This window comes from Pyrus communis, chromosome 15, assembly GCF_963583255.1.
Source record: "Pyrus communis chromosome 15, drPyrComm1.1, whole genome shotgun sequence".
NCBI lineage: Eukaryota > Viridiplantae > Streptophyta > Magnoliopsida > Rosales > Rosaceae > Pyrus > Pyrus communis.
This window is the reverse complement of record NC_084817.1, coordinates 5,986,702-6,058,790: the sequence shown is the minus strand read 5'-3', so window position 1 is coordinate 6,058,790 and position 72,089 is coordinate 5,986,702. Positions and strand designations below refer to the sequence as shown.

General features: G+C 38.7%; 1 protein-coding gene and 2 pseudogenes across 1 annotated transcript; all 3 read left to right on the top strand.

The window, feature by feature from the left end:
- The first annotated feature begins 7,013 nt into the window (after positions 1-7,013).
- LOC137716948 (uncharacterized) lies at positions 7,014-8,380 on the top strand. The gene is made up of 3 exons (XM_068456289.1): positions 7,014-7,700; positions 7,755-8,085; positions 8,343-8,380. Exons 1-3 carry the CDS (start codon positions 7,014-7,016, stop codon positions 8,378-8,380), a joined length of 1,056 nt encoding a protein of 351 aa, XP_068312390.1.
- A 35,722-nt stretch (positions 8,381-44,102) lies between these two features.
- Positions 44,103-48,322, top strand: LOC137716947 (condensin complex subunit 2-like; annotated as a pseudogene).
- An 8,891-nt stretch (positions 48,323-57,213) lies between these two features.
- Positions 57,214-61,096, top strand: LOC137716946 (calcium permeable stress-gated cation channel 1-like; annotated as a pseudogene).
- The last annotated feature ends 10,993 nt before the right edge of the window (positions 61,097-72,089 follow it).

The window sequence follows — 72,089 nt, the reverse complement described above, 5'->3', positions numbered from 1 at the left end:
AATTATGTATGATTTTATTTTATTTTTTTCTTTGCCCAAATGTATGATTCTATTAAAATCTATCGTTTTGATGGGATAAGCATTCATGAAAGTAATTTCAACAATCCAACAGTCAAAATTGTTTATATAAACTCCGATATCGCATACGTAAAAAATTGCAAAAAACAAACATTTGGAGATTATATAACAAGACAAAACTTTTCGAAAGTTATAAACGAAAAATCACAATTTAACGGTTATTTTAGCTCCGATTTTGATGATTTTTACAACTACACTCCTCGACCCTATATGAATACAATGAACAAATTCAATCCACTAGTGTAAAATAAACTCTTCGTGTTAGTGAATCTATCATTTTAACAGGAAGAAATTTTATGTTATACTTAATGGAAGTATAAAATAAATTCTAAGTTTTAGTGAATCTATCATTTTAACAACATACACATTCTACAAAACTAATTTCAATGATCCAACCGTCAAACTTGTTTTTATACACTCCAAGATTGCAAACGTTAAAAATCACAAAAGAAAAACATTCAGAGATTAGGTAACCGGATGAAATTATTCGACGATTACAAATGAAAAATCACAATTTAACGGTTATTTTAGCTCTGATTTTGATGTTTTTTTACAACTACACTCCTCGACCCTATAAGAATTCTATGAACTAATTCAACCTTCAATTTAAAATATTTACACTAGTGGACCACAAAATCTTATGTTATACTTAATAGAAGTATAAAATAGACCTTAAGTGCTTGTTGAATCTATCGTTTTGATACGCATTCTATGAAACTAGTTTCAATGATCCAACTGTCAAACTTGTTTGTGTATACTTCAAGATAGCATGCATCAAAAATTGCAAAAAACAAACATTCAGAGATTAGGTAACAGGAAGAAATTTTCCGACAATTATAAATGAAAAATCATGATTTAATGGCTATTTTAGCTCCGATTTTGATGTTTTTTACAACTACACTCCTCAACCCTATAAGAATACAATGAACTAATTCTATCTTCAATTTAAAATTTTACACTAGTGGTTTTCTTTTTAAGGTTTTCATTTAGTTTCACGAGTGCGCGAGAGAAACCAAATTATTGGGAATTCTAGATTTTAATATCCTCCAAAATAAAAAAGAATTAAATTAAATTAAATAAATAAAAATAAAAAAAATAAAAGCATCCACCACGGGCTAGAGGCGTGATGAATTTACGAAAGACAGAGGCGTGATGAATTTACGAAAGACAATGTGGTAGTTTGAAGTAACCACTACGAGCATATATCGTGGTGATTATGATATAACTTTTTGAATTTAAAAGCCGGTTGTAGATTATTCGTTTTTAACAATGGATCAAAATCTGACCATGGTGGATTAATGTTATCTACCACAAGTTAAACTTGGCCGTAGTAATTGAATAGTTTTTACCACGAGCTATATATGCCCCTAATAGAATTGATGTGGTAGATGAACTATTTTGTTCTAGTGTTCCAAAAAGGAAAAGCCACTAATATTTGACTTTTTTTTTTTTTTTTTTTTGGTTCATATTCATTAAAAAGAGAGACGTCTGTTTTTTTTTTGGTCAATAAAAAGATAGTCAATTGTGTGAGTATTGTCAATTGGTTTCGGCCTGACTCTTTTTAGTTGAATTAGATCTATCCTTAATAGAATAGTTCAATTTGAATTATAGCAAAAATAAGATAGAAAAAGGGAGAAATATATTTCCCAATAGAGAATGATAAGTTATAAACATAAATGATTCTATTTTTTGAGGGGAGATATTCGATGATCACACGAATAACAACTCAAACATTGTTGAGGCAGAGCCAAAGAATGATGCCATGGAAGAATCGCCCCATGAAGGTATTATGTCTTGATTCTCACAAAGATTTCCATTCAATATTTATTAATTAATTTCCTTTCAAATTATGCATCGTTATTTGCACTTTAAAATAGTCATTTATTTTTCTTTTTTCAAGGAGAAAACTAAAATGCATAATGCCATTGACCTTGAATTCCTATTAACAGTTGCAATTTACAAAGAAAAAGAGACGGTATTCAATGGTAAAACGAACAAAAGTAGTCTATATACACAATAAAATTAAGAAGAACAAGAAAAATGCGTAAGAAGTATATAGTCTATATGTTTTTGTTTGGTGATGAGCTGGGTAACAACCATATGTTGGGTACATTATGGGAATATATATGTAACGTTAGCTAGCTTGGCAAGAGACGAAGACAACCACGTTAATCAAACTATTATGGATTTCGTGATGATGGGTGGTTGGGATGCTGCAATGTCGCTTCTTAAGCGACATCCCAAGTGGTGAAGCTACGTGAGGGCGAGGAGTGGCAGCTGCCACTCCCTTCGCCAGAAAACATGCCTAGGAGCTCTAGTTCAGCCCCTCTGCTCTCGTCGAAAATGAGAATTCCTGCTCCTTTGATTTGGTTTCTGCTGCTGCACAGCAAAGATGGATTTGTTTTTTTCCTCTTTTTTATTAGATTTTGGAGAAGGAAATCTGAAAAAAGATGTAATTGCAGACTGACGGAACTTGCGAAGAAGATGAAGGTTTGTTTGATATTCCCTATACCAAACGATGTCGTTTGGCAATGCTGACCCTTTTTTTATATTTTTCTCTCTTACAAGTCAAAACTGATTGTACTGACACATTTGTTTACATATTTCTCTCTTAAAAGTAAAAACTGATTGTACTGACACACCCTTCTCCTTCGATCCCTTCTGCCCCACTTTGTTTACCATTTCCCCTCTCTTTTTTTCTATTTTGACCGCACCTTTTTTCGGTTTGTTAATCAATTTCTTCCCCCTTTTTTTTTTTTTTTAATTATTATTCTTGTATGTATTTTATCTCTTTTTAAGACCCCAGCGTACGTATTTTAAACTCTCACATTATCTATAAATATTATATTAATTTTTAAAAAATAATGTAAATATTGTTTAATGCTTATTTTACGATAAAAGAAATTCATTTAAATCCATTTAGGCTCCTGCCTAAATCTCACCTAAGTGCCTAGCTGCAGGCTCTAGTCCGCTGCTTGACTAGTGTTTAACGTTTTTTTAGAATCTAATCTTAACCAATTTAAGCTTCTTACATGGTTTTAATATTACCGCTTACAACCGCTTTGGTGAAGACATGGTTTTCTATTATGAATATTGATTCAAAATTTTGCACTCTCCAATGTGAAAGCAACCACTTCGATAGAACCTTGCACTCTTTTGAATTTCGCCCCGCCCCTCAGCAAATCTTGACTTCGCCACTTCCCAAGGCAGTAACTGGAAGAATTAGGGACGGTGAGACAATTCTTCACTCGGCAGTCGTTTATAAGAAGGTGGACATTGCAAAAGAATTGGTACACTTAATGAGACCAAAAGACATGGAAATACAAGACCGTGCGGGTCTTACCGCTCTTCATCGTGTTATAATCCATATTCCAGAAAGCGTCGAACTAGCAAAATGAATGGTTGAAAAGAACAAGAAGTTACTCAGTATTGTCCTTCCTCCCGTGAGAACCGTCCCACTTTCGGCCGGCAAAATTACCCCACTTATTCGGGCTCATGGTCATATTCATGAAGAAGGAGAAAAAATGGCTCAATACCTATATTCCGTCACTCCGCACGAAACTCTGAACGATTCCGAATGCGTTGTGCTTATTACCCAGGGTCTTAGGTTAAAAAGATTTGGTAGGATCAACGTTCAAATGATAATTATTATTAGTGGCGCCTTAATATTTTTTTTCTTGTGTAAATACTATAAAACCGGTGTATATTAATAATGTTGAGACTAAGCTAATTTTATAACTAGATCTATAGAGGTTATTTATAAACTCTCCACAATATGTAGATATTGTTTGTGATTTAATTTAGCACCGTCTGGAGTTAGCCATTGCTAAAGATTTTACGGGAGAACACCTTTAAATGAACTAGCTAGTATGCATTCTACATTTTTAAGTGAAAGCTCACTCAATTTCTAGGAACAATGAACTTATGACAGTTAGTAATGCTTTCTATTTTCTCTACATTTTAAGTTTTGTCCTAATTAAGCTTTCTATTTTCTTTTATTCTTATTAGACGCAGCAATAGAAAATTCTTGGTTCAAGGAGCTAGTTTATATCGCGTATCAATATATAAGTAGGCTTGTGTTCTTATCTTGATAGGCTTACAAATAAAACCAATGCCTACCATTTAGGAACCTATTCCTACCACTGATGATGTTTGTATGAACGTTCAAAAACCGGAAGATGGCGAGGAGAGTAATAAAAGGCAAAGGCATCTCATTTGCTCAGGTACGCATGACCATATTTTAGGAGAAGCCTTTATTCTTGAAGTGAAATTGGCAAGGTCAATCTCCCTATTGGTTCTGTATATATCATTTTTATTTTCCCTTTTTATTAACTTGATTTATAGATGCATTTGGATGCTTCCTCTTTTTTTTTCCTCTTCTGCAGTCCTACAACTATGGTATCTACCTCGACAATGGATATGTAGGAGGTCAGCTTCTTCATATTTACCTATTTTCTAACTTGGTTTCAAATGATGGTGGGGCTCATCTTCTATCAACATACATATCAAGTCTTCGTCTTATACTTTTATCCATTGCAACCTATTAATTAATATATCGTTCTATGTTGCAATTTTTGTTTTTCAAAACAACTATGTATGATAAGTAGACACTTATTTATAAGTCATATAATAATTTAATCAAATTTGAATAAAACCGCTTCGGCCCCACAGTCCGACTAGCGGCTCTTAGAACATTGGTCAAAGCTATCAAATTTAGTGGTACTGAAATTTGATTATTGTGTTTGTTTTGGAATTAATTGAAATATTTATGGAATTTGGAACCTTTTTGTCTTTTTATTAAAATCGATATTCTACACTCATCTAAATTAAGGAGAAAAAGAGAGTTTATACCTGGGACTAAGTGGATTGAAGGAAAAGGTCTAATCACCATGACAATCCACCACCTGCTAGGTCTTTTATATGTGGGTTAGAGTTGTTGATTTTGGTTTCAAAGAAACTCACCTCCAACAACTATAAAAATGTGCCGGCACAAGAAGGTTGTGTACGCATTATTGATTTTGTTTTTGAAAAACCCCACTGCATTTTTGTACCATATTAAGTAATGCTAAAGAGACTGCATTTTTATACCATATTATATGGTTTAAACGGGATATTATTTTTTTATTTTTATAAAAAGGGGATATAATTAAGGGAACTTTAACGAAAAACCACATTTTTACAATTAAAAAAAATCAATCCTAGTACTATTCATTTCATCTTTTATTTTGTCATTATCGTTAAAACTCAAAGTTTTCAAGTCATTTTCATTAGTTTTCCTTATAATTAATTGGTAATTGAAGACTTTACTGACAAGTTGGAATTTCAACGCAAGTACAAGTTTATTTCGTGGACTAGTTGTCAAGACCTTCGGTAAACTTTTGGGTACGCTACATTATGAATTGATTTCTATGGAAATTCATTTCACACATTCATTTTAATCTTTTATTATAGTCTCTTACACACTTTTGTTTAATTTTTATCGTTGATTCTGTTTGTTTTATTTAATTTAATGTCCATATATAAATAGGGGTGTGGAAAAACTTAGAAGGGTGTGTAAAAATCACTTTTATTTTCTTTTCCTATTTATTGTCTTAATAATTTCTAATTACTTTCTTTTTATTTTTTTACTTTCAATTATTTTCTAATTCTATCTACAGAATTAAGGGTATATTGTTTGATTTGTTTTGAATGTCAACATAGGATTCAATCCTATATATCAAATGAAATTGGCCCATGTTTGGATCCTTGAATTTCTACCTCGCTTGTGTGAAGTGACGAAAGATAAAGATGTCAAAGAATTGCAAGGCTTAGAAACAACAATGTTCCTAGCAATAAAAAAAAAAGGACATGTGGAGTATATTAGTCATTTATGCAGTGCAAATTATAAACTCTAAGGCATCCCCAATGAAAAACCAGGAACATCTTTCAATTTGCAGCTGAATGTCGTCAACATAAAGTTTTTAGTCTATTATATGGACTAGATGAACAACGCAACTGGGTAGGGTTCGTAAGTAGGAAAGATAAGTCGAGCGTTAACATGTTGCATGTGGTAGGAAATATTTCCACCACCACACAGATTAATCTTATTCGAGGTGCAGCTTTGCAAATGCAAAGAGAACTGCAATTGTTCAAGGTGACTACTTATCCATGGAATTAATTATATATTATACTTATAAAATCTATGTTATTATATAAGAGACTTAATCATATTTGTGAAAATTGATGATGGACCCCCCTCCTTTCTACTATTCACCATCTTCTCTCTTGTATGTAATTGAAATTTATAAGGAAATCAGAAGTTATTTTATATATTTGTGGTCCATTCCTTCATAACTTGAACTGAAAATACCTTGAGACTTAGCCATAAGGATTTGTACCAAGAGATCAGAATTACTCTTCGGATGTATATAGTCACATCTCTTCAAAGTTTTTGTTGAATGACATGCAGGAGGTGGAACGTTTTGCAGAGCCTGTAGATCATGAAGCAATAAATAAAACGGATGAGACGACACCACGTGAATTATTTACCAAGGGTCACAAGGACTTGGTGAAAGAGGGTGAAGGGGCGATGAAAGATACAGCAACATCTTGTACAGTTGTAGGGGCTCTCATCATTACTCTGATACCAAGTTGAATATCAGAGTACACAACGAATAAACAAACTAACTGAATATGAAAATTTAATAAACGTGTTGAAGAAGATCAAGCTTAGAATAGGAATGTTGACTTTGTTTATATTGTAAATAATTCCTTTCCTTATTTGTGAATGTTTATGGCTTGATTGTAGGAACCATATTAGGCATTATTGTAACTACAAATAGGCTGTTCTGCCTATTGAATCAATATCAAATCAATTATACATCATTATTTTTACATGGTACTAGAGCATTGATCTGGGCAATAAAACAAACACAACAAAACCCTAGCCGACCTCCATGGCAGACGACAAAGCATCAGGCACGGCTTCAGGAACCCAGTGGGATAATCCTACTCATCAACTATATCTTCATCATTTAGACCAACCCGGTGCTATTCTTGTGCCGCAGCCCTTGGTCGAAGACAATTACAGCACATGGAAACAATCCATGACTATGGCCTTAACGGTCAAGAACAAAATCGGACTCGTAGACGGTTCGATCGAAGAACCAAGTGGAAAGAATCTCCATGAATGGCAGCAGTGGAATCGCTGCAATAATCTGGTCCAGACTTGGCTGCTAGGGTCAATGTCGAAAGACATCGCTAGCAGCGTTATCAATTGCAAGAACGCTAGGCAGATATGGATGGAACTGCAGGAGCGATTCTCGCATGTGAACGTGGTTCAACTGTTCAATATCGAGAATGAGATTCATGATTGTGTGCAAAGAGGAATGTCTGTGGGATCTTACTTCACGAAGTTGAAGGGACTCTGGGATGCCCGTGACGCTCTCTGCACTTTTCCGATCTGCACCTGTGGCTCAGTCAAGGAATTGGCTGCATATTTGGACACACAGAAAACTATGAAGTTCCTCATGGGCCTCAATGACTCATATGCAAGTGTTCGCAGCAACACCTTGCTGCAAGATCCATTTCCCACAGTAAACAAGGCGTACTCCCTTGTTCTGAGGCATGAGAAGCAATCGGAAGTAACAGCAGGCAAAGCTTCGACATAACCGGATGCGGCTGTGTTTGTCGTGAAGAATGCCAACCGTGAATCTGAAGGAGAAAAAGATGAGCTGAAGTGCACCAAGTGCAACAAGACAAACCACACTGCCAAGACTTGTCAGGCACACCTCAAATGTGCATTTTGTGGCTGGAAAGGTTACACGGCAGAATACTGCAGCAAGAAGAAGGCAGCGGTTGAGGCAGTGCTTTCCAAAGGGAATCAAGCAGCAACGTGTTTGACAGACAGGAAGGAGATGAAGTTTCCGTTTACTGCTGAAGAGTGCAAACAAATCTTGAGTATGCTACACAATAAATCCTCATCTGCCAATCATGTTAGTAATCCTGCAACCCATGAAGAACTCTCAGGTAAAGCCTTTTCACTCAACTCTCATGGAAAACAAAGCACTTGGATTTTAGACAGTGGCTGCACAGATCATGTGATTTATGATCCCGACATGTTCTCCACCTCGAGGCCTCACATTGGCAAAATTGTCTTGTCCCCCAATTTGATCCTTGAGAACGTTTTATGTGTCCCGTACTTTAAGTTGAATTTGGTTTCAATTAGCAAGTTAGCCAATTCATCTTGTATTACAATTTTTCTGAAACAATTTTGTATCATACAGGACCTACGTTCGGGAACGATGATTGGGACGGGAATTGAACGGGAGGGCCTATACTATCTCGACCATACCAAGAAAGGAACATGCAATCAAGCACACAAGACCCACCCCATCCTTTGGCACCAACGCCTTGGCCACCCATCTACCAGAATTCTTCCATTATTTCCTATTACTACTTTTAAACATGCATCTTGTGATACCGACAAGTGCACAATTTGCCCCTTGGCTAAACAAACCAAGCTTCCCTTTTCTTCCAGTTTAATTACTACTCATTCTAGTTTTGATTTGATTCATATAGACATATGGGGTGGTTATAAAATTGCTTCCACTTCGGGTGCAAAGTATTTTCTTACTATTGTTGATGATTATACTAGATGCACATGGATTTACCTTATGAAACACAAGTCTGATGCTTGGCCTTTTCTAGTTAATTTTATCAATATGGTTGCCACTCAATTTGATTCCAAAATTAAAATCATTCGTAGTGATAATGGCCCTGAATTCAAAATTGACAGTTTCTATGCAGATAAAGGTATTATGCATCAAACTAGTTGTATCAACACACCACAGCAAAATAGGGTTGCTGAAAGAAAACATAGACACTTGTTAAATATGGCAAGTGCCTTGCTTATTCAGGCCGGGCTTCCAACTCATTTTTGGGGGGATGCCATTCTCACATCAGCTTATCTCATCAATCATACCCCTACTCCTCTTCTTGATGGCACAACCCCATATGAAAAATTGTTTCACAAAACTCCCAGTTATTCCCATTTTCGTGTTTTTGGTTGTTTATGCTTTACTTCTACCCATGCCCAAACTCGTTCCAAATTTGATCCACGAGCCTCTCGGTGTATTTTTTTGGGCTATCCTTATGGTAAAAAAAGGCTATCGGGTTTTTGATCTTAGTTAACAAAAGGTCGTTGTGTCTCGTGATGTGAGTTTTTTTGAGGATGTGTTTCCTTTTCTTCTTCCTCACCATTCCGCTGCGTCACCACATCCCCATCTTACCCACATTCCCAACATTTCCTCATCACACCCTGACCCATTTTTACCCTCTGATTTAGACTCCTTTTCCGCAGCCCACCTGCCTACACCTCCCATTGAGCCTCCACCCACACCCGGCCCACCTAACCCCACCTCTCTTAACCCACTTCCTGCAGCACCCACACCTGCCGAACTCACACCTCTGCTTTCTCCTTCTCCGTTCCCCACTCACTCTCCACCGACACCTCTCATTTCCCCACAACCGTCACACCCGTCCGCCCGCCTATTTGCAAGACTTTCATCTCGAGACTAGCCTCCCTTCCTGGACCGCCTCTTCATCGTCTTCGAACCTGGTCACCCATTCAGGTACGGCTCACCCGATCTCTCAGTTTTTGTCTTCTGCTCACCTTTCTCACCCTCACAAAACATATCTTGCTCAACTTACTCTTCTTAAAGAACCCACAAGTTTCTCTCAAGCAGTCCAAACCCCACACTGGCGTGATGCCATGAAAACTGAGATTGCTGCCTTACAAGCTAATGGGACTTGGAGCTTGGGGCCGTTGCCTCCTCATAAGCGACCGATCGGTTGTAAGTGTGTGTATAAGGTGAAATTGAAGGCTGATGGCACAGTTGAATGCTACAAAGCCCGCTTAGTGGCCAAGGGCTACAGTCAGGTTGAAGGCGTTGATTACCGGGAAACCTTTGCCCCCGTTGCAAAAATGGTGACAGTTCGTGTTCTTCTTAGTGTGACCTCTCTGCGTGGCTGGCGTCTCCATCAGTTGGATGTGAACAACGCGTTTCTGAATGATGACCTTGATGAAGAGGTCTTCATGTCCTTGCCTCCTGGTTTCGGCCGAAAGGGGAAGCATCGGGTCTGCCAACTGCACAAGTCGTTGTACGGGTTAAAACAGGCATCTAGGCAGTGGTTTATCAAGCTTTCCACTGCCCTCAAGGCCGCGGGATTCCGATAGTCACGATCTGATTATTCTCTCTTCGTCCGACGTCGTCAAGACAACTTCCTAGTGTTGCTTGTATATGTTGATGATGTTATACTGGCAGGGAACAATTTGGAAGATATAGAAAACACAAAATTGTTCTTGGCTAACCGATTCAAACTCAAGGATTTGGGGCAGTTGAAATATTTCCTTGGCATCGAAGTTGCCAGGTCACGGCATGGAATTAGTTTGTCACAACGAAAGTATGCTTTGGAAATCTTGGATGATGCAGGCTTTTTGGGTGTCAAACCTTCTCGATTCCCTGTGGAACCGAATTTATCACTTACACAGCTCGATGGAAAGCTGTTAGAAGATGCTTCGGTATACAGAAGAATGGTTGGGAGATAAATATATTTTACCATAACTAGGCCAGACTTGACTTATGCTGTACATGTACTCAGCCAGTTCATGGACAAACCACGACAACTGCATCTGGAGGCAGCCCACAAAGTGCTTAAGTATATTAAGCGAACACCGGGCCAAGGCATTCTACTGCCATCTACAGGGTCACTACAATTGCGGGCATTCTGTGATGCCGATTGGGTACAGTGTAAGGATACAAGAAGATCGATCACGGGATACTGCATCTTACTTGGGCAAGCACCGGTCTCTTGGAAGACTAAGAAACAGACAACGGTATCACGTTCAAGTGCGAAAGCCGAGTATCGTTCCATGGCTACCACTTGCTGCGAAGTTACATGGTTGAAGAACATTTTGAAGGATTTGGGAGTTGATCACACGCAGTCAGTAGCCTTGTTTTGTGACAATCAAGCGACTATACACATAGCATCGAATCCGGTGTTTCATGAGAGAACCAAACACATAGAGATAGATTGCCATCTGGTTCGAGAAAAAGTACAAGAAGGGATGATTCGGACAGCTCACATTCGAACCACAAATCAGCCAGCAGATTTGTTCACTAAACCATTAAGCTCAACACAATTTGAGGTGCTACTTAGCAAGTTGGGTGTCATAAACATACACTCCAACTTGAGGGGGAGTGTTGAAGAAGATCAAGCTTAGAATAGGAATGTTGACTTTGTTTATATTGTAAATAATTCCTTTCCTTATTTGTGAATGTTTATGGCTTGATTGTAGGAACCATATTAGGCATTATTGTAACTACAAATAGGTTGTTCTGCCTATTGAATCAATATCAAATCAATTATACATCATTATTTTTACAAAATGGAATTGCCACGAAGGTTACATGAAAACGAAGAGACTACATCTTAACTGACTTAATGAAATAAACTATTACAATCGCTACTATATATAGTGAAAACTAAAGCAAAACCCTAATCCTTGACGAGCAAGAAACTCTAATATCCTTGGCTCAAATGAAACCCATAAACAATAATAAAATATTAACTAATTTTCTAACACCCCCATCAAACTCATGGCAACACACGTCATGAGTTTGCCAACAAGCAGATGCGGATGCAAACTCCGTTAGGCGAACACGATAAAGCAAGCTTCGTTAGGCGAACACGACAAGGCATGCTACGTTAGGCGGACACGACAAGGCAAGCTCCATTAGGAACATGACAAGGCAAGCCCTATTAGGCGGACAAGACATGGCAAACGATTCAAGCAAGCACTTTAAACGAACAATTCAAGCGAGCAATTTAAGCGAACAATTCAAGCAAGGAATTCAACCGATTCAAGCAAATGAGAAATCCAAGCAAACAAGCAAGAAAGCGGATTCCTGCAAACAATCCAATTAATAACCAGGTGCACAACGTCAAACACTCGAGCGATTATCAGTCCAAGCACATGAGCAATCGTCGTGGAATGGGCAACGAGAAGCTCCAAACACAAGCCCAATAGCAGAATCACGTGGGCCCCAAAGACTTAAAAACAACCAACCTCTTTTTTTTTTTTTTTTTTTCCTTCTATGCGAACAAACTCAGCAACAAGCTCATTTTCTTCGCGAGTGTAGGATGATGGAGAAGGATCCATATGAGGGGTAACGGCGGCTGGTGGGGGCAGCAATGCAACAAGGACGGAGACGGCCAAAAGAGGTTCAGGGCTAGGAAGCCAACCAACCTCTTTTTTTTTTGTTTTTTTTTTTCCTTCTATGCGAACAAATTCAGCAACAAGCTCCTTTTCTTCGCGAGTGTAGGATGATGGAGAAGGATCCATATGAGGGGTAACGGCGGCTGGTGGGGGCAGCAATGCAACAAGGACGGAGACGGTCAAAAGTGGTTCAGGGCTAGGAAGCCAGGCAGGTCTCATCGTTCAGTCGTGCTGTTTTGCAGCAAATCACGGGTGGCTCTCGAGTCTGAGGTGCTGAAGCAGTAACGATGGTCGGTGGAAGGTGCAAGTTCAGGCTGGTGGGCGGCGAGGAATGCAATGTCGAGGGTGCGAGTTCAATGACTGACAAATAGCGGTGCGGAATGGCTCCAGCGTGGCCCGGCTCTGGTGGCTCAAATCCGGCATGGCTTCAGACTTCAATTCCCAACAATTTTTTATTTATTAAAATAAACCACACAATAACTAACCCTAAAAGGTCAGGCATAAAATCAAACTGACAACGAAGAAGCGGAATAAAGAAGTGACATACAGACAAATTGATAACAACCGAAGCAGATTAAATCCCCGAAGGATTGAACCTGCTCTGATATCAAGTTGAATATCAGAGTACGCAACGAACAAATGAACAAACTGAATATGAAATTTTAATACATGGAATTGCCAAGAAGGCTACATGAAAACGAAGAGACTACATCATAACTGACTTAATGAAATAAACTAATACAATCACTACTATATTTAGTGAAAACTAAAACAAAACCCTAATCCTTGACGAGCAAGAAACTCTAATATCCTTGGCACACAAGAAAACCATAAACAATAATAAAATAATAACTAATTTTCCAACATGTTTGCTACAACGTTTACGGTTCCTGGTGGAAATAAACAAGATACAGGTCTTCCTATATTCTTAAGTAAGTGGGCATTTATAACTTTTACAGTTTCAGATGTTATATCGCTATTTTCTTCCACAACTTTATAATGATATTTTTGGGAATCCTCACATTGCATTATGCCGAAGATGATTTCCGGAAATCATTGCCAACAAAAATGATATTAGGCCTTAACATCCTTTTTTTATCTATCGCAGCAATGATGGTAGCTTTTTCTTCAGCCCTTTCCATTATGCTTCATGGAAAATCATCTATTGCTATTCTACTTTGTTTGTGCCATACTTGACCAATCCTGAAACTACTAAGCACCGGTCAATAGCATACCGTCAAGGATCCATAAGACTTTTCCTCCAACCAGGAGGCTAATCACAACACGACACATGTCGGTATTAGAGGTCAATCATAGCGCGACAAGTGTCGATATCAGAGGCTAATCATAACACGACACGTGTCAATGTAAAAACAAAGTTAGAAACTCTCTTCTATAAAAAGGGATCATTCTCCCACAATAATCTCTAATGTCATTTGTACTAAACTATTCACTAGAACTCACTAAAAGAGAGCTTGAACCTATGTATTTGTGTAAACCCTTCACAACTAATGAGAACTCCTCTACTCCGTGGACGTAGCCAATCTGGGTGAACCACGTACATCTTGTGTTGTTTGCTTCCCTATCTCTATTCATTTACATACTTATCCACACTAATGACCAGAGCAATCTAGCGAAGGTCATAAACTTCACACTTTCTGTTGTACCAAAGTCCTCGCCGATTTTGTGCATCAACATTTGGCGCCGTTTGTGGGAATCGCACTTATTCCTACTCTCTCCAGCTTTGTCAAGTTGATTTCCACCATTCGCACACTTACTTTCGACCAGGCACCCCTCTCCAACATGGGGAGTGAAGGGAGCCATAGCACACAGAACGACACCCCTTCGCACTTAGTGCAAAGCAACGAAAGAATGAACGAAAGACGTTTGCTGTTCAGGCTAAAGTCGATGAGCTAGAGGCTCAGAACAACAAGATAGCGATAAAGAATGAGATCCTTCAGGAGCAGTATGAGAAGCTCTTCGGAATGCTCCATGAAGCTAGGCATACTCAACCACCACCTGGGTGCCCCCCAACACAGGGGATCACCTGCCTTCAACGTGGATATCCCTAATGGGGACTGAGTTACTCATCAAGGTGTTGATCAACATAAGACCTCCCTTGACCCAGTTGCTTCAACCCGAAGCAGGAGAAGTGGAGGAAGGCACTTTCTTGCAAAATGAGTGGAATGATCAAAAGCCGTTTATCGCTACTGTCGGGACTTCCTGAGGCAACATCGAGAGAACCCCATCCATATAAGCTCAAAGGTCAATGATCCAAGGGTTTTTGAAAGGTTCGATCCTCCCCCATTCCCCAAGCCAATTGCCAATCTAAGGAATGAGCGACATGTTCTAGAGGAATATGAAGGTACGAGGGACTCGGGGGCGTTTCGACAGGCTCGCCCTGGAAGTCAGTACAGTGAGTCCAAAGAAAAATCTCATGCCCTTGACCAAGCTTTCCTACTTCCAAGAGGAGATGGAGATTTACGGAAGAAGAATCCAGCAGTACATGACTCCACTCAGGACCCCCTTGTCCTACGACTCCTTGAGGAAATAAACAAGTTGAAGGTCGAACGTCAGGCCGAAATACCTGACTGGAACCAACCTAGGCCTGGCCCTCTTACAAGGAGGATCCTCGACACCCCTTCCAAGCAAAGACAAAGCAGAAGCTTGGCTTACAACTCTACACTGGAAGGGACGACCCGATTGAACACCTTAACCTCTTTGAGTCCACCATGGCATACTGGATGCACACTGACGAAGAATGACTATTCCCCTCTACCCTATCTGGTGGAGCTCTGAATTGGTATTATCGTCTTCCACCTGAGACAGTAAACTCATTTAAGGAACTGAGAAAACTATTTGTCTCTCAACACATCTTCCAAACATATCGCTTGCATTCCGCAAATGACTTGTACACTATTCGCCAGAAGCCAGATGAGTCACTACGAAAGTATGTTGGTCGCTTCAGCCATGAGTATTCTCGTTGCACTGAGGCAGATGACAAGACCGTCCTTAAAGCCTTCACGGCAGGCCTACGCGACTGTTTCTTCAAGTACTGATCAATGCTAACACTTGGAAGACTTACTCTGAGGTAATGGCATCCCTATAGCCATCCCTTATCAGCAAATGGGGAGTGGAAGCCAAATCCAACCGAATGAGAAGACATCAACCTTCGAAACAGCAGCAACGCTTCCTTTTACCTAATACCTCACCAAGTCAACAGACGTATCATTCTCAGGGCAAGAGGAAAAACTTTCATCCTCACTAGTCTCATTTTAATAAAAAGAGTAAAGGGCATTATCGCGATAACCAAAGGTATCACCACGATAATACCCGCCCCCAGGCGGTTTTTGCAATGGGCCAAACACGTGTCAAGAATGGTCTTACCCCGAGGTATAAGACATACACACCTTTGAACGCCACATGCACGACCATTTACCCCAGTATAGCTTACTTGATACCAAAGCCAAGGCTGAGGGAGCCAGATTTCAAGTCCACAAAGAACGCAGACATGTTTTGTGGTTACCACAAGTATAATGGCCATGACGGCGAGAAATGTATCACCCTTTGTGATCATATTGAAGCTTTGGCACGTGAAGGAAAAATTGACCAGTTCCTTCTTCACCCTCCAAGGGATAACCGCAACCAAGGCCAAGTGAATGTGATATATTCCATAAGTGGTGGCACACCTATATCTGAATCTTCCAACAGGGCCATGAAAAACAATGAACGAACGTTGAAGCCTGGCCACCAAGTGTTTCACGTGGAAGACAACAGGGGAGGCAAGTATCAAAAGCCTAACTAGGATCCAATATTTTTCTACCCTGAGGAAGAAAGAGGTATCATCTATCCTCACAACGACCCACTGATTGTGGAGGCTCACATAGCCAACTTTGATGTACGACGAATCCTGGTAGACACGGGGGCGTTAGTCAATATCATGTTTGCTGAAGCTTTCAAAACACTTAATGTAGCTGAACACTTGCTCGATCACTCGGTTTCTCCTCTGATAAGCTTCTCTGGTGATGTCATGCAACCTTTAGGGAGCGTACATTTACCCTTCACCATCGGTACAGGCCCGTACACAGCCACCATCACCACTAACTTCTTGGTGGTTGACTGCCCAATGGCATACAATGTCATCTTTGGGCGCACATGCATTAATGATCTCAAGGCCATGGTATCCATACATATGTTGTTGATGAAATTTTCAACCCCTTATGACAATGGTTACATCAGAGGAGATCAACTTAGTGCACGATCATGTTACAACACTTCAGTCAAGCAACAACACTTGCATGTACCCAAAGAAACACTTTCTATACATGACCAAGTTATCAAGACCAACTCGGACAAAGCCAACTTGAATATTCACGGTGGTAACAATCAACCTGACGATCATCGAGATGACTCTTTAACCCAGCAAACACAACCTGCTGAAGAGTTGGAGAAGGTCTCTATCTCAAAAGATTATCTAGATCGTATAGTGAAGATTGGCACCACTTTGTCACCACCCATTCGGTTGGCATTGATCTCTTTTTTGCAAGAGAACACTGAAGTCTTCGCCTGGTCATACGAGGACATGCCAAGCATCTCTCCCGATATCATCTGTCATCGCTTGAGTATTGATCCCAAAACCAAGTCGGTGAGACAGAAGCGAAGATCTTATAATGCTGAATGATATGAAGCAATAAAGGCAGAAGTTGAAAAACTCAAAAGCATAGGCTTCATCCGTGAAGTCAATTATCCAACGTGGGTAGCAAATGTGGTCTTTGTTAAGAAAAATCCGACCAAGGAAAATCTCTTACTTCAAAACATCTTGTGGAGAATGTGTGTCGACTACACCAACTTAAACAAAGGATGCCCGAATGATAGTTTTCCCCTTCCTCTCATTGATAGACTTGTAGACTTTACAGCAGGGTGTGAACTCTTGAGCTTCATGGATGCTTACTCATGGTACAATCAAATCCTCATGAACCATTCGGACCAAGAACACACAGCTTCACCGCTGATAGAGGACTATATTGCTATAAAGTTATGCCATTCGGCCTAAAGAATGCAGGGGCAACTTATCAAAGATTAGTCAATTCAATGTTCGCTGAACAAATTGGGAAAAACATGGAAGTTTATGTTGATGATATGTTAGTCAAAAGCAAACATGCTGACCAACACATTGCCAATTTGTTTGAAACCTTCTCCATCCTGAAGAAGTATCGAATGAGGTTGAACCCTAACAAATGCACTTTTGGTGTGGGCTCTAAAAAATTCTTGGGCTTCATGATTAGCTAATGAGGCATCAAAGCTAACCCTGAGAAGATCAAAGCAATCATGGACATGAAAGAACCAATAACCTCAAAAGACATCCAAAGCCTTACTGGCAAGGTGGCAGCCTTGACCAGGTTGTTCTCTGAGGCCACAGACAAATGCACTTCTTTTAGCACTTAAGGGAAGTAAAAAGTACATTACGTGGACCGATGAATGTGCCGAAGCATTTAAGAACCTCAAGGAGTACATGAGTAAAGCCCCTCTGCTTTCCAAACCTGAAGTTGGTGACACCCTAATTGTCTATCTATCTGTCTCAGTTTCAACAGTCAGTTTCGTCCTCATTCTTAGGGATGGTAGTATCGAACAACCTGTCTATTATGCTAGTAAGGCTCTACAAGATGCGGAGACACGATACTCCAACATTGAGAAATTAGATCTAGCATTAGTCATGTCTGCTCGAAAACTTCGCCCCTACTTCCAAGCACACTTCATCATCATGCTTACCCATCACCCCCTCCGATAAATACTTCAGAGTCCTGACACTTCAGGGCGAATGATCAAATGGGCCATAGCACTGGGAGAGTTTGACATCTCTACCACCCAAAGCTAGCTGAAAAAGGCCAAGTAGTTGCAGATTTCATTGTCGAATTCACTTATCCCGTTGTCATTTCTCCTACACCTGAGGCAGCGGCTTCATCACCCCTGAAAACTCGGAAGGTAGAACCAACTTCTAGTATAGACTCTATATATTGATGGCTCATCCAACCAACAGGGTTGTGGAGCAGGACTAGTCCTAACTACCCCAGACAAAGTGGCAATGGAGTATGTTCTCCACTTCAAATTCAAGGCGTCAAACAATGAAGCCGAGTATGAGGCCTTTTTAGCAGGCTTACGTTTGGCCAAACACCTTGGAGTTAAACAAATTAATATCTTCAGTGACTCCCAATTGGTGGTTAATTAGGTCACAAACAACTTTGACGCTAAGGATAATTCCATGGCAGCGTATCTTGCGCAAACACAGCTTTTGCTCAAGCACTTCCATTACTAGATCACCCAAGTCCCTCGAGCGGCAAACAGTCATGCAGATGCTTTGGCTCGCCTCGCCTTAGCAGTGGAAGACAAGATTGGGAGAAAAATTCATGTCGAATTGTTGGTAACACCAAACACCATGGTCATAGAAGTGTGCAACTTGCAACAGGGGGATAGCTGGATCACCCTAATTTATAAATTCCTTGTTCATGGCACTCTCCCAAATGATAAAGTCCAAGCTAAACAGATTCGATACAAGTCTACCCGCTACCTGATCATTAATGACCAACTCTACAAACGAGGTTATAACCTACCATACTTACGGTGCCTCACACTTGTGGAAGTGGAAATTGTCCTTCGAGAAATACATGAAGGAGTTTGCGGAGATCATGCGGGATCTCAATCCCTAGCACACAAGACTTTTCGCCAAGGATATTACTGGCCAACACTCCACCAAGATGCCATCAGAATATCTCGCTCATGTGATAAGTGTCAACGCTACGCAGCTATTCACCACTCCCCTCCCGAGCCTCTTACTCCTATGATCAGCACTTGACCCTTCGCCCAATGGGGACTTGATTTGATCGGCCCAATGCCTGCAGGAAAGGGTAAGGTCCGCTATGCAATCGTTGCAGTTGACTACTTCACAAAGTGGGTTGAAGTAGAACCCTTGGCAACCATTACTGAATTCAGGTTCGATTGTCCACTGCCATGGTTGGTACTTCCTCTTTTAATTCAGGTTCGGGACTAGGAGGATTAGACATTTGCGATTTCTTTTTCCTTCTCAAAGTCCTCTCGAAATCACCGTCAAAGTAGGAGATATGCTCACGAATAGGTTGTGAGCCACGGGTCATAAACTAGTACCTGCACACAAGTAAGGAAACAAGGTGCCACACACGGCACAAAAACAAAACACACACACACACGGTGCAAAAAAAAAAAATTAAAACAAAACAGAACTGAACAATTTAAACAAGACTCAAGACAAGGGATTAGCAACTTTGCCAATCCCCGGCAACGGCGCCAAAATTTGATGCGAGAATTATACGCACACAAATTAAACCCTATTTGTGACAATTGTAGTAATGATGTAAGTAGGGATCGTTCTAACCGGGGATTAACTAGGGGTGCTAATCTACTTTGAATTGACTCAAAAACACAAAAACTAAACGTAAAAACTCTTAACAAGACTACTATGACTCAGAATAGCTTTGAAACACTCAACTTTCCTAAAACAATCAAATTGACTCAAACAGAAACTAGAACTTGATTTGGACGAATTTGAAAGTATTTATGACTCCAAATGCTTAAAGACACAAAATAAAACAAATACGAATGACTAAGACTCAACAAAATATGGGGGGGGGGGATTGTGTTTGGACGAGATTAACTAAAATGCACAGATTGTAATTAAGGGCAAAATGTAAGTATGAATGTGATGAAAATATGGATGGAAAGCTAGCTAGAAGGTTCTTCTCCACACATGTTACACTTGCATACAAGTTTGATTTTCAGTTGGTCTTTCGATAAATTATGAAACTCAACACCCCGGGTTAATTAGGTCCGCTTAAATTAACCGTCAAGTTCTCCTTAAGTTAATGAATTGAATGGGTTTGCGCAACGCAATTCACAACATTCTCCAAAAGTCCTTTTCGTGAAAAGCACAATAAAGATACAATCAAAGATCATTAAGCATCATGAAAACTATAAGTGTTGACGAGGCCTTCGTTACTATGAAAAGCATGAAACTAGTGCCAAGAATTCATTTAACGCGATTGTTTATAAGCAACCTCCACTACTTGTGAATATAAGTTCATAACTATTAGGTGAAACTCACTTATATTCTAGCGTCATATTCATGCATGAAAATTAAGCGTGCACTCTCAATAAACATACATAAATAAGTTATCAATCAAACAGTTAAACAAATTGAATCCACAACTTATGAAATTCCAACCAAAGGTAATCAATTCATATTGCAAGCATAAACATGGTTTCGAATCACCCCCTAGCTAAAGGGGGTTTAGTTCCTCATACGTACAAGACAAAGAGAATTGAAATTAAACATTGAAATCAAAGAAACACCTAAACATTCCAACAACTCAAACTTGAATTGTATGAACGTTTAGGCCCTCTTCTCTTCCTCTTTGTTGTGGCACAAGGTCTAAGGAAATGTTTAGGGCTTTAGGTGTATGTGGAATGGATTGGGGAGTGGTGGAAAATGTGTATGAATTTCTGGAATGTTGAGGAAGGCACGGCAAGGAATGGTGTGTTGTGTGATTGTTTTGTGTTGTGAATTGTGTATGAATGGGAATTAATGTTTTGTGGCTGCAATGGATGCTTATTTATAGGTAGATGAATGATTAAAAGAGGGAATATGACAGCTAGGAGGGAATGATGCATGTGGAAGTGTGGCTGCAATGAATGAGAAAAGCTGGAAGATGCTTGCTGTTTTGCAAGGGAATGTGCACGGCAATGATGGGTTCTTTGGTGATGAATGTGGCTGCAAGGTGTGGATGATTATGGGTGCATGTGGATGAATTATAGAATGAATGGTGGCTGCAATAATGAAATGGAATGCTGGAAATGCAAGGTGAATGTGCACGGCAAGGGGAGTGAATGATTGAATGTGCATGTGGGTGAATGATTTCTTGGTGAGGGGATGCACGGGTTGATGAATGGGAAAAGTTGCTGAATGATGAAAGGGGAAACATGACAGCTAGGTTGGTTGGTGGCTGCCATGGAGGTGCAATTGATAGGAGCATATTCATGCGACTTAAAAGGCTTGTTCTCGTGCATTTACGTTATGTTTCTTTAGTTATTTTAGTACTTTAAGCTATTTTCGTGTGTTTGTAGGTCCAAAGGGCTAAAGGAGCAAAAAGATGCATTTTGGAGACTTTTGGAGCACTTTTGGGCTAAGGATAGATAACTTATGCTTGGAGCCAAAGTGTTGGACGAAATTAAGACCTAATTGAAGACCAAAGTGTTGGAACCTTGTTCCCTTTAGTTTTAGGACATTTAAACCTTTCCAAATCCCTTATGCCGAGCATCTCCACAATCCCATTCATCAACACATGCATTCACATGCTTTCACAACCTAATCCACATGCACATTCATCCACCTTTCTCCCAAAATCGTACACATGCATTCATTATTTATTCACATGCATTCCCACATGCATTTCCACCCACATGCACCCATAATCATTCAACCATTCAACCATTGCAGAAAATCCACTTCCTTTGCCGTGCATATTGATAGGAGCATATTCATGCAACTTAAATGGCTTGTTCTCGTACATTTACGTTATGTTTCTTTAGTTATTTTAGTTCTTTATGCTTCTTTTGTGTGTTTTCAGGTTCTAAGGGCTTAGGGAGCAAGAAAGTGCATTTTGAGGCCATTTGGAGCATTTTTGGGCATGGATTGGATAGCTTATCCATGGAGCCAAGAGGATGGACGAATTTGAAGGCCTTGTATTCACTTTGGACATAAAACAAAGGGCCTAGCCCATTCTCTCTTATTCTCTCCCTTATAGCCATGCAAAGTGATGCGAGAATTACTTGACACTCAAATTAAACCCTCTTTTGACAATTGTAGTAGAATGGATAAGTGAGGGATCGTTCTAGACCGGGGATTAGGAGGGCTTGCTAAAACCTTCTAAATTGACTTAAAAACATAAAAACTAACTTTTAAAACACTAAGACAAACTAAAAGAATTAAAACAAGTTTAAAAGACTCCAAATACTCAAAAACATAAAATAAGACAAATCAAATGAATAAGACTTAACAAAATAAGGGGGGTGATTGTGGTTGGACGAGATTAAATTAAATGGATAAATTGTAATTAAAGGCAAAACGTAAATATGAATGTGATGAAAATATGGATGATGGAATAGCCAAGGGGTTCTTCTCCACACATGTTACACTTGCATACAATATTGATTCTCAGTTGGTCTTTCGATAAGTTGTGAAACTCAATGCTCCAAGTTAATTAGGTCCGCTTAAATTAACTTTCAGATTTCCCTAAATTCATTGGATTGAATGGAATACGCATTACAACCAAATTATTCTTAATCAAAGTCCCTAACTATGGAATACGCATGATAGAGACATTCAACAAAGATCATTAAGTTCAATGAAAATTATAAGTGTTGACGAGGCACTCGTTACTATGGAATACGCATGAAACTTATGCCAAGAATTCGTTTAACGCGATTGTTTATAAGCAACCTCCACTACTTGTGAATATAAGTTCATAACGATTAGGTGAAACTCACTTATATTCTAGCGTCATATTCATGCATGAAAATTAAGCTTGCAATCTCAATGAACATACATAAATAAGTTATCAATCAAACAGTTAAACGAATTGAATCCACAACTTATGAAATTCCAACCAAAAGTAATCAATTCATATTGCAAATATAAACATAGTTTCGAATCACCCCCTAGCTAAAGGGGGTTTAGTTCCTCATAACCTTGAAATCAAAGAAACAACTAAACATTCCAACAACTCAAACTTGAATTGTATGAACGTTTAGGTACTCTTATCTTCCATTCGTCATACGTACAAAACAAAGAGAATTAAATTATAACTTTGAAATCAAAGAAACACCCAAACATTCCAACAACTCAAACTTGAATTGTATGAACGTTTAGGCACTCTTCTCTTCCTCTTCGTTGTGGCACAAGGTCTAAGGAGATGTTAAGGGCTTTAGGTGTATGTGGAATGGAGTAGGGAGTGGTTGGAGATGGAAGAATGAAGAGAAAATATGCAGAAAATGAAGTGGGACTCACGGCAATGGAATGGGTTTGTTGCTTGGTGTTTGTAACTGAAAATGTGTATGGAAGAGTGAATGCATTTTGAGGAGTGTTGGATGCTTATTTATAGGTGAAATGGGGGAACAAAAGAGGGAATATTGCAGCTAGGAGGGGATGAATGATTATGGGTGCATGTGTTTGGAATAATGAAGGGGGAATGTATGTAATAAAACAACTAGGAAAAGTTATGGAAAGCTGGAAATGGGAGTGGGAACTCACGGCATTGTTGGGTTGTTTATGGGAGAATAAATGTATGATAATGGCTAAATAATTAAAGGGAATGAATGGGAGTGACACTAGGTTGGTTATGCATGTGGAATGTGGCCGAATTGTTGGTGAAATGATGAAATGGAATGCTGAAAAGGTAGGGAACTCACGGCAACAAGGGTGTTTGTTTGTGTGAAGTGTGTGTGAATGCATGTGAAGATGCTAATAAATAATGCATGTAGGGTTAGGAAATAAAATCATAACTTAAAGGGAGATGATTAAAGGGTGTTGAAAGGTTTGAAATGCATGTGTAATGGCTGAAATTGTGAAGAATGAAAGCTGGAAAATAAAAGGGAAAGCTGGAAAGGCATTGAAAGCCCACGGCAAAGGGGTTTTTGGTGGTGTAAATGCATGTGAATGCATGGCATTTGAAATGATTGTTATTTGGAAATGAATGTGATGCATGTGAGTTAAAAATGTGGCTGAAATGATGAGAGACAAAGTGGAAGAATGTGGTTGAAATGGTTGAGGAAGGCACGGCAAGGGATTAGGGGGAGCATGTGCTTGTAGGGTTGATATGTTTGAAGATGCATGTGTTGAATTGGTGGTTGAATGATGAAAGAATAAGTGAATGATTATGATAAGTGATAAGTGAATGATTATGATAAGTGATAAATGAATGATAAGTGGTTATTGATATGTAGATGAATGAATGATATGCTAAGTGATAAATGAATGATATGTGGTGAGTGATAAGTGAATGGTTTGATAAGTGATAAATGAACTAGTTTAAAGGGCTAGGGTTTAAGTACATAGAATGGGCCTAAAATAGGTTGGTTTGTATGGCATAATGTGTTGTGTCTTCAAGTGCATACAAGGCCTTCATATTCGTCCATCCTCTTGGCTCCATGGATAAGCTATCCAATCCATGCCCAAAAATGCTCCAAATGGCCTCAAAATGCACTTTCTTGCTCCCTAGGCCCTTAGAACCTGAAAACACACAAAAGAAGCATAAAGGACTAAAATAACGAGAGAAACATAACGTAAATGGACGAGAACAAGCCATTTAAGTAGCATGAATATGCTCCTATCACAAAGAACCATCAATTCCATAAAAAACAATCCATCAATTCACATGCAAAACCACCATTAACACACATGCACCCAAACAAAGGCAACCTAGCTAACCCTACATGCATTCTTTATTCACTCTTCATCATTGCATTCATTCTCCAAACACTTTCATTAATTAAAACACATTTGCACATCCACTCATTCTTTCCCCAAAGCCGTGCATTCCCAATCCCTTTCCAACATTACACATGCATTTCAAACCTTTCAACACCCTTTAATCATCCCCCTTTAAGTTATGATTTTATTTCCTAACCCTACATGCATTATTTATTAGCATCTACACATGCATTCACACACACTTTACACATTCAAACAACATCTATGCCGTGGCTTCCCCTTTGAAATTCCAGCTTTCCCATTCATCATTTCACCAACAATTCAGCCACATTCCACATGCATAACCAACCTAGTGTCACTCCCATTCATTCCCTTTAATCATTCAGCCACCATCATACATTTATTCTCTTCACAACACAAAGAACCATCCTGAAAACACAAACACATGCACACACATGCAATTCCAGCACCAACAACAAGCCATGCCATGGGATCCTTATGTTTTCCAGCTTTCACATGTTGTCCTAGCTGTTTTTCCATCATTCCTCCACACAAACAACTTAAACAAACAGCCATATGTTCCCTCCACTACTCCTATAAATACCCTTGCATTCATTCATTCAAGAATCATCTCATTTCATACACAACACACCACAAACACTTCCATTCCTTCTCTTTGCCGTGAGTCCCCTTAGAATCCAAAAACCATCTTTCCATTTCCATCACTCCTCACTCCATTCCACACTTCCATTCCCCCAAACCAACTATCCTTAGACCTTATGCTACAACAACGAGGAAGAGAAGATGACCTAAACGTTCATACAATTCAAGTTTGAGTTGTTGGAATGTTTAGGTGATTCTTTGATTTCAATGTTTCATTTTAATTCTCTTTGTTTTGTACGTATAAGGAATGGAAGAGAATAGTGCCTAAACGTTCATACAATTCAAGTTTGAGTTGTTGGAATGTTTAGGTGTTTCTTTGATTTCAAAGTTATGAGGAACTAAAACCCCCTTTAGCTAGGGGGTGATTCGAAATAAATGTTTATATTTGCAATATGAATTGATTACTTTTGGTTGGAATTTCATAAGTTGTGGATTCAATTCGTTTAACTGTTTGATTGATAACTTATTTATGTATGTTCATTGAGATTGCAAGCTTAATTTTCATGCATGAATATGACGCTAGAATATAAGTGAGTTTCACCTAATCGTTATGAACTTATATTCACAAGTAGTGGAGGTTGCTTATAAACAATCGCGTTAAACGAATTCTTGGCATAAGTTTCATGCGTATTCCATAGTAACGAGTGCCTCGTCAACACTTATAATTTTCATTGAACTTAATGATCTTTGTTGAATGTCTCTATCATGCGTATTCCATAGTTAGGGACTTTGATTAAGAATAATTGGTTGTAATGCGTATTCCATTCAATCCAATGAATTTAGGGAAATCTGAAAGTTAATTTAAGCGGACCTAATTAACTTGGAGCATTGAATTTCATAATTTATCGAAAGACCAACTGAGAATCAATCTTGTATGCAAGTGTAACATGTGTGGAGAAGAACCCCTTGGCTATTCCATCATCCATATTTTCATCACATTTATATTTACGTTTTGCCTTTAATTACAATTTGTGCAATTTAGTTAATTTCGTCAAATCAAAACCCCCCTTTTACTTTCTTGTTCTTTAGTGCTTAGAATCTGTTTAGTTTATGTTTTAAAGTATTTTTGAATTCTTTGAGTCTAGTATAGCGTTTTAAACTTTATTTTACGTTTTTGAGTCAGTTTCCAAGAGATTTGCAATCCCTCCTAATCCCCGGTCCAGAACGATCCCTACTTATACTTATACTACAATTTGACGAAAAGAGGGTTTAATTTGTGTGCGTATAAATCTCGCATCAAATTTTGGCGCCGTTGCCGGGGATTAGCAACTTTGCTAATCCCTTGGTTCTTTTCTTTTTTTTTGGTTTAGTTGTTTTCGTTTTAGTTTCTAACTTAGTGTTGTTTTCTTTGTTTGTTGTTTCTTTTGATATTTGATTTAGTTCTCTTTCTTTGATTTTAGGTACTAGAGAAATAAGATATGGATTTTGCTAGCATTCAAGCTCAATTGGCAAATCTTACTTCTCAATTATCGCCGTATGCCGAAAGGACCACAATGCAGAGTGTCCCTACATTTGGTGCTTCATATAGGCAAGGATTTCAAGCCAATCAATGTCCACAAAGAGATTGGAGGGATCATTCAAACTCTATATGGTGGGAAGATCAACAAGTTCAACGTGAAGCATATTGGCAACCATATGAGGAGTTCTATTCAAGACCTATGCAGCCACCACAACTTCATATGCAATATGCTCAATTAAATTCAAGTTCGCCAATAGATTATAATCAAATTCTTAATGAAATAAATTCTTTGGCGCAGGGGTCACAAAATTAAGCCAAGGAGGCTCAACAAGAAGCATATTGGCAACCATATGAGGAGTTCAATACAACACCTATGCAGCCACCACAACCTCCCCCACAACAATTCCAATCAGTTCAAGTATGTCCATGGATAATGATAAAAATTTTCAATTACTAACCTCTTTGACGCAGGACGAACAAAATCAAGACAAGAAGTTGGGTAAATTGGACGAGCTATTTGGGCAGATTATGGAGTTCATGAAACAAATTCAAGAGCAAAGTGAACTCTCCAACTCAACTATTGAAAACTCGAAGGAAGATTTTGAAATCCATAATGCTATCACTTTGGGAAGTGCTATGGAGGTTGGAGCTGACCTAAAAATGTCCAAACATAGCCTAGAAGTGGATGAGGAGCTGCTAATTGAGGAGGAGGAAGAAGACATGCACACGGCAAGGGTAGAACAACCCTTGCCGCAGCCCCCTAAGCCCTCTAAACCACCCACCACAAGTAAGGACGTCCCAATTCCATGTTATTCTGATGTTATTCCACCCAATGTCCCTTTTCCTAGCAGGTTTTTGATTCCCAACCAAGAAGAGAGTAAAAAGGACATCGTGGAAGCCTTCCCAAAGGTGCAAAATGCTATTCCAATTCTTGGTGCAACATAGCAAGTTTTAGATGGTGTTGAATTCTTCAAAGGACTTTGTACACCAAGAAGAATGATTCAAGAGAAGGTAGTGGCTGGAGAAGATGTAGAAGGCATCAAAGAGGACATATTTGAAACCACAATTCCCAAGGAAGTTGGATTTTATGACACGGGACAAGTCATAACTTTCGAATGGGTGTTTATTCTGGAGTTCATTTTGGAGCACACAGGTAAGCCGCCTCCCCGAATTTCAATTTTCTTTTATACTAACATGTGGTTAATGATTCAGGCACCCAATCTGGAATTTAAACTATTACCGGATCATTTCAAGTATCACCGCCCATTCAAAGATAAATTCCATGCCGTTTGATTTTATTTATGTAAATAAAAAAAAATAAATAAATAAAAAAAAAAAAAAAAAGAAAGAAAGATACTAAACATGGAGAAAGGTGGAGCTTCACAAAGGTTGTTTGTGTGAAGCCCCACTACGAGGCGCAGAAGCGGAAGGCGCAGAAGCGGGAGGCATAGAAGCGGGAGGCATCGGAGCGGAAGCCATCGGAGCGGGAGGCATCGGAGCTAGAGCATTCCAGGCCTCAATGCTTGGCCAAGCGCTGGATGACCCAGGAAAAAGGTGCCTCTGGAGATAAGACGCAAGCCTTTGACGGTCATTGTGAATTCGACCCTCAGATTCTTGCAGCTCATCAAGCTTCCTCTTCATGCCCGCCGAATAGTTATTTGCAAGCACATGCAAACTTCTATTCTCGTACTTAAGCTGTTTAATTTCCTGCTTAAGACTTTCCACCTCTGCCATCAACGATTCCACTTGGCGGGACCGAGCAAGCAGGCGTAGGCCCATGTTGGACACAGAGCTCGCACACTGAACACTAAGTGCGAGGGACTCTTGAATGGCCAACTCATCGGACCGTCCTGACAGCAGCCTACTATCTTTTGGAGTGAGGAGGTTCCTAGCTACTATTGTAGCTGTTTTGGCGTCCTGCATCACAGAGTCTTCACCTGAAAGAGGACCATTAGAAGATAAAAAAGAAGGACGCCATACATTACCTTGACGGGGCGCAACCGGATCGCTGCTGAGACTCAAATCTAAGCTAAGGTTCGATGAGTTTGCCATTTTTTTCAAAAGTGTTCAAAGAGAATGGGTGGATGGAGTTAAATTTCGAAGGGTCGGAGACGATTTTCAAGAATGGGAAATCTTCAGAGTGTGTTTGTGGCGGTGATCGATACCTCAATAAGAAGCCAAGGCGACGCGTCCACTGATTCAAAAAGCCGGAATTTTCGGCATAATTTAGGCGACGTTTTCTCGGCTTTTCAGAAGACGCACGTGGAGGCCATCATCGCAACTACACCTCTTTAGCCGACAAGCGCAAAGTTCGGCGACGCTTTCTCTGCTTTTCAGAAAACGTGTGCAGCTTTGTCAAAAGGAGCCGCATCTGCACTACCACGTGTCGTTCAGAAATCGAAGGGGCGTCATTCAGAAATCGAAGGGGCGCCTGCTCAGAAATCGAAGAGGCGTCTTCAAAGATCGAAGAGGCGCCACTATTTCAAAAAGCCGGATTTGCGGGATCAAAACGTTTGTCGACAAGGGTAAAAAGTACCACCACTTGATATTATCTCTATATATGTCGACCTTCGTCTTTTATGGCAGGGCAAACCTGAAGAAAATGCCCAACTCTCCCTCACCTCTGAGGGCACACTCCCAGCAAAGCCTTTCGAAATACTCAATTCTTTCTTCTTCCCCCAAGATGATACCAGATGCCTGGAGTACAGATGACCCAGGAGGAAACAGCACAACAAATACATGTGCTGATTCATTCACCGCTTCTTCAAAAGCAAAGGTATCTCATATCATCAAGGTCAAAAGCAAAAGTATCTCATATCATGCTCTTTCCCTGTCTTTTTCTTTGTCCTTGTTCTTACTCGCATGGCAAAGTAAAAGAAGCAATCAGCCGGCACTTGGAGTCAGTCTTCCGATCTGGAGCCAACTGCCTGGAACCTATTCCTGATTGCTTACCTAGCGTTGCTCTCGAGTAGTCATCTTCAACGGTTGATACACTTCCAGAGAAGGGACCACTCCTGCACAGATTGAACAAAGAAACAGATAAAAGGGATAAGCTCAGACCTTCGGGGGAGACCAAAAGAACCAACCTTCTGCCCAGTTCAAGAAGTAGCACAAAGGAAAATCAACGATGGGCGGAAACCAGTTCAAGAGTAAGCCTGTGGAATCACAAAGATCAAAGCCTCAATGCAATTACCAAGGAGAAGATGGAATTTACACTCTATAACCAGATTTGCGTCTCTAAACTCTTCTCTTTGTTAATTACATTATGCCATGTTTAGTATGTTTAAGTGCTTTTTGTGTGTTTACTTATGTTTTGTGTGAATCTATGCTTAAAACATTGAGGACAATGTTTGATTTAAGTGTGGGGGGGTAACTAATGTTGTTAATACAAATTCGTGGGATTTTATCACCCATAACTTCAAATGTTGTTCCTTGCTGTTTTAAGGTGTTTTTAAATTATTTTAGAGTGTTTTAGTGTGTTTTGTTTTATAACTCCGAAAATCACATAAAAATTTGAAAAACATTTTTTGAAAAGCCTAAAAAGAGTGTTTTGAGTTGTTTTTGTGTCTTAGGGAACCTTCCAACGTTATGATGAGGATTTGGTTTGTAATTGCATGACTGTTAAAAAGAGTTATAAACATGGATGAAAGTTTGATTTACTCTTGGTATATGTTTAGTTATGGCTATAATGTATGACTTCACATGCAATCATAAAAGAAAAATTCGTTTTTGTAACATGCTTGAAGGAAGGAACTCATAATAACGCTACATCCCTGTGAGACTCGAGCCATTACCTTCTTTGGAGAGTTATATTCTGTGATTCTTTGTTTTCTAAAGTTGTTGCATGATCTCATTATTCCTTGCTTGGTTGCTACTTAGAATGCAATTGTATCATGATAGAACTAAATGCTAGAACTTATATCAAGATGAAGTTGTGTAGTTGCCACCATAGCCAAATAGCCTTACTTCCCATATTTCGTATATGTTGTAAATTTTAACCCCGTTGAGCCTTGTTTAGCCCATGTTCTTTGTTAACCCATATCATCCTCACCTAGCCTAGATTAGGACCATCCGTACCCTTGTTCTTGAAGCATAGTAAGCATGACGGATAATGAATTCCTTTTGATTAATATGTTGCAGAAAATAAGTGTGGGGGAAGGGATTTTTTTTTTTTTTGTGTGTATGTATGTGCCTAAGTCTTAAAGGAGGCACGGGAAAAAGAAAAAAAAAATGTGAGAAAAAGAAGAAGAAAAGAAAGAAAAAGAGTGAAAATAAGTGAGAATGGACTCACAAGTGTGATTGTTGAAGAAAGGGCCCAAAAAAAGTTGAATATGGCCCTAAGTTTTGTGACTTCCCCTTGGGTGTTCAAAGTTGACTTCTGCGTTCTAAAGGGAATTCTAAGTACCTAATTCAATACTTTGCTCACTATTGCTTTAAGAATGTTTGTTTATCCTTCACCTTTCATTGTTAGCCAATACCCTAGCCCCGTTACAACCCTTTGACTTCTATCTTGAGTGTTATGTGTTTCAATTTGTGGAGTTTGAACTTGGTATGAGCTTATGGTGTCACTGGTTCTCGCATCTAAGTAGTAGCATTCCATTCATGAGATCATATCTAAACATGCTTATTAACTCCAGAAATTGTGTTCTTTGTGATACATATATGTGAGTGTTCGTTTTCATGTTTACATCAATCTTCTCACATATGACTAGATTAGGGTGTGTGGTTAGAAAATCTGAGTGAAAATCGAGTGCATATCTTGTAAGGAATTGAGCAAATTCTCTAAGGCATGTTACTACATTCAAAACATGGTTTTAAATGCTTAATTGTGAACTAGTATATGGTGACTATGATTAAGAATGTACTTAAGTGTGAAGATGACTAAAATCTGTGGGAATGATGATTTTTAACGTGTCATGTGCATTGGAAATCCCTAAGACGGTTGTTGGAAGGTTTAGGTTGTGTTTTACGTGTTTAGTGTCGTTTTGTTTATTTGTTTTTATTCTGTTTTGCTCGAGGACTAGCAAAAGCTAAGTGTGGGGGTATTTGATAGGAGCATATTCATGCGACTTAAATGGCTTGTTCTCGTACATTTACGTTATGTTTCTTTAGTTATTTTAGTTCTTTATGCTTCTTTTGTGTGTTTTCAGGTTCTAAGGGCTTAGGGAGCAAGAAAGTGCATTTTGAGGCCATTTGGAGCATTTTTGGGCATGGATTGGATAGCTTATCCATGGAGCCAAGAGGATGGACGAATTTGAAGGCCTTGTATTCACTTTGGACATAAAACAAAGGGCCTAGCCCATTCTCTCTTATTCTCTCCCTTATAGCCATGCAAAGAACCATCAATTCCATCAAAAACAATCCATCAATTCACATGCAAAACCACCATTAACACACATGCACCCAAACAAAGCCAACCTAGCTAACCCTACATGCATTCTTTATTCACTCTTCATCATTGCATTCATTCTCCAAACACTTTCATTAATTAAAACACATTTGCACATCCACTCATTCTTTCCCCAAAGCCGTGCATTCCCAATCCCTTTCCAACATTACACATGCATTTCAAACCTTTCAACACCCTTTAATCATCCCCCTTTAAGTTATGATTTTATTTCCTAACCCTACATGCATTATTTATTAGCATCTACACATGCATTCACACACACTTTACACATTCAAACAACATCCATGCCGTGGCTTCCCCTTTGAAATTCCAGCTTTCCCATTCATCATTTCACCAACAATTCAGCCACATTCCACATGCATAACCAACCTAGTGTCACTCCCATTCATTCCCTTTAATCATTCAGCCACCATCATACATTTATTCTCTTCACAACACAAAGAACCATCCTGAAAACACAAACACATGCACACACATGCAATTCCAGCACCAACAACAAGCCATGCCGTGGGATCCTTATGTTTTCCAGCTTTCACATGTTGTCCTAGCTGTTTTTCCATCATTCCTCCACACAAACAACTTAAACAAACAGCCATATGTTCCCTCCACTACTCCTATAAATACCCTTGCATTCATTCATTCAAGAATCATCTCATTTCATACACAACACACCACAAACACTTCCATTCCTTCTCTTTGCCGTGAGTCCCCTTAGAATCCAAAAACCATCTTTCCATTTCCATCACTCCTCACTCCATTCCACACTTCCATTCCCCCAAACCAACTATCCTTAGACCTTATGCTACAACAACGAGGAAGAGAAGAGGACCTAAACGTTCATACAATTCAAGTTTGAGTTGTTGGAATGTTTAGGTGATTCTTTGATTTCAATGTTTCATTTTAATTCTCTTTGTTTTGTACGTATAAGGAATGGAAGAGAATAGTGCCTAAACGTTCATACAATTCAAGTTTGAGTTGTTGGAATGTTTAGGTGTTTCTTTGATTTCAAAGTTATGAGGAACTAAAACCCCCTTTAGCTAGGGGGTGATTCGAAATAAATGTTTATATTTGCAATATGAATTGATTACTTTTGGTTGGAATTTCATAAGTTGTGGATTCAATTCGTTTAACTGTTTGATTGATAACTTATTTATGTATGTTCATTGAGATTGCAAGCTTAATTTTCATGCATGAATATGACGCTAGAATATAAGTGAGTTTCACCTAATCGTTATGAACTTATATTCACAAGTAGTGGAGGTTGCTTATAAACAATCGCGTTAAACGAATTCTTGGCATAAGTTTCATGCGTATTCCATAGTAACGAGTGCCTCGTCAACACTTATAATTTTCATTGAACTTAATGATCTTTGTTGAATGTCTCTATCATGCGTATTCCATAGTTAGGGACTTTGATTAAGAATAATTGGTTGTAATGCGTATTCCATTCAATCCAATGAATTTAGGGAAATCTGAAAGTTAATTTAAGCGGACCTAATTAACTTGGAGCATTGAATTTCATAATTTATCGAAAGACCAACTGAGAATCAATCTTGTATGCAAGTGTAACATGTGTGGAGAAGAACCCCTTGGCTATTCCATCATCCATATTTTCATCACATTTATATTTACGTTTTGCCTTTAATTACAATTTGTGCAATTTAGTTAATTTCGTCAAATCAAAACCCCCCTTTTACTTTCTTGTTCTTTAGTGCTTAGAATCTGTTTAGTTTATGTTTTAAAGTATTTTTGAATTCTTTGAGTCTAGTATAGCGTTTTAAACTTTATTTTACGTTTTTGAGTCAGTTTCCAAGAGATTTGCAATCCCTCCTAATCCCCATGCACTTCAACCCACATGCATTTCCAACCCACATGTCCCTTTAATTAATTAAACCTAGCTGTCAAAGCACATGCACATTCACCCACATGCATTTCCCCCTTTATCATTTCAGCAAATGCACTTCCCACTCATCATAACCTAGCTGCACAAGCCACCCCACATGTCCCTTTAATCATTCAAACATGCACTCCCATTAATTAAACCATTCAGCCACATTTTCATCAACAACAAGCCCATGTCGTGCACATTCATACACTTTCCAGCAATCTTCCACATCCCTCACCAAGAAATCATTCAACACATGCATCCATAATCATTTCTTCATCCATGCCGTGAGTTCCCATCCCATTTTCAGTTTTGCACATGCATTCACTTAACCTAGCTGTCATGTTTCCCCTTTCATCATTCCCTCACATTCTTCAATTCACCCTAGCTTTAATTCACATGCTTTCACATGCATTTTCAGCACATTCCCTTGCACACTCCAACCATGCCGTGCATTCCCTTTCATTTCTGTCAAAGCACATGCACTCCCACCCTTTAATCACATGCATAAATCAGCCACATGCATCTCCCATCACCATTCCAGATTTCCACCAAGTTCCTAGCTGTCATGTTCCCTCATTTCACCTATAAATAAGCATTCATTCCATTCACAACAGAACACACCTCAATTCATACACTCTTCCATACACATTTCAGTCACAAACACCAACCATTTCCTTAGTGCCGTGCATATTCATTCTTCCATATTCAGAATGTAGACCATCAAACCACCCTTGCCGTGCCTCTCCCTTACAATCCAAACACCATCCTTCCATTTTCACCACTCCCCAAACCATTCACACCATCAAACTATCCTTAGACCTTGTGCTACAACGAAGAGGAAGAGAAGAGGGCCTAAACGTTCATACAATTCAAGTTTGAGTTGTTGGAATGTTTAGGTGTTTCTTTAATTTCAATGTTTAATTTCAATACTCTTTGTTTTGTACGAATGAGGAATGGAAGAGAAGAGGGCCTAAACGTTCATACAATTCAAGTTTGAGTTGTTGGAATGTTTAGGTGTTTCTTTGATTCTCTTTGTTTTGTAGTCATGAGGAACTAAACCCCCCTTGACTAGGGGGGATTCGAAATATATGTTTATGCTTGCATTTTGATTTGATTACTTCTAATTGCGTTTCATAAGTTGTGGATTCAATTTGTTTAACCGTTTAATTGATAACTTATTTATGTATGTTTATTGAGAATGCGCGCTTAATTTTCATGCATGAATATGACGCTAGAATATAAGTGAGTTTCACCTAATAGTTACGAACTTATATTCACAAGTAGTGGAGGTTGCTTATAAACAATCGTGTTAAACGAATTCTTGGCATAAGTTTCATGCAATCATAGTAACGAATGCCTCGTCAACACTTATAATTTTCATAGAGCGTAATGATTCTTGCTTGTATCTCTATCATGTAGGGGACTTGTGGGGAATGTTTTGAATTGTGTATGCGCTAACCCATCCAATTCAATAACGTTAGGAAGACTTGAAGGTTAATTAGTGCATCACGGTTAACTTGGGGTGTTGAGAATTCATGGTTTATTGAAATGCAATTGGAAATCGTTTTATTATGCAAGTATAACATGTGTGGAGATGAACCCCTTAGCTAGCCTTCATTCCATTCAATTCCATCAATTTCATCTTTAACTTTTGGAGTTCTTTCTTCTTTTGTTTCTGTTTTCATGTTTAATTTAACTTGTTGTTCAATTATATTAAACATGTGGAACTAATTTCTTTTTAGTTAGAGGCGAATTTGAAGCCATGTACATATGTTGGTTATGATTTGATTTACTCCAGTTATGAATTCATGAACTTTAGATGTGGTTTACTTTTCTGTTTTGATTAAGAACTTGTTTATGTATGTGGGTTGAGGGTCGACACTTAATTTGCATGCCTAAACTTGATGCTAGGATATAAGGGAATTTCACCTAATTGTTATGGACTTATATTCATGAGTAGTAAAGATCGCTAGTCACGATTGTGTTTAGTAAACCCTAGGCTGGATTAACATGCGTATTCCATAGTTATGAATGCCTAGTCGATGTTTATGATTTCCGTTGAACTTAATGATCTTTGTTGAATGTCTCTATCATGCGTATTCCATGGTTAGGGACTTTGATTAGGAATAATTTGGTTGTAATGCGTATTCCATTCAATCCAATGAATCTAGGGAAATCTGAAAGTTAATTTAAGCGGACCTAATTAACTTGGAGCATTGTCATTCATCGTTTGTTGAAGTCATAACTGGGAATCAAATTATATGCATATGTTCATGTGTGGATAAGGAACCCTCTAACTAGCATTCATCCATTCATTTTCATCGCATTCATATTTACATTCTGTTTTAAATTGCAATATGTGCATTTAGTTTAATTTCGTCCAAAACTCAATCCCCCTTTACTTTAATGTCCAATTTAGTTAGAAAGTGTCTTAGTTTGTGTTTATAAGAATTTTGATTCAATTTGTTACACAAATTCGTCCAAATTCACCAAAGTGCTCAAAACTGCCCAGAAAGTGATTTTAAGGCAGTTTTGAGTGTTTTGGGTGATGTTTGAGTCTTTTGGTTTGTTTTAGTGTTTTAAAGTTTAGTTTTGCATACTTTGAGTCTAGTATAGTGTTTTATATTGTGTTTTTACGTTTTTGAGTCAAATCCAAGTGATTAACAATCCCTCCTAATCCCCGGTCCAGAACGATCCCTACTTACAAACTTACTACAATTGACAAAAAGAGGGTTTAATTTGTGTGCGTATAATTCTCGCATCAGCAATGATGGAGGAATAAGTGCATGTGGCTGAAATGTGGTGCAATGATGAAGGAATAATGTCATGGTGGCTGCAATGATGAAGTGGACAACCTGGAAATGCAAGGAGAATGCATGTGCACGGTTTTGGGAGAAAATGGGAGTGCATGTGCATGTGGAATGACAGCTAGGTTATGATGATGAATGCATGTGGATTAGGTTGGAAATGCAAGGGAATGTGCTGAAATGATAGAATGGGGCTGCAAGGTTAAAGGGCTAGGGTTTAAGTGCATAGAATGGGCCTAAAATAGGGTGGTTTGCATGGCAAGGGAAGGGGAGAAGGGATAAGCCATGGCAAGGTTATGTAATTGGGCTAGGGCCATTGTTTTGTGTCCTAAAATGCCTCAATTTCGTCCAACACCTTGGCTCCAAACATAAGTTATCCATCCTTAGTCCAAAAATGCTCCAAAAGGCTCCAAAATGCACTTCTTTGCTCCTTAAGCCCTTAGAACCTGAAAACACACAAAAGAAGCATAAATGACTAAAATAACTAAAGAAACATAACGTAAATGCACGAGAACAAGCCATTTAAGTCGCATGAATATGCTCATATCAGCCACCAACCAGGTGATAAAATGTACAACCTGTACTCTAATATCATTTGGCAACTTGCCACTCATGCCACTAACCAAGTGAAGAAGGAACTTATCTTTGTACCACCAACCAGGTGATGAAATATGATGAAAAGTGATAAAGGAACTCACATTCGTACCACTAATCAAGTGATGAAAGCAACTCACCATTCATTCCACTAACCAAAAGACGAGTGGTACAACTTGTACATGTGAACTCCTAGCATTCACAAATAATAAAAAACCCTCAAGCTTTACAACTCAACCAGGGAAGCACTTATGCCTAACAAGAGTTATAGTCACCAACAAAGTCTTATTACAAGCCAACAACGGCTTCAGTGCATGGTATACGAAGATCAAGCTTTTCAGCCCTCTTACATTTACTTCAGACATTTCTCCTCTGTAACACTGCAAACAATACAACTCGTAGAAAGCTTCACACACTCTTGATCAAGACTGTTCGAAGCAAATTCAATTTATATGGTTCATCCAAACCTTCGACTACTACAAGGTGTGGCTTGCATCACAATCTCTTGCTCAACAGTATAGAAGCAAAATTTGTATATGTTGTCTCTCCCACATTTTCAATTTTCTAATTTTCCCAAAAAAAAAAAAAAAAAAAAAAGGAAATTCAACAACTTCAACAAATGGAGGGTAACTACAACTCTCAAAACTTCACACACTCTTGATCAAGATAATGTGAAGCAAAACAAACTTATGGTGCCAACAAAAGCTTCAACAAGTGAAGGGCAACAACAAATGTCAAAAGCCTCACACACTCTTGATCAAGATAGTGTAAAGCAAAATCAATTTATGGTGCCCAACAAAGCTTCAACACAAAAGTTTTACCTACAAAGTTTCAACATCAAATAAAGCTTCATCAATAGAGAGCAACTACAATTCTCAAAAGCTTCACACACTCTTGATCAATATAGTATGAAGCAAAATCAATTTATGGTGCCCAACAATGCTTCAACACAAAAGCTTCACCTACAAAGCTTCAACATCAAACAAAGCTTCATCAATGGAGAGCAACTACAATTCTCAAAAGCTTCACACACTCTTGATCAAGATAGTGTGAAGCAAAATCAATTTATGGTGCCCAATAAAGCTTCAACACAAAAGCTTCACCTACAAAGTTTCAACACAAAAGCTTCACCTACAAAGTTTCACCTACAAAGGTTCAACTCTCAACTACAAAGCTTCAACACAAAAGCTTCAACACCAAAAACTTCACCTACAAAGGTTCAACTCTCAACTACAAAGCTTCAACACCAAAACTTCGCCTACAAAACTTCAACATCAAAGCTTCATCCAAAAAAAAAAAAAAAAAAAAAAAAAAAACATTTTGGAAAATTCAAAAAAAAAAAAAAAAAAAAAGGAAAGAAAGAAAGAAAGAAAGAAATGAGCCTAGGCCTCCCCTTCTTTGGGCAACTTTTATACCAAATATATTTAAAGGAGGAGTTTTGGGTAACCACTTAGAAAGGAAAATAGTGAAGTTTTGTTTGGAAAATTGTCTACTAGCAAGACACCTCCCTCGTTAACTCCCTCGACCGGAGACTTGGGAGACTCCTACCATATACCACTACACCTTGATACTCAGAAATTTCGCGACTACGCAATGCCTTGGATTTTTCAAGTCCCCAACCGAGAAGTTTTCCTCACTCAAGGAATTAAGGGAGCACTACTTTAACCTACATGGTCCACCCACGAAGTTTCAACATGCAAACTTCAACAAAATAAAAAATTCAAAGAACTTAGTGAAGGATACCTTAGTGTATTTAACACAACACGTTGAATGAAGTAAAGCTTATTTATTGATATCTTCGATAAATTACAAATATGTGCATACACATGAATCAAAACAAACAAACAGGAGGACGCCTTCACAAAGGCTGCTCAGGAGAAGTCTTAACACTCGGCAAAGCCCCAGAAATAGGCGACACTGGAGGGTGATTATTTGGAGCCTCAGTACTGGTCAGAACCCCAGAAAGAGGAGGCACCAGAGGTTGATCATTTAGAGCTTCAGTATGTGGTACAGCCCCAGAGGACAAAGGCAATAAATGTCTTTCGAACAAACTCACAAACCTCTGAGGATCATTTAAAATCTGACCCTCGGATTCCTGTAACTAGTCAAGCTTTCTCTTCATGGTTGTAGTATAGCTATGTGCAAGCATGTGCAATTGTCTATTCTCGTGCTTAAGCCCTCTAATCTCCTATTTGAGACTTATCACTTCAACCGCCAACGATTCAACTTGGCGGGTTCGAGCAAATAGGCGTTGGGCCATATTAAACACAGAACCTACACATTGATCACTGAAAGCCAGAGAATCCTTAACAGCTAACTCATCAGATCGTTTGGAAAGTAGTCTGCTGTCTTTGGGAGTAAGAAGATTCTTGGCCACCACCACAGCGGTCATATCATTCTTCATCATAGAGTCCCTAATAATAAGGGGACCAATAGGAGATAAGAAGGATGGGCGCCATATTTTATCTTGAGGAGACATGGCTACCTCTTCTACAGCATTCAAGTCCAAACGACGGTCAGACGGGCCAGACATTCTCAGAAAAGATGAAAAAAAAAAATGAAGTACAGTAAGTCTCAGAAGTACGAAGATAAGGGAAAAATTCTTACAAGCAATAACTTTCAGAACAGACTCCTTGAACTTAATTGGTGCTCATATAAAAGAAAGAGCCAGATCTTCAATAGGGCTGCTTATTCAAAAATCGAAGAAGCACCACTCTCCAAATTTCAAGAAGCGGATTTCCTGGGTTAAAATTTATTAGCAATCTCCACACGAGACATCAGTTCCTCGGATACTAAGGACAACTTTGCCAAAGAACTCTAACAAAGTTAAGATAGGTAAATGCTGAAGGCCCACAAGGATAAAAGAATAGCACCACTGCTTAATTATTGGAAAATCTTTATATGTGTCAACCTCTGTGCTCCGTGGCAAAGCAGACTTGCAAAAATGCCCAACCTTTCTTCACATCTGAGAAAACATTCCCAACAGGATTGCTTGCCCATAAATCAAAGAGGCACCGCTCTTCGAATCTCGAGAACCATATCCCCAACAAGATTGTCTCCTCAGAAATCGAAGAGACACCGCTCCCCGAACTTCGAGAAGTCGAATTTCATTGGATAAAATTTATCCACAATCCTCACACGCAACATCAGCTTTCTGGATACTACAGACCACTTTTTCAAAGTGCTCTGACAAAGTTAAAACACGTGAACCTTGCAGCGACCACTACATTGTTTTGACCGAGAAGGGTAAAGGAACAACATTACCACTCACTGTTGGGACAATTCCTATATATGTCGACCTCCATCCTCCATAGCCAGGCAGACCAGCCAAATAAAAAAAAATGCTCAACCTTTCCCCATATCCGAAATGGCACTCCCAATCTAGCCTCTCGAAATACTCCGTTTTCTTCTCCTTCGATAATACCCATGCCAACTAACCACATCAGAGTAAGAATATCTCATATCATCAGGGCTGAAAGCAAGAGTATCCCATATCATACTTTTTCTCTGTCTTTTCTTTTGCCCTTACTCTTACCTGCAGGACAAGGAGAAAGAATGCAATCAGTCGGAACCTGAAATCAAACTTCCGATCTAGAACTGATTGCCCGGAACCTTTGCCTGGTTGCTTGCCTAGCATTGATCTCGAATACTAATCCTCAAATGTTGTCAAGGTCATGAATTCCTTCGGCAAATACCTCAGAACAGTTGGTACGATATTGGCTCTTTACACTGAAGCTGCCAAGCATGGATGAGTCACTGAGAAGTAATGGTTTGAAAGACCATTTAAATGCAAAGGTTGCGCACCATTTTTGCTATACAAAAGATTGAAGCAGAAGGTTCAACGGCGAGCTAAAACAAATCACTACAGCACGACGCCTTTCTTGTGGAACCGCACAATCCAGACGGAAGAGTCTAACTCAAATCCAAGCTCGGCATCATTCCTCTAATTGAAGAGATCGAGAAACCTTAACAGCCTTTTGCTAGCAACGTCGTCGAAGAACAAAGCTTCGCCATACCACATCTACTACTTTGTCAAACAATAAAAGTATCCCATATCATCAGGATCGAACATACTCCAAGTCTGACGGACTTGTTTTGACCCTCAAATTCTGGAGTCGGCTCGCTCCTTTGGAGGACCAAAACCCTCCAGCCCAGTTCAAGAATACACCTGTGGAAAGTCAAGTACAACAAAGCACATGCCGATTCGTCCTTCTTCTCCAAAAACAAGAGTACCTCCTATTATCTTTTCTCCCTGTTTCTTCTCTTTATCCTTATTGCTAAATGAGAGACAGGGAGATTGAGTACAATCAGCCGGAACCCAAGATCAACCTACCGATCTGAGACTGATTGCTTGGAACCTTGATTGCTTACCTTGTCTGTCACCTCCTTCGGCAGATCTCCTCGCTTAAGGACTTGGGGGACTCCTACTATATGGTTTGTATCGCACTTGACCAAACCCGAAACTACAAGTAAGCTTCAAATGAAAATGATACATTACCTTGTGCGTCAATGCCAACCAAAGATACCACTCCTGAATGAAGGAAAAATACTTCCAAGAGAAGGTGCCACATCTACTTACAAGACAGAGAAGGCAAGTGAAGGCGACACCACACTTCAGTACTTGGAAGTTTCGTGATTACTCAATGGCTTGGATCTTGCAAGTCCCCAACCGAGGAGCTTCCCTCACTTGGGAACTTAGGGGAGCACTGTTTGTACCATACTTGACCAATCCTGAAACTACTAAGCACCGGTCAACAGCATACCGTCAAGGATCCATAAGACTTTTCCTCCAACCAGGAGGCTAATCACAACACGACACATATCGGTATCAGAGGTCAATCATAGCGCGACAAGTGTCGATATCAAAGGCCAATCACAACACGACACGTGTCAATGTCAAAACAAAGCTAGAAAATCTCTTCTATAAAAGGAGATCATTCTCCCACAATAATTCCTAATGTCATTTGTACTAAACCATTGACTAGAACTCACTAAAAGAGAGCTTGAACCTATGTATTTGTGTAAACCCTTCACAACTAATGAGAACTCCTCTACTCCGTGGACGTAGCCAATCTGGGTGAACCACGTACATCTTGTGTTGTTTGCTTCCCTATCTCTATTCATTTACATACTTATCCACACTAATGACCAGAGCAATCTAGCAAAGGTCATAAACTTCACACTTTCTGTTGTACCGAAGTCCTCATCGATTTTGTACATCAACATACTTAGTTTGTTTGCAAGTGTTCCAGTCGCATCTTTCATATGGATGCAATTTCCCTTCCTTCTTGAGTTAGTCATTTCTACTTATGGAGCAGGCGTGTTTGACAGGAAAATAAAACATTGACCTTATGAAGACCCTAAATACTCGGCCTCGTGTTAATGTTATTATAAATTATGCTTATTAGTTTTGGATTGCTACAATTTCTTTTGAAGTTTGTAATGAAAAGTTGTTTGGATCCTGTATAATAAAACCAAATCCACCCGGGTCGTAATGAAGGGACATTAATGTATGTGTTTGAACATTTAGTCTTCGTGTTGCATTCCTTCTTCTTTTGCATGTGACATTTTACCGCAACAGCAAAATGTAATTATATCTATGCATTTTGGTGTTGGTTAGAATGAATGACGATTTTTTTTTTTAAATGCTAGCTTGATAGCTCCCAACACACAAATGTAAAATTGACGGTCATAGATTGCTCAACAAAAGAAAATGGATGTTTATATGATATGCACGAGCAACAACATATTATACTTTTGGGTGAACTGTCAATTTAGTCTCTAAATTATCACTTGAGTGAAAATTTGGTCCCTAAACTATTTTTTTCCAGAAAAATCAGTCATTGAATTATAAAAATCTACCAATTACATCCCTAATATTATATTCAAAGCCACTATATTCAATTTTTAAATAATTTAGGTCATGTTACTTGCATATAATACATATTGAAGGGTAGATTGGTAATTTTACATAAAGAAATAGTGTATGAAGTTAACTTTGGAGGGTAAATTAGAAGTTAGATCCACAACCTATATGAAATGTTAAGGGCTTATGGGCGAGAAAATTACGGTATTACATTCGAAGTGTGTCAAGTGACTTATTGACAAGAAATTGGATAAAATAACTTTGAATACAATAGTAGGGATGAAATTAACAATTTTTAATGAATTTAAAAACTTATTTTACCAAAAATATAATTCAGAGATCTAATTTTCACTAAGATCATAATTCAAGGACTAAATCGGTACTCTACTCTATACTCTTTCAACCCCCAAAATCTCAAACAAATCAAATGGAGGGAAACCTGTTCGTCCCATCTGTATCCATCCTCATAAGCTTTCCCAAATCTAATTTCCCAATTCGATTTTCCCGATTACAATGGCTTACACTATGAGCCCTAATCCGGCAACCAAGTAGCGGAGGCTCCCAATGGCCGCTCGTCTCCAGTCTCCAACCAGCCCCTTCTTCCTCGGCTCCAACGACGACAACCGCAAGCGTGCGCAGGCTCGCGCACCACCCGCCGCAGCGATTCGAAGGAAGTCCATTGAGCTCAATCTGCTGCCACAGCAGGGAGACCCCAATCACAGCCTCGGAAAGGCGCAGATCCTCGAGCTGTTCCAGAATTGCATCAAAATCGCCAGTGAAAATGTCAGTTTAGATTTTTCTAGTAATTGAAAGTTTTGAAATTAATTTTTTTAACAAAAAGTGTCAATTTTTTTTTTAATTTTATTTGTCAATTGAGTGAGCCATTTTTACTGTATTAGATTTCGATGTTTGTTGTGAAATTTTTCTTAAATGTTAGATTTTGATCTGTTAACGCAGCTCATCTGTGAATTGTAATAGTGATTTCGTTCACTTTGGACCTGTGCTCCATTGATCTTGTTAGTATCTTGATACTGTTGTAATTTTAGATACCAGAGTAGAGGATGCCAATGCTGACAATGGAAAAATGCGGCTAGTTTCAATAGTGTGAGACACCAGAAGAAGGTTTACTGTTCTATAGTGTGAGATGCGACATAAATCCAAACATGCAGATATCTCCCTTATCAACGCTGGAATCATCTTTTGAGGCTCTAAATGTAAAATAGTTTATCCTTATTACTAGTTTTATAGTGTGAGATGCGAGGCCAAGTTTAATACAATTTTGATTGTATTTTCAGTTGCATTTGCAGTTGATCCCCTCTATCATCAGAGATCAGACGTCTGCACAATTTGATGAAGGTGGGGCCAAGGGTCTTTAAATGAATAATCTTGAAGTATATGGTGGATGCTTCGAAAGTACCAGGGAAGCGCATAGCATCTGATAATCAACTTGATAAATCAGATACCATGGATCCTTCTTTCGCTGGTGGTGAGTTCCGTTTTCGGTATTCCATTGCGTTCTTCGAAATCGCATCTTCCCATTTTTTTCCAAATGAGAATGATGTGGTTTACTAAGATTAATTTTTTCTTGATCTTTTATAGAATATGTAGAACAGATGGTATTGAACATGCGAAATCAAAGACGAAATTTCACCAATTCTCAGGAGTTTGGTTGATCGATTTGATGAGGATAACGGAAGGCCACCAGATATATATATATATACATACATGTGATCAAGAATCAGCAGAGCAAGTTGATGCTGCCTATAACAATGAAGCTGATTTTGATTGTGATGTATCTGAGAATTGCGGGAACTGGGATTATGATCATGATGACCAAACAAGCGTCGTGGAGGAGGACCTTAACTGTGAAAGTTCAAATTTCCCTAGTTATCACGAGGTTTTTCGAACATACTATTCATATTAAGTTTGAATCGTAAATTTTGTTCCATTGGTTTTTCATTTTAGTTTTATGCAATGTATTAAAAGCGTGAGGCGTGGGCGAGGCGCCCGGTCTAGGCATGAGGCGTGAGGCAAGTCTCACGGGATCTAAATTTTTTAATATATACATTGAGCATACACATAAATTATATTAAAACAAAATATTAATCAATAATCACTTTAAGCACACATATATATTATAAATATACACACATATATATACATATTATATATATATATATATATATATATATATAATAGATGATGAAAAGCACAATGAGCACATATATAACAATGCACGCAAACATCACACATCCATTAGAGCAACTCCAGCGTTGCGAAGACCCCTTAGGGCTATTCACTATTGAATCCACCAAGTGAACAGTAACTGCCCTTAATGAACCAATAAATGCCTTTTGGATCTCCACCCCTAAAACTGAATAACCTTGGTAATAGACAATAAAATATTAGTATTTTTATTTTATTTTATAAAATATTAGATTTTACTCACTAAGCAAATCCGTCCTCCTCACTCATCGTTTTCACAGCCTGCAAATTGGTGATGTCGGATAGCTTCTTCCTCATTATGCCACCCAAAGACAATCTCTTGGCCATTTTCTCACTTCCCGTACTATTCGAAACTGATTTAAACTTCAAGATTCACAATTGGGCATTTAGGAAATGCAATTCCAACACTAAAAATAGTGATGTTATTAAAAAAAAAAAAAAAAAAGGGCGGCCGGGGGGGGGGGGGGGGGGTGAGCGGGGAGGGGAAGCACTTCGAGTGCAGAGAACCCAGAATTCGAATTGGAAAATCTAAATGAACAAGCGACTTCGGAGATGAAGCTTGTGCCATCGAAAATCGAGGTCGAGGAGGACGAAGTTCAAATAGAGGGCGACATCGATGAGCTTGGTCTAATTGGTGAATCGGACGACAGAGCTCGTAGTTCTCCGATTAAGGCTCGAATATGAGGCCTCTTCATGATTCTGAGTAAGGGGTGATGAGAGAGAGAGAGAGGAGAGCAGCAAAAAGAAGGGAGAGGAAGTGAGCAGCGAGGAGGAGAAGAGCAGGAAGCGAGCTCTGACGTTAGCGTTGCATCATCTGCACCTCGGGCTCTCAGGCCAAATTCGTACCGAGCCTATCGCTCGGGCTCCCTCCGGCGCTGAAGCCCGCATGGGCTGGACTTGATCGCCCCAACGATTTGCTCGTGTGCAATCCACGGTCCATCAGGCTAGTGGCCTCACTGGAATTGCTCTTATATATAAAAAATAAAAAATAAAAAAAAAAAAAAAAAAAGAAGAAAAAGGCAAAGAGACAATAGTGCAAGGAAAATGCATGAGATAGTTAAGACCCTACCTAAAATTTGGGTTTGGAAGTTGAAACAAATAAATAAATAAAATAAGTATCCAAACAGAAACGCCTAGGCGCCTTGAGGCGCACCTCCACCCACTCTCTCAAAAAAGAGATGGCAACCCTCACGCCCAGTCTCAGAGGCTGCCTAGGCACGCCCTAAGGCGAGCTTTTTAAAACATTGGTTTTATGAATAATTGAAGAATGACTTCATTCCTCATAATTTTCAACTTTTGTAGAATAATGAACCGGGTGCTTACCATGAGCTTGATATGGATGAGAGACTTGAGAAAGTTGATGGGTTTTTGTTCTTAATTCTTGGATTTACTTCAAAACAAAATGCCTGGGTAGGTCCTGATCATTGGAAGCATCGAAAAATTAAAAGGTCAGGTTCAATGATCATGTCATCAACTAATATGTGCATGCGTATCTCATGTGGTTCAATAGTAATGTAACACATCACACAATCTGTTTTTTCAGTTTCAGGAAACGATCGTCCTGCAGAAAAACCAGTAACAGTTAAACAAAAGAAGACCAAAGTACAGCAGGATCTTGATTTCACAAAATCCCTGGATGAAGAGTTCTCAGATATTTTTGCTCCTCCCAAAAATCCAAAATCCTTGCAGCTTCCTGCAAGTGGAGCACCCAGTAATACAAAACTTCCTGAGGATTGCCACTACTAACCAGAAGAGTTTATAAAGCTATTTCTTCTACCTCAAGCAAAGGTAATGTGTGTCAACTGTCAACAATCATACCACATATTTTTGGTGTACTCTTTCTATTTCATGATATGCTCTTTTTTGCTCTAGTGCCTTGGAAGGCGACGCAGGAAGTCCTCAGGTAATAAATTCTTTCTCGATAACGAATAGATATACCAATAATTAATTTTTTGGAACGTCCATTTGTTTTCTCAATCCTTTTATTTATTTATTTTATTACTGATGAAATGTGTAAGTAGTTTATATAGAGTACTTGATGTTGCATCAGATGAATCAGGGCAACACTGTGACGACGATGGGCAATTTCCGTACTTCGATGATGAAAGTGGACTTGGGGGACAATATGACGACGGAAATATCCATAGTGATGTGAAGGACTTTAGCACACTTGTTTCTCAGCCTCGCCAGGTTGGTTCCAAACTTTTCAGCTTGATGTAATTTGAGTTAGCTCCACGAGTCGGGATCTTAGTGTCATATGGCCTATGACATGAGTTGTGGTGGTTTTACCAACTTGATTTCAACTCATGTAGTTTAAAGGTTTACAGTTGGATTATGTCTAGTTTTATGAATAGTTTTACACTTTCAGTATGTAATTCAAAATCCATTAAAACAAATCTGTGCAGCTTTTTGCTTTACGGTTTGCTTCGTACATCTGAACAATACAGGTTAACAAAATCGAAGTCCACTACGACAAGACTTCCAACACAAGTCGATGTGCAGGCTTTGAAAGAAACTCTTTGAACCATGTACAAGAATCTGTTCAAACGTTGACCTAGGTCTGCTAAGTCATTTGCTCATATTTTTTCAGGTTTTCTATTTTATTAGGCAATATAACATATAGGAAACCATCTTTATTAAAAAAGAAACATAAGAAAGTAAATACCCCAAAACTTAGCTTTTTGCTTGTCCTCAAGCAAAATAAATCTAGAAAACAAAAATAAAAGCTAATGAAGTAAAAACTTAAATGAAATTTAAATAAATGACAATTTTTAGTTTAAACTTTCGATCCAACCCATGTAGCGAGCTTTAAGTCAATGATTCTCAAAATGCTAGGGCACTAGGTGTAGAACATTATTAACTCGAGCTGATTAGTCATGACTACTACGGTTACTAAGTAAAATCTCGGGTGGAACAATTATTACTTTGATTATAACAAAAACTATACTTTACTTTATTTAGATCAAAAAATAAAAAATAAAAATAATTTAGACTAAAAGTAAATGTTTCAATCTCACTCCCCACAAATCATGTTAGTGTGGTTCAAAGTAGAACTCATGAATTAGTGTCTAAGCAACGATAAATGGAAAAGACTCTACTATGGGATTAACATTTACCATGTCTATTTGTTCTGATACTTAACAACATCTATGAATATTAACTTAAAAATAATGAAATTTTTTTAAACTAACTCAAAAATTAAAAACCTAAATGTTCTTACCTCCCACCCCAAACTTATTTCACACTTTGTCCTCAAAGTGTGGAAAATAAAATAAAAGTAATAAGAAACATAAAACAACAAAAAGAAAAATAAACAAAGATCCAATTTTACGAAAAAGAAAAGATAAAAATGAAAACTAGAAGAAAAAATATAAATAATAATAATAATAATAATAATAAACAAAACGGAAAATAAAAGAAATAAGAGGGAATTGGACACACCTGGAACCCAAGGGATGACCTCGTGCTTGATTGATTGATGTGAACTATTGGGCTGGGAAAGATCCAAGTGACCTACAAGCCTGAGCAACCCATTTGTTTGTTGAAGTTCAATCTCGGAAGCAAGCCCAGAACCAAAAAGAGATAAAAATGCTGAACATGTAATAAGAAAACACCATCATGAGGTGTCAAACTTATTAACTACATTGCAAAAGATGAAGAATTGGTACAGAGGAAGAGGATAGAGAGAAACTAACAGGAGAGAATGTACTGATTGTTTTGAGAAAATGTATACAACTGAACTTAAGGAAATGATAGCTATACAATCCCTTATATAGCCATATATCCTAATTACTATAATACCCTTCTAACTATATTTTTGTTATATCAGTTATTACTCCCCCCTCAAACTAAACTTGGAGTATCCAAGTGAAGTTTGAACTAGCCAGGTATTTGAGATTGATCTGGAACTACTAGACTAAGATGTCTACAATGCTTCAAGAACATTGGACTGTGCGATCCTTTTGTAAATACATCTGCAATTACTGTTATGAAGCTAAACACTGAAGAAAACCCCAAACCCATGTCTCTTGCAGTTTGGACTTTGCTACTCAAACTTCCACTTTCTGTGAACTCGCCACTGCAACAAAGAACTTCAGGCAATCTTTCATAGGGGAAGGGGGATTTGGGCGTGTATACAAAGGGCAACTTGAGAGCACTGGTCAGGTGATTGCTATTAAACAATTGGATAGAAATGGACTTAAGGGCAACAGAGAATTTCTTGTTAAGGTTCTCATGCTCAGTCTTCTGCATCACCCTAATCTAGTGAATCTTATTGGGTACTGTGCTGATGGAGGCCAACGACTTCTTGTTTATGAATTTATGCCCTTAGGATCATTGGATTGGAACACATGAATGAAAATAACTTCTGGTGCAGCCAAAAGATTGGAATACCCTTGATACAAGTTCCACTTTTGATGCTGACAATAACCATTTCTGATAAATTTGATGATCCAACATTGTAGCACTTTGATTAGAATCACCAACTTTGGATTAACCTGCTGCTAACAAGAAAGCACCCCCAAAACCAATCACCAAATCTTCTAGCTTTCCTAAAACCCCGAATCAAACAAGTGCACCCCATGACACATTTGTAACTGCTGACCAAAAGATTACTGAGAGCTTTTGCAGCTTCTTGAAGAGTTGAGGCACAAGACTACAATTTATGCCGTTGGTGAAGCCACGATGAAAAACACAAGTAAAATCTAGAAATCAAAACAGATAAATTCTTCTAGGCAGCAAGAGAATGACACTCTTGACAAATTCTAAAGCAACAAGAGAATGACACTCTTGACACAAATGCTAAGGCAACAAGAGAATGACACTCTTGACAAATTCTAAGGCAACAAGAGAATGATACTCTTGACAAATTCTATGGAATCAAAGAAAGAATGATACTTTCTTATCCATCAAGAAAGAATGACACTTTCTTGAAATCTTGTAATCCAACCAAATCACTGAATGAAATAGTAGTTTATCTTAGACAATTCATCCAACAAACAACAAAACAACTTGACAAATGTGTGTCTTCACCAACTTCACAAAACAACTTAAGCTGTGCATTTCTTCAAACATGTGGACCGCACAAAGTTGAGAAATTTTCTCCACAACGGAGAACAGAACATGGATCAAAGTGCCAAATATAGAGCACAGAGTACACAAACGCTAATCACAGAATACACAAAACAGTAATTCCTTTGAGCAGCAACCCTAAACTGAACACATTGTAGCCCCAACAGCATCTCTATGAATCAAAATTACTAACCGAGTAATTAGCAATAGTTTCTTCATAAACCCAATTAATAAATGAGCCCCAACTTGCAGGTTGCCACCTCCATGAATTGAAAACTGTGCTAATCACCTACTAATGAAAGTACCTAATTGAACTCAATTCACAATCCACTCTATTGATCAAAGATCTCTAAGAACCATCCAAGAATCAACAAATCAAGCTACCTAGGAATGAAATTAAGCAATTGAGTCGGAAATGTGACATTACCAGGCAAGTAATGCAAACACCAAGAATTGCCCAACCGCCATGATCAAGGCATCAAAGAGTCCTCTGCAGGCACAAGAATTGATAAAGTTGTTAGGATTTCTAGCCGTTAACTGATAAGGTTTACTGCTAGGGCTTCCTAGCTTTTAGGGTTGTTAAGCACGTAAGAGTCCAATAATCCCTATACTTGAGGGACAAGCTGTATTTTCCTTGTTTGACGTAGTCTTTACCACGATTATAGGACCTGTAAAATCGTGGGCAGTTGATTTCCTTTCTGTTCGAATGTAAGGCTCTTTAATAGCCATGATTGTTGTTTTCATTCAATAAGAATTCTCCCTGACTTTTCCATGCAAGCTTTCGAACTTGGCTTTACTGTGATTCATTGCTAGGTTCTAGGTTCTAACATCTGGTATCAGAGCCCCACTACGGGGCCTGATCGAAAGCTTACAACCCAGGTGCGTGAGTGAAGAAGCAACAACATGGCGTCTGAGAACAGTTTTGTGCAACCAGCCATTCCGAGGTTTGATGGACACTACGACCATTGGAGTATGCTTATGGAGAACTTTCTTCGTTCCAAAGAATATTGGAACTTGGTGGAGATTGGGATCACTGCTGCAGCAGGAGGATCAGATTCCAGTGAAGCACAGAAGAAGACATTGGATGAACTGAAGTTGAAAGATTTGAAGGCCAAGAACTATTTGTTCCAAGCCATAGATCGGTCAATATTGGAGACCATTCTGAAGAAGGACACTGCCAAGGACATATGGGACTCCTTGAAACAAAAATATCAAGGAACTGCACGTGTAAAACGTGCTCAGTTGCAGGCTCTTCGCAGGGAGTTCGAAGTGCTGCACATGAAGAGTGGAGAGACAGTCAATGCCTATTTTGGGAGAACACTGGCTATAGCCAACAAGATGAGAACTCACGGAGAGAAGATGGATGACGTGGTGATTATCGTGAAAATCTTGAGGTCCATGACTTCGAAATACGACTACGTTGTTTGTTCGATTGAAGAATCAAATGATCTAGACGTTATATCTATCGATGAACTTCAGAGTAGTCTGTTGGTGCACGAACAAAGGATAAGTCGACACGTGGAGGATGAGCAGGCACTCCAAGTTACACATGGAGTCCAGCAAGGAGGACGAGGTCGAGGGACTTATCGAGGAAGAGGAAGAGGACGGGGAAGGCAAGGGTTCGACAAGTCAACCCTAGAATGCTACAACTGCCATGAATTAGGGCATTTTCAGTGGGAGTGCCCTAAGAAATCTAAGGAAGAGAAGGCACACTATGCATAGACAACGGAAGAGATGCTGTTGATGACACTTGTGGAATTCAATGAGTCACCGAGAGAGTACACTTGGTTTCTCGACTCGGGGTGCATCAATCATATGTGTGGTAAGAAAGACATGTTCAGTGAATTTGACAGCAGTTTCAAAGAGTCTGTGAAGCTTGGAAATAATTCAAGCTTAATTGTGCAAGGCAAGGGAAATGTACGAATGGAGGTGCATGGTGTTGTACATGTAATTACGGGCGTGTTCTACGTGCCAGATTTGAAGAATAATTTGTTAAGTATTGGTCAGTTGCAAGAGAAGGGGCTCACGGTACTCATCCAACATGGAAAGTGCAAGATTTTTCATTACGAGAGAGGTCTAATCATGGAGACCAAAATGAGTTCTAATAGAATGTTTGCAGTGACGGCTCGATGCCCACCAAAGGAACAGAAATGTCTTTCCTCTCAAACAACTGATCAAGCACAACTTTGGCATCGTCGCTATGGGCATCTTAGTTGGAATGGGCTTAAAGTTCTTCAACAGAAACAGATGGTGGAGGGCTTGCCTCAGTTCGTCGCATCTCAAAGTGTGTGTGAAGATTGCTTGGTCGGCAGGCAACATCGTGAGCCATTTCCTCAAGAAAGTCTGTGGAGAGCCTCTAAGACCCTTCAACTAGTGCATACCGACATATGTGGACCGATCAACCCCATCTCAAACAGCAATAAGAGGTATCTTATTACCTTTATAGATGATTTCAGTAGGAAAACATGGGTGTACTTCTTGGTAGAGAAGTCAGAAGCATTTAGTACGTTCAAATCCTACAAAGCACGGGTAGAGAAAGAAACTGGAGCTTTCATACAAAGTCTAAGGACGGATCGAGGTGGAGAGTTTACCTCACATGAGTTTGCAAATTTCTGTCATGAGAATGGGATTCATAGGCAATTAACTGCAGCCTACACTCCTCAACAGAACGGTGTGGCTGAAAGGAAGAATCGCACCATCATGAACATGGTGCAAAGCATGTTGTTGGCCAAACAAATTCCCAAAACCTTTTGGCCTGAAGCAGTAAATTGGGCAGTGCATGTGTTAAATCGATGTCCTACTCGTGCCGTGAAGAACAAGACACCTGAGGAGGCATGGAATGGACGGAAACCCTCTGTGGACCATTTCAGAATCTTTGGTTGCATTGCTCATGCTCATGTACCTGACAGCAAAAGGGTGAAGCTCGATGCCAGGAGCTGTAAATGCATATTTCTTGGGGTAAGTGAGGAATCCAAAGCCTTTCGATTGTTTGATCCTGTTTTACAGAAAATAATAGTTAGCCGAGATGTTGTGTTTCAAGAGGATCAACAATGGAGTTGGGGCAACGGTCACAAGGAAGTTATAGCGGCCGATCTTGAATGGGATATTGATGAAGAAAATATCAATATCACTCCCGAGTCTGGAAGTAATGAAGCAGCAGAAGAAACTGAGCCCGAGTCTGATCATGGTGGCGTGCTGATTGAAGAAGACAGCCAAAGTGACATACTCTCACCTCACTTGGGACGAACTCGAAGACCACCAATTTGGATGAGGGACTATGAAACAGGTCAGGGCCTATCCGATGAAGAGAATGATGATATGGCTCACTTAGCCTTATATATTGATCAAGACCCCACGACCTTCGAAGATGCAGTGAAATCAAAGAAATGGAGACAAGCTATGGATCAGGAGATACAAGCTATTGAAAAGAACAACACGTGGGTATTAATGGAGTTGCCACCAGGAGTAAAAACTATTGGAGTAAAGTGGGTGTTTAAGACGAAGCTCAAGGAGAACGGGGAAGTGGATAAGTATAAGGCACGACTAGTTGCTAAAGGTTACTGTCAACAATATGGGATTGACTATGCAGAGGTGTTTGCACCGATGGCTCGTCTAGACACCATTAGAATGGTGATTTCTCTTGCTGCGCAGAAGAACTGGGAAATCTATCAGCTTGATGTCAAGTCCACATTTCTGCATGGGGAGATAGATGAAGAAGTGTTTGTTGATCAGCCACCTGGATATGAACAGAAGGGGCAGGAGTCATGGGTGTATCGACTCAAAAAGGCTTTATATGGACTTAAGCTGGCTCCCCGAGCCTGGTATAGTCGTATAGAGTCATATTTTATCAAGGAAGGATTCACCAAAAGTCCTTATGAATACACTTTGTTCATCAAAACAAAGGGAGGAGGTAAGATTTTGATAGCATGTCTTTATGTCGATGACCTTATTTTCACTGGAAATGATGAAATGATGTTTGAACAATTTAAGAAGACTATGATGCTTGAGTTTGACATGATTGACCTAGGGAAAATGAGATATTTCCTTGGGATTGAAGTGATACAAGGTTCTGATGGGATCTTCATTGGCCAAAGGAAGTATGCTCAAGAAATCCTGAAGAGATTCAACATGGATCAAAGCAACCCAGTACAAAATCCTGTGGTTCCGGGTTTCAAACTCACAAAGGACGAAGGAGGAGTAGAAGTTGATAGCACGGCTTACAAGCAGATGGTGGGAAGTCTCATGTATCTAACAGCCACGCGTCCTGATTTAATGTTTATTGTAAGTTTGATAAGTCGATACATGGAGCGACCAACTGAGATTCACTTACAGGCTGTAAAAAGAGTTCTAAGGTATGTTAAAGGGACTGTGGACTTGGGGATATTCTACAAGAAGGGAGGAACTAAGGAACTTATTGGGTACACAGATAGTGACTATGCGGGTGATCAAGACGATAGGAAGAGCACCTCAGGTTATGTATTCATGATGAGTTCAGGTGCTGTTTCTTGGTCCTCAAAGAAGCAGCCAGTTGTTACCTTATCCACGACTGAAGCAGAGTTCATAGCAGCAGCATCGAGTGCATGCCAAGTTGTTTGGTTAAGAAGGATCATGAAGAGTCTTAATCAGGAGCAATATAGCCCAACTTTGGTGCATTGTGATAATGTTTCGACTATCAAACTTTCAAGGAATCCAGTGATGCATGGTCGAAGCAAGCATATTGATGTAAGGTTTCATTTCCTTCGGGATCTGGTTAAGGATGAAGTTTTAGAGCTGGTACAATGTTCATCTCAGGAACAAGTCGCAGATGTTCTAACTAAACCACTCAAGGTTGATGTGTTTCTGAAGATGCGAGAATTGATGGGAGTCTGCAAGCTTCCAGGAGTAAACTGAATATCTGTAGTATTTAGTTTAAGGGAGGATGATAAAGTTGTTAGGATTTCTAGCCGTTAACTGATAAGGTTTACTGCTAGGGCTTCCTAGCTTTTAGGGTTGTTAGGCACGTAAGAGTCCAATAATCCCTATACTTGAGGGACAAGCTGTATTTTCCTTGTTTGACGTAGTCTTTACCACGATTATAGGACCTGTAAAATCGTGGGCAGTTGATTTCCTTTCTGTTCGAATGTAAGGCTCTTTAATAGCCATGATTGTTGTTTTCATTCAATAAGAATTCTCCCTGACTTTTCCATGCAAGCTTTCGAACTTGGCTTTACTGTGATTCATTGCTAGGTTCTAGGTTCTAACAAGAATTGCTTCCACTTCCTCCAATAATTGCTTCGTCTTCGCTTCCAGGAAGCTTTGAGATTCCGCTGCTTTTTCGAAAGACTCAATTGCAGACTCCGTTTACTGAAATTTCATTGACGCATAAGATCAAACACGTGGTAGGCAAGAACCCATTAGAGAGAAAGAATACACAAATTCCAGATTCCAGCAAACAAGAACCACAAGATTGTGGTGAAGCAACACCAAATTTTGAGGAAAACCCAGATCCCGACGAAGCAGCAGAACATTGTCACTCCACTTCCATATTCCAATTCAATCCCACACCCTGAGCGCACGGTACCGTTTCACCTCTAGAGAAAGCAGAATCAGGATGGGGTCCAAGTCGATGGGGAAGTGGAGTCTGTAGCATCGGTTTCAACACCTGAGTTTGATGAGACTGTTCCGGTTTTCATTGGACAACAAGCACAAGTAAACCCACTGAGAATCAACTTCAATGCGTCCGATTCTGGTGAAGCGAGTGAAGCAGAAGCACCAAATCTTATGAAACCTAGAAACCCAATGAACAAGAACAAGAAACCCAGAAAGTAATAGAACGATCGCGGAAGCACTCAAAAATTTATTGGAACATCTAATGAAAATTTGGAAAGAAACTAAAGCTATAAACAGATGAAAAATAATGGGAAGTTGAACCACCAAAATCCATGGCATGAGCCTGTGGCTTTGATACCATATTAACTAAATTGCAAAAGATGAAGAATTGATACAGAGGAAGAGGATACAGAGAAACTAACAGGAGAGAATGTATTGATTGTTTTGAGAAAATGTATACAATTAAACTTAAGAAAATGATAGATATACAATCCCTTATATAGCCATATATCCCAATTACTATAATACCGTTCTAACTATATTTCTATTATATCAGTTATTAGAACTGACCTGCTGGTCCAACATGAGCCTCTTCACGCGGACCACAGGTGCTGATGGCAACCATAGCAGATTCTTATATAAACTAAGTTTTAGTTCTCTTCCGAAACTTAGTTCTCTCCCAGAGCCGTGAGGGCTCTTTCCATCTTGCTCTCAAACCTTAACCCATCTCAACTTCATTTCTCTACCATCATCACAAAATCAAAACTACGGCGGAGCTCTCCAATCAAAGATGGCCCCAGCCATCAGATTGTACTGCTACAATGGCGGAATGTAATATGTCAACTGAATACTTCTCTTCTTTCTAGATGGGATTTGTAATGTTTGCCTTCTTGGACTGATTACGAGATTTTGGCCCCTTAAAGTGCAGGCTAAAATTTTTTGTTCCTCTTGGATACAGCAACATAGATGAGCTCTCTATCTCAAATGTTCCTCTTGGATCTCATAGGTATGCAATACTTTCTTCACTAAGCTCTACTATTGAATCACTTTCCTTTAAGTTTTGCTATTTTTTTTTTCCCTCAAGTCCAACTTTTAATTTCTTGCAAATGCGGTTCCTATTTATTTAAAAATCTGACCCTTGAGGAATTAATTTTCTTAACTGAGGGTAATTAGCATTATAGGTTAATATGCAAGATTTAATTTAAATTGAGAATTGCCTAGTTTATATCCTTCTGGTGATCATTTGCTTTTGATGGACTCATTTATATGCTACTGTGCATTGAAACTTGTTTGCATTTCAAGGAAAGGAAATTTACCTTCCATGATTATGTAACATCTGATGCAGATTTTGGACTCATTTAGTAATGGCCTATGCTTTTACAATTTGGACATCCTACATATTGAAAACAGAGTACGAGAAGGTTGCAACAATGAGGTTGTGTTTTCTTGGATCAGAACAGCGGCGCCCTGATCAGTTCACAATAAGATCAACTTGATTATTCCTAAGCTTATGTGATAAATTAATTGACATTGAAGCACAGTAGTCGGGACATAACATTAACAGCCACTAGCTAGGGCTGGGGTCAAGCAGTTAAATGTACATCATTAAATTGTAAATGTTCAATATGTTTATATACCGAGTCTTGTTTACTCGATTATCTTTCAACATGATCCTACTCCTATGCACCATCCAGTTACATTATTGAGTGGGAAAACTATAAAATTGGTGTTCTTCAAACATTTCTTTTCACTGTTGTGGATCTAACTGTTGTGAAATACGTAAATTTGGTGTAGGTACTGGTTAGAAATGTGCCACCAGATCCTGAGGAAACAGTTAGTCAGCTCGTGGAACATTTTTTTCTGGTCAACCATCCAGACCACCATCTCACTCATCAGGTTTGGTCCTCTTGCTTTTCTTTACCTCCTTAATAGTTAATACTGATTCACACAGAAACGGGCGTTCAAGTTATAAAAAAAAATTTCAATTTCAACAGTCGCTGCTCTGCTTTCTACAACTATAGAGGGGTCTAAATAAAGTAGGGTTGTTCTATAGTAATAGTTGTAATGATTACTGTGAAAAGGGATTTACACCTGTGCTCTTCTTCCATGTATTTCAGTTATATGTTTAATTTCTTACTGAACTATTTGCATGCAGGTTGTTTACAATGCAAGTAAACTTTCTGAATTAGTCTATGAGAAGAAGAAAATTCAGAATTGGCTTGACTATTATCAACTTAAATTTTCTAGAACTTCATCTAAAAGACCATCTAAGAAGGTATTTGCATTATTGTTCTGATTTCTTTCTTCGTTTTTTTCTTTTTGTTTCCTTCCCTTTTCTTTTCATCATGCTATTTCTCATTTCCATTGACAACGTCTTGTAAGCAGACTGGATTTCTTGGTCTTTGGGGTAAACGGGTGGATGCAATTGATTTTTATACATCTGAGATTGAGAGGCTATCAAAAGAAGTAATTATCCCTTAATTACTGTAAAATTTCTTCCACCAGTCTTGCACTCTTGCTCACTGTTGCTTCTATTTGACACTGGACGAGGAAAGCTTCGGAGTTAGCTCAAGCCCTGATTGACTACTTCTTTGTCTTTTATAGATCAATCATTATAGGAACACTTATGTTCTTTCTTTTTCAAATCAAATTTATTGTTGACAGATGTCTTTGGAGAGAGATAAGATTACAAGTAGCCCTAAATCTATCATGCCAGCAGCTTTTGTTTCCTTCAGAACTCGATGGGGGTGCCGCTGTTTGTGCACAAACTCAACAATCCAGAAACCTAACTATATGGTTGACTGAGTGGGCTCCAGAACCCCGTGATGTTTATTGGGATAACTTGGCTATCCCCTATGTTACATTGACAATAAGGAGGCTTGAAGTTGCCGTTGCTTTCTTCTTCCTCACCTTCTTTTTTATGATCCCCATTGCATTTGTACAGTCCCTTGCAAACATGGAGGGTATTGAGAAAGTAGTCCCCTTCCTAAAGCCCATTATTGAAGTCTGAGTATTTTCTTTCTATATAATATATCTTTGTTTGAATGTTCCCTGGCTGGATGGTCAGCTCTTAATTACTTTTTTTTACCGTCGTTTTGTAATAACAACATCCCGTTTTTCATGCAGGAAATTCATAAAATCATTTATCCAAAGTTTCCTGCCTGGAATTGCTTTGAAGATTTTTCTTATATTCCTTCCCTCTATATTGATGGTAATGTCCAAATTTGAAGGTTTCAGTAGCGTATCATTCGGCTACTAGATATTATATTTTCCAATTTGCCAATGTATTTCTTGGGAGCATAATCACTGGAACTGCATTTCAACAACTAGATGAATTCATCCACCAATCTGCCAATGAGTATGTCCTTACATTTGCACCTGAACTCCTTTTAGTTTGCAGTATCCTGATGGTTAGTTATATGGAATGTACTTTTTCATTTCATACAAATACACTAATGTGAGATCGTGGAAGTAAGCAAGTCAATCAAGTTTTGACATCATCTCTTGTGTGCATAAATTGATAGACTGCAATGAATATAAGCTTCCTCTGCTCCGTATCTGATATCGACAGTGCTGCTTGATGCAAAAAGTTTTGATAATTAATTGGCTATTTGAAGGATCCCGAAGAGAATTGGTGTTTGAATTCCAATGAAGGCAACCTTCTTTATCACTTATAAAATGGTTGATGGGTGGGCCGGAATTACTGGTGAGATTCTAAGGTTGAAACCCTTGATTATATATCACCTGAAAAATTTCTTCTTGGTGAAGACTGAAAAGGATAGGGAAGAGGCCATGGATCCCGGAACCCTTGGTTTCAACACTGGTGAACCTCAAATACAACTATATTTCTTACTTGGCCTTGTTTATGCTGTGGTGTCACCAATCCTACTTCCGTTCATAATAGTATTCTTTGCCCTGGCATATGTTGTTCATCGTCATCAGGTAAGTTGCGACATTTTCCAAGAGAAGGGTTTAGTTATTTTTTGGTTGAGATGTTCATTTCTTGACTGAGTAATTCTGCTAAATTCTATACGCATTTCATTGGTCGATTCTAGATTATAAACGTCTATAATCAAGAGTATGAAAGTGCTGCGGCATTCTGGCCTGATGTCCACGGGCGCATCATAACAGCACTAATTGTCTCACAACTGCTGCTGATGGGATTGTTAAGCACAAAAGATGCTGCTCAGTCAACTCCACTGCTCATCACACTCCCAGTTTTGACCAGATGGTTCCCTAGATTCTGCAAAGGCCATTACGAACCTGCTTTCATCAGACATCACTTGCAGGTTTGTTTCTTTCACTATTGGTTGACCTAGTTCTTCGTTGTGTTGGTCAAAGTGATTTGACTGTGATGAACATTTTCTTATGGTGGATTGCAGGAAGCAATGATGAAAGATACATTAGAACGCACATTAGAGCCGAATCTGAACATGAAAGGCTTCCTTCAAAATGCGTACATCCACCCAGTTTTCAAGGGTGAAGATGACAGCGAGAACGATGCACCTGCCCAGGAATTTGAGAAGGAGCCCGCAGTTGTTCTAACAAAATGCAGTTCTCGAAGGAATACACCAATGCCCAGCAAATATAGCGGTTCTTCTTCATCAGCATCCATACCCGAGGACGATACTGAGAAGATGATCCCTCAAGAGTGTGTTGTACTCTTTGTTTAGTTAGCTGTACATATTTTTTGATAACAAGAAAAGGTTAGCGGTACATTTTTGGCTTCGGAGGTTGTAAATGAATTGTAGAGAGAATTATTAGGATCTTCATTCTGTAAAGAAACAGTCGAGAAAGGAAAAAAAACGCCTTTCGGTTTTAGATTTGAGGTCGGATTCAAACACAATACGACTATTCTGCGGGTGTAGTGGTAAGTATTCTTATTCACTTCAATCCCGTCGAACCTCATGTTGTGAATGCCCCTTTTGTTGTTCATGAAAAGCTTCGATCGGGTTGCTCTACCACGCCATTTATAGGGCACCGTTCGTGCAACTATGAGACCTCTTGTATCCTTGGTTCCACCTGAACACACTGATCCAACCTAATGCGAGGTGGTATTCTAACATACGGCCTGTCAGACCGGGCGTTTTGTGCGGCAAAACACCAATAGCGAGCCCTGCTATGTCATGTCCCACCTACTCTAAAATTAACGGATTCAGATTCTCTCATCTCCTATACCTTCCTTCCATGCAGTCATTCAAAACAATTCCAAGTTAATTCAAAGGTGAAGATTTGTTTTACACGCTATGAATGAAGGGTGAGGATATGAGGGATTGGGAAATAGGAGGAGAGAGAACCATAATGCAAGATTGACCTTAAAACTTCAAAGTTATGTGTAATGTACCGAAGAAGGAATAGAAGAAGCACTTTACTTGTGAAGGATGAAGAGAATTTCATGTTCCATGGAAATTACTTTGCTTCTTCCACAGTGAATCAAAATTCCAAAATTCTATATTTCTTGCTTCTTACCAAATCCACCGCATTCCTTAGAAAAATAAAAAATAAGTAATAAAAAAAGTAAGAGAAAAAAAAAGATGTATTTGTCGGTTTGTCCTCTGAACTTGTACAAAGGTGTCAATTTCCTCCTTGACTTTAATTTTAGCCGATTGTCTTCCTAAACTTTTATAATTAGCCAATTTCCCCCTTAACTTTAACTTTAACCGATTACCCCTCTAAACTTTTATACCTAGCCAATCCCCCCCAGCATAAGATATTTTTTCATCCAATTTTCACCCATCCAATTGTCCATTCTTTTTGCTCCTATATAGTTGTCATGTGTTGTCCACGTGATCAAAATGGATAAAAAATTGGATGAAACTTTTTAAAATCTAGCATCAGGAGAGAAATTGACCATTTATAAAAGTTCAGGGGTAATTGGCTAAAATTAAAGTTCAAGGAGGAAATTGGCTAATTATAAGTTGAGGAAATTGATAGCTCTATACAAGTTTAGAGAACAAATCGACAAATATGCCAAAACAAAAATCCAGTAGCCCCTTTCTCCTGATTGGATGGTGACAATCCATTCCAACTCATCTCCGATTGGCGGGTTGAACTCGGCTATGGGGCCCAGTCGACTCATACTCCTCATCCTCTTTTCATCTTTTCTAGTTTCCAGTCTTGACTCTTGAGAGAGAATGGACGAGCTCATGATGGTTGCGGATGCGACGATGTCGTCTTCGCCGTCAACTGTGGCGTCGATCCCATTGAACCTCACTCTCTACGCTGCGTTCCTCGCCTGTGCTCTCGCTTAATTCCTCAAGCTCTTCACCAATTGGTCCATACAATTTTGCATTTTTGCAGCTCAATTTTCCAATTTTAAATTAAATTAGGAAATTTAGTGTCAAATTGGTGTGAAATTGAGTGATGTGAGTGTTTTTAAGGTACAAACAAAAGGAGATGAGACTCGAAGAGAATGCTCAATTCCCGCGAACATTCTGCCACTTTTATTCACTATCAATCATTTTAGTCAAAAATATTTATTAAATAAGAATAAAATAACAAAAATAGCTTCAATTTATGTCAAATCATTTTAGCTCATTGTTTATTAAATTGATGGTATTTTGTCATTTTGGTCTTTATTTAATAAAACTTAAAACTTCTGAGAAAGAATCAGAATGCAAAATTGAACTTAAAACTTCTGAGTTATCTGTAATGTACTGAAGAAGGGATAGAAGAAGCACTTTACATGTGAAGGATGAAAGTAATCTCTTGTTCCATGGAAATTACTTTGCTTCTTCCACAGTGAATCAAAATTCCAAAATTCTATATTCCTTGCTTTTTACCAAATCCACTGCATTCATAAAGAAAAAAAAAAACATAGTTATAAAAAAAAGTAAATAGAAAAAAATATGAAAAGGACTTGAAAAGTTTGAGTTTTAATAATAAGAACAAAATAAAGAGTCAAATGAATAGTACCAGGATTGACTTTTTAGTATAAAAATGTGGTTTTTCGTTAAAGTGAACAATACAGGGAACTTTTCGTTAAAGTTCCCAAAAAAAAAATCCAAGAGCCCCTTCTCCTAATTGGACTCAGTTGTGGAGCCTAGTCGACTCATACTCCTTTTTCCCTCTTTTCTAGTTGTCACAGACGGTTGCAGATGCGACGACGTCGTCTTTGCTGTCAACGACAACATCTATCCCATAGAACCTCACCTATGCTCTTGCTCAGTTCCTCAAGCACTTCGGCTCCTGGTCCGTACAATTTCGCATTTCTGCAGCTCAATTTTCCAATTTGAAATTAAATTAGGAAATTTTAGTGTCAAATTGGTGTGAAATTGAGTGATGTGAGTGTTTTTAAGGTACAAACAAAAGGAGATGAGACTCGAAGAGAATGCTCAATTCCCGCGAACATTCTGCCACTTTTATTCACTATCAATCATTTTAGTCAAAAATATTTATTAAATAAGAATAAAATAACAAAAATAGCTTCAATTTATGTCAAATCATTTTAGCTCATTGTTTATTAAATTGATGGTATTTTGTCATTTTGGTCTTTATTTAATAAAACTTAAAACTTCTGAGAAAGAATCAGAATGCAAAATTGAACTTAAAACTTCTGAGTTATCTGTAATGTACTGAAGAAGGGATAGAAGAAGCACTTTACATGTGAAGGATGAAAGTAATCTCTTGTTCCATGGAAATTACTTTGCTTCTTCCACAGTGAATCAAAATTCCAAAATTCTATATTCCTTGCTTTTTACCAAATCCACTGCATTCATAAAGAAAAAAAAAACATAGTTATAAAAAAAAGTAAATAGAAAAAAATATGAAAAGGACTTGAAAAGTTTGAGTTTTAATAATAAGAACAAAATAAAGAGTCAAATGAATAGTACCAGGATTGACTTTTTAGTATAAAAATGTGGTTTTTCGTTAAAGTGAACAATACAGGGAACTTTTCGTTAAAGTTCCCAAAAAAAAAATCCAAGAGCCCCTTCTCCTAATTGGACTCAGTTGTGGAGCCTAGTCGACTCATACTCCTTTTTCCCTCTTTTCTAGTTGTCACAGACGGTTGCAGATGCGACGACGTCGTCTTTGCTGTCAACGACAACATCTATCCCATAGAACCTCACCTATGCTCTTGCTCAGTTCCTCAAGCACTTCGGCTCCTGGTCCGTACAATTTCGCATTTCTGCAGCTCAATTTTCCAATTTGAAATTAAATTAGGAAATTTTAGTGTCAAATTGGTGTGAAATTGAGTGATGTGAGTGTTTTTAAGGTACAAAGAAATGACATTGGACTCAAATAGAATGCTCGATTCCCGCGGAATGTCATCGTCGCATTCCGCCACATTTGTTTACCATCAATCATTTTGGTAAAAAATCTCCATTAAATAAGAATAAAATGACAAAAAATAGCTTCAATTTATGTCAAATCATTTTGGCTCATTGTTCATTAAATTGAGGGTATTTTGTCATCTTGGTCCTTATTTAATAAAACTTAAAACTTCTGAGAGAGAGTTAGAATGCAAAATTGACCTTAAAACTTCTGAGTTATGTGTAATGTACCGAAGAAGAGATAGAATAAGCACTTTACTTGTGAAGGATGAAGAGAATTTCTTGTTCCATGGAAATTACTTTGGTTCTTCCACAGTGAATCAAAATTCCAAAATTCTATATTTCTTGCTTCTTACCAAATCCACCGCATTCATAAAAATAAAAAAAAAGTTATAAAAAAAGTAAGAGAAAAAAAAATTCCAGCAGCCACTTTTTCTTGATTGAACTCGATTGTGGGACCCAGTTGGCTCATACTTCTCCTCTTTCCCTCATTTCTAGTTCCCACAGTCTTGCTCATGAGAGAGAATGGATGTGGTGATGAAGGCTGCAGATGCAACGACGTCGTCTTCGCCATTGATCCCATCGAACCTCTCTCCTTGGTGCATTCCTCGCCTACACCCCTGCTCAGTTCCTCATGCTCTTCACCACCTGGTATGTATAATTTCGCATTTTATTTTCCAATTTGAAATTAAATTAGGAAATTTTAGTGTCAAATTGAGTGATGTGAGTGTTTTTAAGGTACAAAGAAAGGAGATGGGACTCGAAGAGAATGCTCAATTCCGCGCAATGCTGTCATCGCATTCCGCCACGTTTGTCCACCATCAATCATGTTAGTCAAAATTCTAAATTAGTCAGAATGGCTGCAATGATTGATGGTAGACAAACTAAGGGTCATTTCAATCGATTTCAAATCACAGAGACAAAAGTGAGGAGTTAATTTAATCTCAGAGACCATGTTAACTAAAAAACCTTCTATTAAACTTGAAATGGTTTTACCATGGCCGACTTGGGCATAGCTAAGTGGTTAGGGTGCATTTGTTGCACCAAACTATCTTGGACTGAATTAGTTTCAGGGTCTAAACTGGACTGGTTTAAACTAAATTAAGTTGGACTGACTTAGTGAAGCATTTAGTGTAATATCGAACTAAGAAACAGGAATATAAAAATAATAATAATTAATTCTCTTTTTTTTTTCTTTTCCTTTTTCTTTTTCCAGAACGCTTTTCTTTTTTTTGTCTTTGAAGCTGAATCCCTTTGTTTTTTGTCTTCAATTCTGCAATACAAATAAGGGTGTGATATCCACACACCTCATTTTACTTCTCACACACCTTTTTAATTTTTGACTGTCGGATCGGATGAATTGAAGAAGATCAACGGACATAAATTATCAAGGGGTGTGTGAGAAGTAAAATGGGGTGTGTGGATAGCACACCCCTACAAATAATAGGGATGCCTTGAGTTCTTTTAAGTGGCTGATTTGTTATCATAAACAAGCATACACAAATATGAACTTTGGCTGCGCTATGTGCACATAGCTTAACATGAAGATTGCCCAAAAAATCAATCCCTGAGTATTAATTTTGAGGTATTCACCGATTTACCCCCTGAATGTATAAGAAATTGTCAATTTCTCTTATGAACTTTAATTTTAGTCAATTACTCTTTGAACTTGTGTAATTCACCAATTTATCCCCTGCCATTATATCTTAGAATTTTCCATCCAATTTGGTCACATGCTCAACACATGCTAATGGTGTGAGGGCAAAAAGGTAATCATATACCACAACCGAACCTAATCATTGTTGGGTATATGGGGAAGCAGGGAAGGCGAGCCACAAAGAATTGGGCATCCTAGCATTACAATATGAGAAAAGATATGGAGAATATACGGTGAAATCAACAGATTGCTACAAAATATCGAAGGTATTTTGAGCTTTGAAGCTCAAAACGATGAGTATCGTGGTTAGAGATGGTGGGCATCCTTCAAGATATAGCAAGTCTTCACTTTTTCATTTTCAGTTTGTTTAATATGCGAAGGGTGTTGTGAATAATATGTGGATGGCCCACATGAATAGTTTGTTACTATTCATTTACAGTATTTTCACTATTCATTTATGGAAAATTTGTAAAGTGAATAGTGTTGCTATAGTAATCTTTTTGCTTATAAAATGAGAGCATACGGAAAAAAGTGGGAAAAAAAAAAGCCACAAGGCTCACGGCAGAAAAAGAAAGAAGACAAGAGAAAATAAAGAGGGTTATCTTTGTAATCTTATTATTCTAGATTATAAATGAAAGCATCACTGCTGCCCAGAGGACGTAGTCCAGTCACACAGACTATAAAGGAACCTCGTAAATTTTGTGTCTTGTTTATTCCACTGCACACATTGCCGATTTTACAACACTTTTAGCTCTCGTGTCAGTGGAACACACAACCTCCTCCGCCACCTACGATGGCTCCTCTTTCAAGTCCCCCAATCAAGTGGGAGACCATGGGGCTTCTTCTGTTCAATCCCTACTCAATGGCTTCGGTGCATCACTGCATGGAGCTGTTAATTCTCAGTCTCCAAATTTTCGCCACCCTCAGAGAGGTCAACTGCAAACGTAGAACTACAGAGGTGCAGGGGCAGTGATGAACCAAGCTCCAAGTCAAGGTTCTTAGCATGAGCAGGTTGGGCGGTGTAGCTACTGTTGCTCCTCTTATTGCTGACATGTCCTCTAAGGACACCACTGAACGAGGAAGGCGAGATTGATGAGAAACATAGAAAGTGTTCAGCCTTCTTTCTTTTCTTTTCTTTTTTTTTTTTTTTTTTTTTTTTTGGAAAACTGGACATTATATTCTAAGGCCCAAGGCTAAACAAAGATACAAAGAGGTCCACAAACTACATAAGTGCAAAACAAAACAGTGGACCTGAACAGTACACACAAAAGAGCCCATAACAAGTTTTGGGGCCCAATACAAACACAGACAAAGCTACAGAACTCCCTAGAACCTTGCAGTTCCCTCTGTTGCCGGAAATGTCAAGAGCCACCATCATAATTTGTCCAGCACGCGCGACCAACCAAAGCCCCAGGCATTAACAAAACCAGTGCTCCAACACCGCAAAGCATCCACGCCAGCACAAACCCACACCCCAAACCGCCATCAAGCAGCCACTGCCCAGAAACGAAGAATCTGTTGACTCTGACAACATGCAACAACCCCTATGCTGATCATAACTAATAGACGAAAGAAGTCAGTAAAGAATCCACTGACGACAGTGCCAATAAAGGCAAACAAATAGAAGGTGGTGATGTGTACACCCGAGTAAAAACTCTACGCACCTTCCAAAGAAAACACAGCCGAGTGCTGTGAAGAAAAGATTTTGCAGATCAGGAAAGAGGAAGCAACAAGGAAGGATGGAGCCCACCCGAAATAGGACTGGAAGGAATTGGGAAAACAAAGTAAGAGGGATTGATGAGAGACATGGAAGTGGAAGGGAAACTAAGGTGAGGGTAGATAGAAATGGAAGAATAGAGGAAGAAGAACAAGGAAGGACAACAGAGTACTGCCACCGACCTTTGCCAGAGCTCAGGCCGGGGGCTAGGGAGAAAAAATGACGAAGAAAAAAACTTACATAGAGAGGTGAAAGACTCTCAGAAGAGAGAACAACTCTCAGGGAGAGAGAAGCTTAAGTGCTCAGCTTTCTAAGCAAAGGAAGAAGTATTATGTGGAGGAACTAGAGGATAGGGCAAAAACAATGCGACCATTTGAAAAGATAACAAAGAAAATAAATAATAAAATAAAAATAATAAAAAAAAGGAAGAAGGAACATGGTGCATCAGCACCAAGGAAATAATAAATAAAAAAGGAGAAGAGGTTTGGAAGGGTGTCGACATAAAAGAGAAAAAAAAGGAAGGGTCTGACACTTTTTATTTATGTGAACGGTGTTGGCTTAAAATCATTTCACAAGTTCTATTTACTTTAAAGCAATTTATTTATCATGGACGGTTTTACCGCCTACCGCTTTAAGTTTTGATTTATATGAATGGTGTTGAATTAAAGCCTTTGTCACGAGCTTTATTTACTTAAATGCAATTTATTCACTATGGCTGGAATTACAGTATATTGCTTTAATTTATTTATCGTACTTATTTTGTTACAATGAGTATATATAGTACTTGAAGTTCCTTGATCAGATTAGAACCTGAAGTTTCTTGATCCTCATCATATTAAATAATTGGACCCAAAGTTCCATCATGCAAACAGATTGGGCATGAAGTTCTTTGATGAGTACCTTAAGTTTGAAGAGCCGGAGTGTCACAACTTAATTGTAATAAAGGTCATAAGTGTCTCAGTCTACGGACTATTAAATAAGGACCAGAGTCCATATTCAAAATGGTTTAGCAGAAATATTTATTAAGCGGATGAAATTGATGGCCCGTGTTTTGCCCATGAAAACGAAATTGCCAAGTCTTCTACATGGGGACGTGCTGTTTTAAATGATGCATTATTAATTCAGTTGAGACATGTTATCAACCATCAATACTTCTCAGTACAACTCGTGTTTGGGCAACAGTCAAACATTACACATTTACAAGTTTTTGGTTGTGTTATATATGTGCCTATTGTATTGTCATAATGTACTAAAATGAGGCATCATCTCATATTGGGCATTGATATTGAACATCATCTATCATTCAATATTTGGAACCTTTGACTGGAGATATGTTTACCGCTCGGTTTGCAGACTGTCATTTTGATAAGACAACTTTTCCAACGTTAGGGGGAGAAATAGACTGTTCTAGAAGAACGACGAGAAAATACCGTTCCAGAAGAACAAAGAGAATTTGTCTTATTTTGATTCAAGAAGCAATCAATGAGAAAATGAAGTGAGAATAATTTAATGATGCAACGATGTATCAATCAAATGCCAAATGCATTTAATGATGTAACGAAAGTGATGAAATCACATATACAAGAATTGATGTCCTTATTGGACAAAATAATGAGGCAGCAAATGATTTATCTGTTGCATGCCTGAAGCATGGCAGATTCGCAGACTCAAAAGGTTCAGTCATTCAAAAGAATAAGAATATGGCACTACTGAACTTTTGCATTCCCAAAGCATAACTGTTGCATGCCGAAAGCATAACAGTCGCTACATGGATACACGTCACAAAAAGAACAATCTGCAGACATGGGAACATATGTCTCATGCATGAAGCATGATAGACCTATAGGTTCTAATGACTCAACTCACCGGAAGTGAAGATTAAAATCCAAGCTCTATAACGCTCAAGAGGAGGTTATGATCCGCATTCTCTAAACTAGTACTATCCTGGAAGAGATAGTGCAATGCCCTTGAAGAGACAATGGATATCCAAAGAAATGAAAAGCTTTTATGCATGCGCATACACATGAGAAAATAGGATCACGGACTGATAATAACCAATGGTAATTTTGGTTTTTACATGTAGCTACTAAATTCATCAATGAGCTGTGTTGATATTAAGTCCCGTTCTTTTTCCATCGACGAAAGGAAAATTATTGGCCAAAATGGAGAAAGGCAATTCCGTTACAATTTTGTAATAAAGTGGGGAAAATGGATATATATGTATATAATACAAATAGCCAAAAGATGTTGAACCAAGAAGGTTACGTATGGGCATTTGTAATACAGTGAAATACACTCACATGATATGACACAAGGTTACTAATTGAAACTTAAAATTATACTCTTGTAAACGAGTTCATATGAATGGAGAATTATATACGAAGGGTTGTGAGTTGCCTTCATCATATCTCAAGTAAATCCCTCAAGTATACATAGGAGCAAATTACTCTGTATAAGTTCCAAAGGAAAATATGTTATGAAGTGTAGAAAATCCCTGAATGATTCAAATTGCTTGAAATAAGCCCCGAAAGGGTAAAGAATAAATTATATACTCAATATCAATGGATGATATAAATTGCCTTAGTATCATTATGATATTGTTGCAACACACTAAATCTCTTGCAAAAGTTGATGATATTAAATTGCAACTCCTAAAGAGTCTAGAAAGATTATAAATTGTTGAAAGGAATATTGTCACGGGCTGTAGATTAAACAATATGCCAACACGAATCTTATCCATGATGTTTATGATAATAAAGAACCATATGGAATGAAGATTATGCGTTGAAAACTCAAATGCCAATAATTAGACACTAAGAAAGATCATTTATCTTCGTGAGGATAAAGATGAATTGATATTTGGTCCATAAGTACTACATCTTAGTGAAGTATATGCTTTGTTGTATTTAGCATAATACATTGAATGAAATAAACCTTGTCTATTATTATCTCTGAGAAATTACAGACATATGCATACACATAAGTTAAAATAAACATACAAGAGGAAGCCTTCACAAAGGTTGCTCATGTGAAGCCTCAATACTTGGCGGAACCCCCGAAGGGGGAAACACTGGAGATTGATCATGTAACACCTTAGTACTTGGCGGAACTCCAGAAAGAATAGACACTGGAGGTTGATTATTTGGAACCTCAAGACTTGGTAAAACTCCAGACGGCGAAGGCAATTGGTGCCTTTGGAATAAAGCCACAAACCTCTGATGGTCACTTTGAACCCGACTTTCAGATTCCTGCAGCTGGTCAAGCTTCCTTTTCATGCTTGTTGAGTAGTTATTCGCAAGCATGTGCAACTCTCTATTCTCGTGCTTAAGCCATTTGATCTCTTGTTTAAGACTTGCCACCTCAGCCATCAATGATTCAACTTGACGTGTTCGAACAAGTACACGTTGACCCATATTAGATACAGAGCCTGCACACTGAACACTGAAAGTCAGAGAGTCTTCAACAGCCAATTCATCGGACCGTTTTGAAAATATCCTATTATCCTTAAGAGTAAGAAGATTCCTAGCTACCACTGAAGCGATTATGTTATTCTTCATCACAGAGTCCCCAACCAGAAGATTCCTAGCTACCACTGAAGCGATTATGTTATTCTTCATCACAGAGTTCCAACAGTAAGAGGACTATTAGCGGGATAAGAATGATGGGTGCCTTATGTTGTCTTGAGAAGAAATGTTTCCATCTTCCAAAAGATTCAAATCAAAACGATGGTCAGATGGGCAAGCCATTTTCAGAAACGATGAAGGAAAATGAGGTCAAATAAATTGAAATCTCAGAAGTACAGAAAAGGGAAATTTCTACATGCAACAATTTTTCGAGCGTGCATTTGGAACACAATTGATGTCTCTATAAAAAGAAGAGGCAACAGGGCAACTTGTTCAAAAATCGAAGAGGCACCGCTCTCCGAATTTCAAAAGCCAAATTTTCCTGAATAAAGTTCGTTGTTAATTTTCAGACACAATCTCAGCTTTTCGAATATCACGGGCAACTTTGTTAAAGAT

Coding starts and splice junctions, on each gene's coding strand:
- LOC137716948 (XM_068456289.1), top strand. CDS start 7,014: ATGGCAGACGACAAAGCATCAGGCACGGCTTCAGGAACCCAGTGGGAT. Junction 7,701..7,754: donor GGCATGAGAAGCAATCGGAA/GTAACAGCAGGC, acceptor TTTGTCGTGAAG/AATGCCAACCGTGAATCTGA. Junction 8,086..8,342: donor AACCCATGAAGAACTCTCAG/GTAAAGCCTTTT, acceptor TGTATCATACAG/GACCTACGTTCGGGAACGAT.